Source organism: Pithys albifrons, chromosome 3, assembly GCF_047495875.1.
Source record: "Pithys albifrons albifrons isolate INPA30051 chromosome 3, PitAlb_v1, whole genome shotgun sequence".
Classification (NCBI taxonomy): domain Eukaryota; kingdom Metazoa; phylum Chordata; class Aves; order Passeriformes; family Thamnophilidae; genus Pithys; species Pithys albifrons.
This window is the reverse complement of record NC_092460.1, coordinates 29,321,119-29,393,207: the sequence shown is the minus strand read 5'-3', so window position 1 is coordinate 29,393,207 and position 72,089 is coordinate 29,321,119. Positions and strand designations below refer to the sequence as shown.

Genomic DNA, 72,089 nt, shown 5'->3' with positions numbered 1-72,089 from the left:
ATGCATTTTAGCAGGATAAGAGGTTACTACATATATATATTTTCTGAAAATCATTTTCTGCCTCCTTCTGCATCACATCTTTTCCTTTGAGACACTGATGTACTCCATGCAAAGTACAAGTCATGTAGAGGAATGATAGTTTTGAGGGCTAGAAGATGAGAGGTCTGGATTGAGTTCTGATCCCCCACTTTCTCTGTGTCACTTTTAATGTTGTGGCAATAGTGTGCATTGTCTGAACAACAGTGCTCTTCTGCTTACACAATACTTGATAATTTGCAAAATTATATCATGTATGTTTTTCACTGGGCTAAAGTGTAGAACAATATGGCTTTTTACAGGAGCCATTCTTCCCTCCTGAAGTCAATAGGATGTAACTATTTTAGTGTATTTTTCAGCCAAGCCTGAAAAGGAGGGGACAGCTGCCAAAGGTTTCCCTAAACTATAACGTTGTCTGAAAACATGTGGAGGTCTGAAAACAACATATAATTGTGCACCGTGAGTCCTTTCACTTGCAGGAGCAGGTGCAGGAGAGGGGTAGGGACAAAGCCTCCCACCACACATCATGACCTGCACCTGGTGCTGGGGATGTGGCAGAAGGCAGGAAGACACCTATACCATCAGCCCCACACCCTTCCCATGCAGCCTGTGCCACGGAGCTGAGAAGAAGCCACCACAATGCTCTAGCCAGTGGCCATTTCTTGGTTCTTGGTTGGTGCAGAACTAACAGAAAGGCTGGCTGGATCTCTCAGAGCTTTGTTTGCCTTCCTTTCTTCTCCCCTTTACTGGACAAATCTGCTCCTGATTTCCCTTCAGGTTCTTGCACCATTTTAACCTGCATATTCTCTGGCTCCTCTGTGGGCTAGTGAATTTGGTTATTTTAAGGATTGCAGACATATTAAGGTATGACAGGATTAGGATTTCAAGTAGAAATCATATTGTACAGACTGCAATGAAATTTTAGCTGTGTTATTTTTACGCAAACTATAGATAAATTTCCAAAATAAACTATAATATTCATTACCACCAGAAGCCATCCCACTAGTGGAAATCAGTATTTTACATATGAAAGAGGAAATATTAAGATTAAAGGCAACGGCAGACTGAAATGACATTACCATTGCCAGAAAAAGACAAGCAGGTTTTCAAAGAAACTGAATCTTTCAATCACAGATGTGAATCAAGTCTCTGAACTGAAGAGGAATGAATTGCATTAATACCTTAGCAAAAATTTGACTTAGGATAGATTAATGTTCATCCAACAGAGATGAGAAACAGATTTGGAACCTCAGTAATATGTATCTAATTTCACTTCAGGAAGAAGCCTGCCAAAGGGCAATTACTTGTATGTTGAACTTGGACACTATTTTTCTCCAGTCAGTATTCTCCAGTGCTGCAGATATACTGCGGTGGTGTTTTTTCCCCAGTGTCTGTCATATGGAATTAAGCATCTGGTAGAATGGAAAAAGATCTCATCCAGCTGAAACCCTTGCAGCTTGGTTTTCATTTTTAAATAGTACTGTCTTTGTAAGTGTCAACAAAGAACTGCCATGCTTGAGCCTGTCCACACTCGATCATCATTACTTCATAAGTTGTTGTCATTAACATCAATTCAGTTTAAACATAAATTATGTCCTATCCAAATCTGACAAATTTTATATATTTGATGGTGATAAAGTTTTTGTGTGTTTGTTCTATGTGATTATGCAGCTATGATCAAGGAAGATGGAAATTAGGCTTGCGACTCCTAAGTGAAATGCTTCAATATTTTTAAAGATTTTAATAATATTATATTGGATAATGAATCACTATTTAAAATATGGTCTAATGACTTTGAAGATTGTAGTAAATATTATCATAGCAGGAAATGGAAGATAATGTGAAAAGCATTACACAAAGTACTAGTTAATAATGGAGCCAGTTGATTTAATTGTTTTCATTCAAAGGCAATCTGTCTCAAACCTTGCAAAGCTGCTGGCAAACATATCCTACACCTTTTCATGGTATAGAATTTTACAGTGACAGTTTCATGAGAAGAAAACTTCTTGTCATGACATTTGGATATAGGCAGGGCTGCTCAGCTTGGGACTAAAAGGTTAAGAAGGCACCTCTTTACCACCTCTGTAAATGAAAATTAATTGATTTTTGGTTTAGAGTTGACCTTAAGGCATCAAGTCAATGAAAATATGCTGGAGGTTCACAAGGAATTCCAGCATCAAAAAAGGAACAATAAATGAAAAAATATGATCTCTGCAATTATAATCCACTTTAGAACAGTTTGCTTTTGTCAGAAAGACAAAAAGAAAAAGAATAATTTTAATCACTTTATTTCCTGTTCAAAATACATATGAAACAATTAGAATAAAATTATTTCAAATGAGTTTTTATTTTTCTTGTAATTTTTAATATAAAATTATCACAAACTGTACACTTCATAACATCTGTTGAGGTTTCATTGTTACATATTTTTTTCAGAACCAACAAATAAAGTCACACTTTCCAGAGGATACATTGTAAAAATACTGAAATGTGTTACAGCTCTCAAAGGCTAGTGCAAAAAAACCCATTTACTATCAGTAGTACAATTTATGTTGTCAAGTTTCACAAATGGCCATTTAGCGCATACAAAAAGCCAGTAACACAAGTTCAAAAATTTTGTTTTCTCGTCTCTATAACGCAGAAGCCAAGGTTATTGACTTGAACAATGTCCAGGTATCAAATCACAGACTTCATTTAAAAAGTCACGTCATGAACACTGAATAAAGGGTACTAAAACAGTCAGGTATTTAATATTAGATCTTGGTCAGCCAACACCACATAGCAAGAAGAGACAAAATCTTAGAAGAAATCTGCGGTTCCTTGTAAGCTACATAGACTTGGCAACATTTCTGATCTAATCATAAAGATTATTTTAAAGGTAGGGAGTTCTATTAGAGTTTGGGCCTGTTAGGGCCTAATTCAGAACCTCTCACTGTCACAGCAAATATGCTTATTCTGACAGGCGTTGTGTTGGATGCTTTCTTTTAATATTTCAAAATATGAAATGTTTAAATATTGTGTGGGATTTTATTTTAGCTGCCAAGATTTCCTATGGCCAGGAACTCCATTTTAACTTCCTACCTTTTGAAGCATACACTTTGGAGAATGCCTTCCCCACAAACAAGCATATACTAGTAAAACACAATGTTCTGTGCTGAAGAAAAGATGTGGCTAATTTCTATTCTACTTCCCCTGCTTCAGTTTTCACGAGAAGTGCACTGAAGCCAGTCAGCTTGAATGAGTATGGACTGAAAGCTCATGAAAAGAAAGGAGAAGCTTTTTTGGACTCCCCTTGCAGTGGCTAGAGGAGCGTCTGGAGGGCTCAGAGGAACCAGTGTCGCAGTTCTGCTGCCTAAGGTGGTGAGAACTGGGCAGAGCAGAGCAATGAAGAGATGCAATTTTGCTTTGCCCACTCTCATTGTGCTAGTAGGGCTAGTCTAATGTGAAGGGTTCTGAGATGTGCTTTTAGCACAGACTGGCTGTGAGACTTCCCATATCTTCCAATCCCAGCCAGCAAAGCACCTGAGCGGCTGCTCTGCCCAGGGTGCACGCCCAAGGCACTCACCGCAACTTCACAGGGACTTGATTAGCAGGTCATAGTCAAAAAATATTTCACATGGTTTGCTGAACAAAGGCCCTCGTTATCTCCACCAGAAAGTGGACAAAGGACAAGTCAGAAGCATGTCTCCAAATCAGGATGTCAACAATTTCTAGGGTAGAGAACTAGCCATATCCCATCCTTAGACATGTGCATATCCTACTGAAACTACTCACCTAAATGGAGAAGAATGTAAAGAATTTAGACCCACACTTAGAAGAAAGAGAAACATGGAAAAATATTAAATATATATCTATATTTTTTCCTTCTCTGGAGAAATAGTTTTCTATTTATTTAACAAAAGTAAATTTTGTTCAATAGTTTTTCCATAGAAATATAGACTGAAAAGAAGTACTTTATATCTAATGTGCAACAGGACTATCTAAAAGTTACATAGGAAAGGTTTAGTCTATACAGACACCCTCTGAGATTCAAAAGCAAGATGACATTATATGGAAACTCGTAGGCCACCATTAAAAAGAAAAAAATCCTGTAAAAATATGTCACCTCCATGCCTGACTATATAGACTAGACAATTTTGTTTACCAAATCAGGCAGCTGAGGCTCATATTTCTACCTGTATTATTAAAATCAACATTTGCAATAATAGTTCATACCTTAGAGATGCACTGAAGACTTCTAATACAGTCTGAATTGTCAGAAAGTGAAAAAATCCATGGTGGATGTAAGAGAAACCACTCTGTTTGCTTCAAGACTCCTTGGGGAGTTCATTTCATAAGATGCTGATATATCATCACATGCAACTTGATGCAAAGTGAACTGAAATCAATAGCAGTGGTCCTGCTGGATTTCAGGGCTGGGCTGGTAAAGTACCCATTGCTGTGCTTCAAAATGAAATGACATATTAAAAAGACTCACAGAGTGATTTTGCTGGATATATTTAGCGGTCTATTGCCATGATATTAAAAAATATTTTCATTTTAATTAACACAAGAACCATTTCCCTGTAAAGTAGGAAGTGATTAACCTAAAAGAAGGCTCCTTTTGAAAGCGTGCTATAATTCTTGTATATTGGAAATAAGGTAATAAATAGATTTTGGTAAGCCTTTGCAGCAATGCAAAATATATGTCTGTTATTAATACTACACCTTAAGAGGCTGAATTGAATCACTTTTTTGTGCTATATTATTTCAACAAAAAGTAAAACTACGTTAGCTACAGTTACCATTTTGTGTTTTTCTTGAGATAGACCAAAAATGGAGATGGAGTATTTTATCTCCATTAAGAAAAAGTCACATAAAAAGCAAAATGTCTTTTGTCAGTATCTTTGTTTTGCTGCCACAGGTGTTTTTGCTTAAAGGCTTTTTACTATTTTTTTGCATCAACATTATTTTCAGTGCATGAGTAGATTGGTACTTTAGTACGGCTTTTAGCGCTATTAGAGATTAAATGATAAAGTTCTGTCTTAAGAAAAAGTCCATTTTTACCATAAAACAAAGCCAAAAAAATCTAAAATATGTGTTGGTATAATTTGAATGAAATCTCTTTTCTCAGCACGTTGCTCATCATCAAGCCCTCTTAGGGCAAGACTACTGTTTGACTTCATAGGCTGCCCTGTGTCTGGAGGGCAAGCAGAATCAGACTCAGGATATTAGGGGTCAATCTTCAGAGCTTCTCTGAAACCTGGCTATGACCTACAATTGTTTGTCTGCTACTGGCAAGTAGCTAAAGTGCAATAGTGCCAGGCTCTCTTTCAGAGTAATACAGAAAAGGTCCAGCTGTGCAGATTCAGTTGCTGGCTAAGATAAAGCTATAGTTTTTCATCAGTCATTTTGATTCTCTAGCCCAAAGTTACCTTTTTGGACTAAGAACTGAAAAGGTTGTAGGTTTAAATAAACGAATCAGGTTCTTGTGCTATAAGGATAATTAAGAGCATTAAACACTTATAGTACATAAAGTTTGAAAAGAATAAATGTAAGAGTGTGAAGTGCTCTTTGGAGAGTCCACTAAACCTCCTTTTTAATTTTCTGGGTAGTCAAATCTCCATTTATGTAGAAGAAAGACACATAACCATTTGACAAAAATAATTACAGCTGGCAATGCTCTGTCTTGTTCAGCTATGCAGTCATTTCCCTCATAACTATTACTACAAAATTAAGCCTCAGAAAACTGTGGTGAGGGAAGTAATGGTCCCCTATTGATCACTCTGCTTTTTCAAAAGGAGGCAGCCACTCCCAGGGTGAAACATTCGCAGTATGCCCAGTGCTATGTGACAGTTTAGGACAAAGGAATAAGAATTCATTATTAGTTGAACCTTCATGAATAAGAAGAGTAGGAGGAGATGGCATTTGTCTGAAACATCAGTTCTAGGACTTTATTCATACACAAAGGCCTGTGGGATATTAAGTGGGGAATATACTGTAATTATGACTTTATTTTTTTGAGTCACCGGAGAATTAGCACTTGCAACAGCCCAATGACTTGTCCACCACTATGTGGTATTAATTTAGGCTTGACTTGGAAAAACCCCCCAGTACCTTGTGTACCACAGCAGCATTTCCAGAGGTATTTCCTATTAGTAATTCAAGTACGGATTGTCAGAAGCTTTGATAATGTGAAGAGGTGACATTATATAAAAAAGATTTTTCATCTACTGGAGATTTTCCAACACATGGTAGGTGCAAATAAAAAGGAGGCCATTAGAGCATCTAGAGAGGAATGTGTTTGAGTGCATGCTAGCAATGTCCCTTTTTTGCCTCAATTATGCTGAAAGAAAAAGGCCAAGGTGGAAGGATGTGCCATGAGCAACTACCAGTGCTCTTTGCACTGTGAATCCTCTGTGATCAAGATCTGTGGTGTGGGGGCTGTTTTTATTTTAATAACAGACTCACATTCTAGAACATGGCTTCCACTACCCTTGTGAGCTTGCAAATGGCCATACAAGATAAGTATGGGAATTACGTTAAAAATCCCTTATTTTTTTGAAGTGTTTGTTATACATATGTCTGTCTATTGAAAAGACTCCCTATTCAACCCCTTTTTTATATTTTCCACTTTTTAGCATTTTTTTTGGGTTGTGATTTTTCGTTTGTTTGTTTGTTTTGGGTTTTTTTTTCCCAAGAGGACTCTTTAAGTACTCTACAGGCTTTCCCTCTTCTCTCCTGTTAATGACTCAGATGTCACAAAAGATTTTAAATATCTTCTTGTTCAGTCCTCTTCACTTCTGACATCATTATCAGTCTCAACTTACAGCATATGGAAAAAAACAACCCCACCCTTTATGTCTCTCCTCTTGCAGACTGTATTTATGGAAATGTATCTGCTTCACAAGACTGCTAAGAGCCTACAGTCTCTCCTCCCCTGAAGTTAACCTAGAAACTGTCCCCCCAAGACCAGATTCTTTTCTGGTGATGCTAATCTTAAGTGCCTAAAATACCTGTCTGCTATGTTGACACACATTTGTTAGAACAATTCTGATATTCAAATCCACTAGGTATTCTATACCTGCTGGAAAATATTGCTTTATAACTGGAAACACAGCCTTTCCATTTTAGTCTAAGAGGTCTCAAAATACTGGATCTTAAATCTATACCATTATTCTACACTGGAAAGCAACTTTAAGCATGTTATAAAGCTTTATTGATTTTACAGAAGTTTTGATCTCCTGCTCTTTTTTTTTTCCCTCATGGGTAGATACATGGATAGATTTACTTTACTTCAGGGATTTGGATTCCTCAGGTATGAAAAGATCCTGAACTATTAAAAAAAATCTCTTGAAAACACTTATATGCTTGTATTTTGAGGAAGAGAAAAACTATATAAAGGGAATGTTGATGAATGAAAACATGATACTGGCACTCTTACTATGATCTCTGTAATAAATGACTATGTAATCCCTGAAGTTATCATGCAATAGCTGTCCCCTCATCCTTTCCATGGTTTGTCTTCAGTTCTCTTTTTGTGCCAGGCTTCCTGACTTCACCTCTCCAGGGCATAGCCAAGATTTCACAACTCCCCTTTCCTTTGTCTGGGCTCTGGGCTCCTGTGTCTGTCCTAACTGTGCCAGCCCAGGGAGTCTGAATGGATTTGCAACTTTTCTTTCAGGGACTCTGTGAATACTCCACTTCATGAAAAATAGAATGGTATTTAAATATTTAAGCTTAAATATGCAAACTTAAATATTTCAAATAAATGGATTTGAAAATAACCACCTATATGCATATCTGTCCTGCCTCAAGCTTTCCCATCTAGTAAAGGGAAACCAGCCAAGCTTATTTTCTCTGTGAATTACAATAACAGCTTGCATACCCAGTCTGCTCAGACACAAATCTTTCATGTTCTTAATCAGACCTCTTGATCTTTCCTGGGTTTTTTTGGCATGCCTGCTTGGGATTTCACTATTTTAGAAGTGACACATTTTTCAGACTGCCTATAGCATTGGTAGATTCTCCCAGGCCACCAAGATGGACAGTAATATTTTGTAAAATTCACTTTCTTCTGAAAAGCTGTCCCTTGTCAAATATTTTCTGTCTGTTCTGTTTTTCTCTAAAGTCCACTTATTGAACTCACCTCATTCAAAACCAATAGCCAAGGTAATATATTGTATTCATAAATTATTACAGAGCAGCTCTACTTTCATCACAGCTGCTATGTGACTTCCTGCAGATCCAATTTCCAGAGCAGACTGTCTTATGTTTCAAGAAGTCATCATGTCTTTTCCACTGGAGACAGTTTTGGGTTTTGTGGTGACCTCTATAACCTGTATTTAAATGTATTAGTTTTATTTTGACAGTGTTGATACTGAGGGTCTTCAACAGTGTGAACACAATGCAGGAACACAGGCTTAGCCATACAGAGTGTTATAAGAAATGACCTCTCTTGGATCAGTAAGGCAACGACACTTGTCCTTAGCACCAACAAAGTGAATAGTCCTCATGATGACACAGTGCCAAGCTTTAATTGATTTTTCCTGTTCTGCAAATTTAACATGCTTTCTGTCCTTCCAGGGGACTGAGTCCCATGTAATATGAGAGTCACAGACTGTACTTGTGAAGAAAAATTTACATGGCAATACCAGAGGCATTTTACTCTCTGCACCAGTAAATATGTTTCCCAGCAACAGCAACATTGTAGAGGTACTATCAGATAAAACACAAAATCACAGCCCTGAGCACCGGCTATCTTTAAGCATCCCCTAGCACTTGGCACAAGATTGAAGGTGTTAGTTCCATTTTCCTGACCAGATTCCCCTGTGATATTTAAATCCCAACTGCAGCTTCACTTTCTCCTGGATTTCTAGCCTTTGGTTTCCTGCATGCTGTTAAAAATTTTCCATTTTCCAACTGAGGTTAAGCAGAAAGGGAATTGTGCAAGAGATATTTATTAATTTGGAGGAATAAACAAAAGATACTTTTTGAAGTTATTATTTGCCTTGGAAATGGCAAATGACTGTGATCAGCAGCTCAATTAATTCCTATGCCTAATGCTGATGCTTTTTCAGCAACATTCTTTTTTTTTTTTTTTTGTCTTGTTTTACAGTACAGAAAGGACAAGTGATATGACTATTGGAATTATTACTTTCAAAAAGAAGCTTTCCATCTCAGAGCATTGGCAGTTGCATCAAATAGCTTTGTGTTTGCTTACACATTTGCCTTTGTCTTTCTTAGCTCTGTGGTCTGCTCTGTGCCATGATTTAGCTGTTTTTGGACACCAGACACCTCAGTTTAGACTGGCAAGCCTCAGAAGCTAAATGAAAGTCAACCTTCAGCACAGGGTTAAACCAAGTCTCTACTGTGGTGTGAATGAGAGAGAAAATTTCCCTTCAAAACCTGCATCAGTGTCCCTGTCAAAATACCACATTTTGTCCGTGTTTTGGATGGTCTAACACATTAAATGAGCTTTGTCCAAATGTCACCTCCCTCTCTGATTGACATGTAAGTCATACTTTAACACCTACAGAATTTTGAAGCAAAATCAATTGTAGAAATAATATCATATGAACTTTTCAGGTCAAGGAACTGTCACTCAGTACAGATTTTTCAAGTATTTATCATAAAGTGAAACATATTTCTGATTAGGTTTGGGTGTTCTGTTGCAAGAGAAGTGCTAAATAATAGTGATTGTACATTTAGCAAGTGCAAATACTTGTATGTGCAAAACTAGGTTTTGCATGCACAAATCAGGTGATTTTCCAATTTTTCAGGCACATTTATGGATCTCTGAAAAAAATTTCATTTTTGGCAGGAGAAGAACTCTGTTACTGAGCTCTAAAATAAACTCCTTTTTAAATGCTTACTCAAAAATATAGTCAAATGATTTCAGATGTAGAAAGCTTGTTAAATTAATGGAATATAATAAAAAGTTAGCACATATAAAAGTTTATAAAAAGAGATAGCAAAATAATCTTAGAACTAGACTACCATGTATACATTGTGCATCATCATGTCAAAATATTTAAAGGGATTACATTTCAGCCAATTAAAAAATGAAGAAAGAGGAGGAAAGGATGGATCAAATAAGTTTTGGGGGTTTTTGTAAACTTAAAATTTTCTTAATATTGCTCCAACACTGCATCCACAGAAAGAAATTAGGTAAGTAATTGCTTTTATGAAACATTTCCTCTTTGCTCAACATTATCTTCAAAAATATTGAACATAGTTGTGATTCTTTAAGAAAAATGTATTGTTTTGTTACTTACACATAAGAAGTCAAAAGAATTCCATATACTGAAGAAGGAATTTTGTGGGGCAACTTTCTGGCCACTTTATCTGTCTCTGACCAATATATGTACCCCTGAGATATGTATTTTGCTCTTTTAGGGCTTGCTCAAAGCAAAATATCAGACAAGGTTACTGATTTATGAATGTGTGATGCTCAAAAAGGACTGTGGAGAAAGGAAGTAATTTCTTTGACAACTCTTCCTAGAATGAGTGACACAACTTATCTCCACCTTTGGGTCAAGACCCCACAGATTTCATATTATAACTTTTTTTTCAGACTAGCACTGCAAACAAAAGTAAGCATCAGTTTACTACTGTTTGAACAGAAGCCCAGTATAGACAAAAATAGTGGGGAGAGATGGTTGCTTGCTGGGAGAGTGAGGAGAAGGGCCACATGATAAGAAGTATCCAATACTGTGATCTGAAGCTGAGGTCATGCAGTGCAATAAGGGACTGACATCTTATTGAGAATATGCTCACCTATGCAGTGTGAAAGCATGAAAAAGCTATGTTGTGCAAAATGCAATTCTTATTAAGTACTGTTGCTGTCTCCAGTAATCTGCTTCAATAGAAATAACTCAGGCTTTTGGGAAAGTAAGCTTTTCAAACTGCTGTATTTTACATCAAACCTTTGCCAGATTTGATTTTTCTCAAATTAGGCCAATGTATGAGCTACGGCAGAAACGTGGATAAGAAACAAACACACAGACAAACAAAAAGTTCAGGGTGGGAGCCGGGAATTTACAACTTCTGTAAATTAAAATTTTTAAATTTCTTAATAAACATATACATAAAGTAACACATTCCTTGTCTTAAACTGTGCTAAGCTTTTCCTCAGTGCTTCTGTGATTACACTCAGAGTAACTTGTGAACCAAGCTCTAAAGCCAGGGGAGTGGTTATATGGTATATAAAGCAGTGGGGGAAAAATATTTTTGCATTCGTTTTATTAATCACTCTTAAGGGACTAAATATAGTTAATTAGGGGATCATATCTGAAGTTATATGTCCTGATAATTTTACAGCCTGATTTTTCTTAGATGCAGAGCACCCATCAATGAAGTTTAGACACAGAAGTCATTTGCTATTGTTGTTAACAATATCCAAAATAACACAACAGGAGGGTACAAACGGATCCTTTGGTGTTTGACAACAATTAAAATATAAGAAAAAGGATCTTGAAATACCTTACTACCTATGATGAAACATACAGGATACTCATAGAGAACAACAAAATAGTTAAAAATACTTTGCTCATTGCTGAACACTTATGCTACATTTGATTGTGAAATTGTTAGCTTTTTGGATATTAGGTGCAAAAAAGTGCAAAGAATATTTAGTTAACTGTTACAGTACCACATTACAAAAAGTATTTTCTAGGCCACAAGGGCCACTGCTGATATAATTTATATTAAGGTAAATGTATACACAAAATAGTTTTTCAATCTCCACATATATATATATATATATATATCTGTTTCTATATCAACCTTGCAGAATCATATTGTCATGTTGAAAATGATCTAGGCCACAGAATTTCATTCTGATAACAATGGTGGGAGGAAAAAACCTCACAGAGGAGAGCTTATTCTCCTATTAAAAAATTACTCAGAGCAAATGAAATTCTGCAAGGTCATTCTGTATTTATGGTGGTGAAAATACAATCTTAGGCAGGGAGGATCAGTGTTCAGCATTACCAACCCTCTCTGGGAGAAACAATTTCTGCCTAGAGGTCATGAATAGCAACCTCAAACAGACATTCAGAAATTTGGGTTGTTGCCTATTCCTTTTTCCTTCTTTTTTCTTTTTTTTTCCTTTTCTTTTTAAAATTTATTTATTTATTACTGTCTGAAAGATTGGTTTTTCTATTTATTTACTTGCTCGCTGTGATTGTAGGCACAGAAGGCAAGGTGCAAAACCTGTCTCCTTTTTTTTTGACTTAGAAACACCTGTAGTATTAAGACCAGTTAAGACATTTCAAGGCATGTTTGACTGCCTTAAAGATTAGTTAGTGGAATGGAGGGGCTGGATCTTCATAAACATATTCTGTGTCAGCCAGGTTAACGATTCCAAAACGGTTCTTCAGAAGTTTGTCAAAACTACCTTTCCCCTTCATATCTAGATTGTCAAAATTTCTTTCATTATCATAAACAAATCTTCCCTTGGCATTTTTCTCACGTATGACACTTTTCTTCTGTAAAAATTCTGTTTTGGAAAACACTGTCTCCTCAGTTTTCTTTATATATTGCAAAGATATAAAAAGTGCCACTACTTCTAAGTTCTTTCTAGTTACAGTCCAGGTTTCATAATCTCAGACCCAATCATGCAGTCTTTGCTATGCTCTTCACAGAAAGAAAAACAAGAAAAAAAGAAAAAAGAAAATAACTGTCTGATTTATACGATTGAGGTAAACTGCAGTGTTTAAATGAGATAAATCCACAAAATAATACATAGTTCTCTTCTAGTTTTTAAAGCATCTGACTACAGCCAACAGTATTTTGCATTTGCTGTCACTGTGTGTTCTAATAAGTGAGTTTACTAGATTATAAAACAGCTACATTTCAATTAGTCTCTCCATATACCGACAAAAAAAATACCTCAGATTCATATTTAGTGTATAATTCTAGAGACATCCATTGGGCAACCAGCAATTATTCCATATGTGTTATTCACACAGTCAACATAACTTCAAAGAAATCTAAATCTGCCACATTAAATCAGGAACCTGAAAAATGTTGTGGGTAACTGCAGTGTTTGTTCAATTTTCGGAACTGATAAAATACCTTAAATCCAAAGCTTTACTTCAGAGCATTCTCTCTGCAGTTTGACTTGCATAAACATCAAGCAAGGACTGCATTATGCCAGCAACAAACTGGTTGTTTTGAGGCGCTGGATGCACCCCCTCAGGAGACACCTACAACCCTGTGGAGCTGTATCCACTTCCACACAACTCATTGCAGACACTTCACCTTTCCACAGCGATACCCGTACGTGTGCTCAGTGCCATGCAGAGGCATCTGAGATAGCTCTTTGTCAGCCAGTGGGAAGCTGAGGCAAACCATCCTCTGAGGGCACTCACCTGCCTGGGGGCATGTGCCTGGCTGCTCTGCTGGACAGGCTAACGAGTTCCTGTGGGTGCAGCTGGCATCGTGATTGCTGGAAGATTATAACTGCATAGATCCAGTTCTGATACCTGTTCCATAAGGGCTAAAACCAAAACACACCAAAGCCAGTAGATCCTTCTCACTGACTTCAGTGGGCTTTTGATCAGCCCTTCCTCCCTGCCCAAGGAATGAGCTGATTTTACACTCAAATCATGACAACAGTTGTTTTTCTCATCCAAACATTCACTTTGGAATGCTATCTTGTGAAATCTTTCAGGATTTAGTGCAATTTAGAAGAAATTTATTACAAGAGCTATATATACTTTTTGCTGCCCCTCAAAGGAATTAGGTATTACAAGATGCAATAATTTTGAATTGCTTAAGGGATTTTTTTTTTCTGGTTTCTTTGTCTATGCAAAGATACAGGTCATATCAAAGCACTTCTTGGGTATGACACTGGATATATGCCAGCAATAAAATAGGTGAATGAATTTGCATGAGGAATGGATATATTTGACTCAAGTCAAGTTCATTCATACATTAAGAAATTATTATAAACTGTAATATAAGACATAAAATAGGAAAAATGTATTTTAGTAAAAAAATATGGATACAGTTCATCTGTGGAAGCCGAACCTTCTGTTTATGTAGATGTGAGCTAGAAGGGAGCTTTGGACACTGAACATGATGAATCCATTCTTGTTCCTTAGGGTGTAAGTGGTGGTTTTGGTGATGAACAGGATCCCTGGCTATCAAAACTGGTTGCTCTGCCAGGTAGCTGTAAGAAAAGAGTTATTTTTACAAATGTCATCATATCTGCCTCCGCATCACCTCATTTCTGAGGATGAGAGACTCTCTCAAAAAAACCCCGAAAATCACACCCAGACCATTTCTAGTCCCTGGATCAAGGTCTCCAGCATCAAAGTCTCCAGCAGAACTAGTAACGGACAGAAAATTTCTTAAGTGATCTTCTAAAATTGCCTCTGACTCATTTCACATGAGTGGGTTTGTTTCACCAATCAGGAGTGGTACCTCTGTCTGCAAAACAACTTAAACCAGATTGAGCCATAAACCCTAAAAGAGACTTCTCTGCTGCCCTGACTGAGTTTCATTGCCCCCACACTCTTCTTTAGGTGTTTTACTAAAGCCTTGCTGTTAGGCTTTTGCTCCCTGTCACAGGGCATGTTGTGCAGCCATGTGCTACAGAGTGGGGAAACCAAATGGCCTGTGATGTCTCAGACAGCTACTCATTTTTCTACAGAGATTGCTTTTGTGATAGGCTAAACAGTGTGTCCTCTGTGTTCCAAAACAGAGCCTGCTGCTTCTTAAGGCTTCCATATGTATCTTTCTGAATCCAAAGCTGTAAGCATTTTGTATACAGAATACCAGCAATATGTGCCCATAGCAGGTTGAACAAGAGTCCAGGGACTTACAGACAAAATGACCCATACATTTGCATAAGCTTCCAATAGGCGTTTGTTGAACAACTCTGGAGGGAGCTGCTGGTATGTTGCCTGAATTTAGGCTAATTCACAGGCCAATTTCAGATTAATGTTTTAGCAACAACTGTTCATGCTAAAAGTTTTTCAGTAGGACATGATTGCTTTTGAAATTCTTGCAAATGATCTCTAAGTAGATGTAAGTTCCTTATCATAATCTCTGGAAACTTTAAATGTCTTAATGTAACCTTGCAATGCCATTAAAGCATCACGGTAACTTTTGAAGTGGTCCCTTTAAATAATCAACTAACTCGTGCAACTAGATTTAGGTTGTGCTAAGGATCTTGTAGCTGACATTTAGATGCTGCACTGTTTTTTGTGATTCTCAAAAGTACATAAGAGGGTGAGAAAAAATCATTTACCATATTGAGAAAGAGAAAGTTCTTCTTCTTACCTCTACTAGTGGATGCCAGTGAGTTATTGGTTTACGTGGGTAAGCCAACATTTCATTCCAATGATCTCTTCCAAGCCCTTCAGCGTCAATGCCTGTCCGACATACCCCAATGACCTCATTGTGCCCTACTCTGAGAATTGCAGAGAGACAGAATTTTTTAAAATAAAAATAGTTTTAATAACATATGATGTACAATTCTGTTTACTGGTTTATTGTGGCACAGAATACATGATCAAAGTTTTCACATCATTTATTACAGATATTAGTTTTAATGGTAGTATAGTAATATTAAGTTCTGTAATGGTAACATCAAAAACCTCCAGCCACTACCAGAGTGCTTCTAGCAGTGATAGAAACAGCAATGAAGACATAACCCTTGCCATTAAAAGGTTACAAACCAAAAGACACAAGGACAGAAAAGGATCACAAAAACATGAAATTATCTAGAAGGAAAACATGCTTGAATTTTGTGGAAGAGGAGGTAAAAATGCTGCAAATCCTTCAGACATAATTTAATAAACTATTTCCCAGCTCTAGCTGTTGTGATCTTTGGAAGTTCAGTCAAAAATGTAAAAGACTATACCTTGATAATACTTCATTCTCCTAGCAGTGCCATAGACTTGTTACTCCAGAAAGTAATTTTCTGTTCCTTGGGTGTATGTACCTTAGAATAATACTTTCTAATTTCCTCTTAGCAAACGCTGAGAAAGGAGCACCTCAGCAGGACCGAAAGTGTGCAAGTTGCTGTGCTCCTCCCCTGCTATCAGCACCTCAGTACCTCTTTCATGCCTGACTGAGAAAGTCTTACTGACAGAAATTGGAGGACAACCAGGAATCTGATGGTAAGAAGAAACAGTCTGAAGGGTGATTTTACTAAACTGGACTTTCACCATTTATTTTCCCTGCAATCTCAAGAGCTCATTACTAACAGCACTTGAATGAAGCAGACTTGGCTCAAGCAGGATTCTGTCAGTCACTGTCTTGTTCATCCTGCAGTTCTTGAGTCACTCTAAGCAGGAGTTTCTTCCTGTCAGTTTTTGTGAGGATATAGATAATTGAGGCTTAGATATGTTGTCAGTGAGAGCTGAACCCAAAGGTTACGTGTTGAAAGGTTACTTTATTGAATCAACCAAAGAATCAATTATGACTTAATTCAATGTGGTAATTAGCATCTAATTCTTTTTTAGTCAGTCACATTTCCTTTGGTTTTAAATACCTGCCATTTAAACAGAAATTAGAGGTGTGAGGGACTATTTTAAACTATTTAAACATCTGTTTTATAAAGCTTTTACATAGTCCAATCACCAGATGTATTCCAGGAATGTTTGCCAAGACTAGTGGCCTGTAAGAAGGTTGAGCCATATTTCTCACTCATTCAAGTTATTTATGACACAGATAAAAGGGTAAAAGTTGTGGAAGCTTTAAACCTCTTCAGGAAAAAGACCCCAAGGTTTGTTTGGTTTTTTTTTTTTAATTTTTGTGCCACTGAAGCTTCTTGTAAGTTCAAGGCAGCAGAAAGCAGTGACTTGCAATGATCAGGTATCGTCTTACTGGTGATTAATGGTCAGAAAGCAAACTGTGCTTACCGATCATAATCCATCACTGCAATGGAGAGGCTGACCTGGTCCACATTCTCTGGAGGGATATCAAAAATGATGGCTTCATTATAAATGGGATTGAGCGTGTTCTTCTTTGTGGTTGTCTTCCGTTTTTTCAGTCTTCGTCCCTCACACATCAGTGACACTTTGACATATGGATCTGAGTAACAAATAATCATTTGAATGCATTTGGACTCAAAATCAGTCAAATGCATAGCAAAAGAAGAGTATTTGTTGTAAGAATGTTATATTGACAAGATAAAAAAATTCAAATATTTTGGTGACCCTGGCAAACATTGCTTTCAACATGCTGTAAGTACAAAGGGAAGGTATGGGCATTCTAAACAGGCATAGTGACTGTCAAACCAAAGATAGGCAGTAGATCTAAACACGGTCTATATCCATTCTCCTGCTGTTTCCATCCCACAACCACATTAAACACAGAAAACCCAAGGAGTTCCTATTTATCCCCTTCTTGAATAGATGCTGCCTTGCTATTAAAAAAAAAAAAAAGAGGTAGATTCACCTGATGCACCAGTTATATCCATTGCTTTGAGATTCCTACATTTGATGACTGTCAATGTCATTCTCCCAGCAGTAGGCAAATAACAAAGGGAAAACATGATCTCACCCAAATCTATGCTTTCCTGAAAAAAAAGCAATAATTAGAAATCTCATCATACTGCCCACAATTCAGTACAGATCATGCCAAACTTTAGGATTTCTTTTTTTTTTTTTTTTTTTTAACATGGAGAGAGGCTTCTGTTGCAGCCTCAGAAGCTTTTGAAGGGGTCACAAGCAATTTTCAAAAATTATTTCTATAAAGTACAGAAAGAGTAACAACAGGATAATATTTCAGTGACAGGATGTACAATTACTAAACTGAGAAATTAAAACAAAAGCAGAACCAAAACTTTCTGGATTTCTGATATGTTTGTGTTGAATTCACACAAATGAAAAGGTGCTGAATGTAGAATGTCAGGTTCTGCTCTTGAAAAGAACTCATACTCCATAATTGACACTGGAATTTATGTAGGAGATTTATTTCTGCACACAAATATGTGAATGAAAGGCTAATCCTGTCAAAGGAGAACATACTTGTAAAAGCTGCTGTCTTTACAGCTTTTACTGTGTTTGTGGGGTTGTTCTGTTTTAGAGGAAAAACAAAGGAAAGGAGTAGCATCTATAGATTCCCTGGCTCAGCAGCAACTTTTTGGAGGCTACTATACTCAGAAAGATGTATAAGGTCCATATTGGTCTTAATAATCCTCACAAAGAGACAGTTTCTCTATTGAGACAATATGTTGTGAATTTATGCAATATGATGAAATTACACAGTTCTACAATACTTGAAAAATATTACCTAAGTGAGTTTCCATCAGTTCTATTTTTTTTTTCTTTTCTCAAAGGTATATAATTATCCTAATATAATAAAAAATTTAGGTCTTCAAATGTTAGTTATGTTCTAAATTGTTCCTGTTTTAAATTTCAACATCTCCTTCCCTCCAAAGTAAACCCCAAGAAAATTGTATATTAAGAACTCTTCATACAAGCTTGTGAGGAGCATGTAAGGAAGTGACTTCTGTCAGGTAGCCACTCTCAAGTGTGCTCATGTGATCTCAAAGGACTTTTTTTTTACTCTACTAAAAAGCTTTTTTTTAACAGCTCAGCTTCAATATTTTATTTGTAAAAGCTACAGTTACACTGAGAGCACAAATTCCCTTGAGAGCTTCTGGATTTATCCTACAGCTGTGCTAGCATCAGTAGGCAAGCATGATATATTTTTAAATGGAACATATTAGAATAATGGTTGCTGAGTAGATAACAAACACATTGTTTATAGTTATGAGAAGACTGGGGCTTCTTGTTCACACTCTTCAGCTGCTTATGTGAGGAGTTTTATTGACTTCCTTTGGGTTAATACTCTGTCTAAATTGAAATAGGTGCTTCACATCTTTCTTGAGTAAAGACAGACTTAATCACATGCTTCAGGGGTTTCTTTTTTATATTTTGTTTTGTTGGGGTTTTTTTCCCTGTGTTGTAGACTTTAGATTGAAAAATGCAGTTTTAGAGTAGCTTTAAATTCTCTGTTGCGCTAGTAATAAAATATTGACTTTTGTGTAGGTTGGTCAATTCACATGTTCAGTCATTTTGCAGGGATTCTATTCTGAGAATTAATAGATTGATAAGCATTTGAACATACACTGTGGGCAAATTTGATGCTTGACAGGATTTCAGATTTCTCAGGATTTCAAAATTATTTAACTCATTCAGTCTACATAGGACAAATACAACTATTTGGCATGTTCTCAAACCAACCCCTTTCTTTGCCATGAAAAGCACAGTTTTGTGCCACAGAGTACATTATCAAACTCACTTTTTTATTTCAGAAAATACTAATAAAACTAGAACAAATGAAATGTGATTCTTTACACTAATTTCTTAATCTGGCAAGTACTCTATATTACAGTTTTTGTCGTATCTGAAAATTCTTTAAAACACTCCTTCTGTTACTACCACTACTTTCTGAATTCAGAGTCTGATTGTTGTTCCTCATATCTGTATGTCAAACAGATCTTACTCTTTTGTTTGAAAGGAAAAGTTATCCCACGTTCAGTGCTTCAAAATTTAAGGTCTGTGTTGAGAGAGGTCATAAAGATGGGTTGGATATGAAACACTGTGAGCAGCTCATAAAAAGTCCTAATGTTTCCCTCTTCAGAGACATGACTTGTAGATGAACAGAGAAAAATTCACTTTCAAAGACAGGAGTATGAACTTGACTATACTATTATTTTATTTTGAAGTGAAATTGGATAGACAGTAAAAGGTTTGGATGAGCTCAACTGAATATCGTAGTGTGTATATATATATATATGTGTGTGTGTGTGTGTGTGTGTGTGTGTGTGTGTGTACTATAGACATACATACTCTGTATATGTACTATAGTCATTCATACTATGCACTATGACTTAAATACTTTAAAAGAAGCATTGGTCAAAATGCTTAAAAAATCTTCATGTGGTAGTAACTCCACAGTACTTTTTTGAAGAACAGAGGAAAGCATGAATGCTTAACAAAATGACAACCATTTAAGACTCATGCCCAGTCCTTTTTCTTTCCCTTCTGAACAGTATGTATTGAGGTTATATGGAAAAAAAAATTGGAAAATACCCTGCCATCAAACCTGATGTTTTGACCATTTAATGAATAAAGAATCTGCCTTAACTCAAAAAAGAATGCTTGGAAAACCAATGAGAAGCATCTTTTCACTCCAAACAGTAGACTTCCAGAGGGCAGATATACTGAAGTTACCAGAGCTCTGTAACTTGTGTACTGACTACTCAGTTTGAAATGTTAAGGGATGGCTTTATGATTGGGAAAAGTCTCTCTATCACTCCACTGTTTATCCAGGCATTTTCTGACACCTATGGCCTATATCTGGAAAAAATGTGGCTTGTGCTGCCCTGAAAGATCTGACTTTATTATTATGGAATAACACTCATGTTTCACTAGAAAAATTCTGCAGTAGATTAGAATAGATACTATTTCATATAAATACTTCTCAATATCACAGACATTTATGAGTCAGTCATTTTAAGATCAAAGGATGAGAAATAAAATCAGTATTTACCCCACACTAGTCCATAAACAATACCTAACTCTCCTTCTGGAGGAAAGAAAAGGCTGTAACAGATTGCCCCCATATACTAGGAGTTCCCATGGTCCCCAGATTGAGTTAAAATACAACTTCTTTCAGAATCCTTTAAATAATTCTGATGATTTTATTTTTAATTTCATTTGGTGCTATTTGTGGCATCTGTTGTTTGCTGAAAGTTTTGTAGACTGTATTTTTTTGATTACTAAAGAACAAAAAGTCCTAGGATTCTTATTTCATTTCTGCTCTGAGTATCTGCCAAGCTTGGTGGCCTTTCTTCATACATGAGTGTGAAGCTGTCTATGTCTTGTTAGGACCTCTACAAGAAATTGAAATGAATCATTCATATAAATATGCTTTGGAAATCAATTATAGAAGGTGAAGTACAAGACTTCTGAACTTTTAAATGTTCTTTTGAAGAATTAAGTTTAAAATTATGCATATATATAAAAATAAATAAATAAATAAATAAATAAATAAATAAATAAATAAATAAATAAATATGAATGATAGCATTAAAGACTGGGTCTTTTATAAAATGTCTGGGATATCACTGTTTCCTTTCCACCCCCTCACTTTTATTGTTAACTTAAGCACTAGAGCTTCATGAATTTAGAGATATACGCACAGATTTAGACCTAGATATCAAAAAAAAGAATGCTTTGGGTTTTTTTAACCTACTATGACAATCGTTATCTACCACACTGATTATCATGAGTAATATTTTTAAATATTCCAGATCCTTAATTATCATTGATTTTAGTTCATATTTCAAAATAGGATGCAAATTACTTTGGAATCTCAATGCTCTAGAAAATCCATACTTTTCTCACTTTATAATACACTAGATAATTAAGTGCACACAAAGAGTCTGAGAGGAACCCTTCAGTACAAGCAAATCTGAGGAGCCAGGGCACAGGCTGCCCTCAACAGTCATGTCTGCCTTGCAGTTCACCTCAATCAAAACACAACTCAGAAGACACAATCCTGAATCTAGTGTTTGCCATTCATGCAAATATTTAGGTAATTCCCATGAGTTTTTTTAGACCTATTTTGAGTGTTTCTTTTTTTTTCCTCTTCAACTAAACTTAAATTTCAATTAACAGCTAGCTTTACAGATGCTTGAAATGTCTCCTCCCCACCGACTTCCAATAACAGGTACAGACAAACCAACACTGAGCACAGTTGCACTAATGCAAATGCAAGCATTTGTTGGTACTTCAGATCCCTTCTTCACTTATTTCCCCTTTGTGTATACAAGCCATTAAACAGTACTAAGGAACTGGATCAGTGACAAGCACTACATCATCTTCAGTTATTTTTATAGCAACCATTTTACTTCCATTCAATCTGTTTTTTGGTATGGTGATTGTAGGACAAAATAAAACCAAGAAACAACCCTCTCACATGTGCATGTCAGTTATTCAGATGACCTTCATTTTTTTTTATCTAGAGAATACAGATTTTTTTAAAATAGCATAATTCTCACCCCATGGAAGCAACCATTTGAATGGACTTGCTAATAATTTTTTCCATTAGTTTCATCAGGACAGATCCATTAAGCTTGATGGGCTCTTGGCAAATCAGTCTAGGAGTTGGAAAATTCAAATGAAATAAGTTCCTTATTCTATTATATTTGTTATCATACCCAACGGACAGCAGTGCCCTCATTTTCACACTTATGCCTGTACAATTAGCAGCATTTCTACAGAGGCTGTACTTCCCACCCACAATACGGATGAACAGGAGAAGGATGTAAAGAGAAGTTTGGAGAACTCGTAGCAGAACATCAATGAAACTGATCAAGTTTTTTTTAATTGTTGTTGCTGGAAAAAGCTTTGCTGTCACTTACTCCAATTAATTTTCCCAGTTGGTTTCACAAAATTCCATAGAGGAAACAACTTCTAGCTGGGAACCTGCACAACTTCAGTGGGGAAGTTAGATATAGGTCCTTACATGTTCAGGGTAGTTTTTACTCACATATCAACATCCATAATCCTGAACTGAACAGGGAAAACATTTACTGATTATACTGACAGAGTAAGAACTTTTGTAGTATCCCTCCTGTGTGCCAACATCTTAACTGGTTTCCTATGCTAGCAGATGTGAAAAGATTATAGGGAGCTGATATTTGAAATAAGCTGTCATTTTTGAATCACAAATGAACTCTGGGACATATATTTATTGATGTTTGTGTCTTCTTTTCCTCTGGTTTTTCAAATTTTGAAATGCAAACAAAGTCTTAAAAGAGCAACTTGCTATGAATTCCTACAATGAACTATGTAAATGCTACTGGAACTAAAAGAGTTATATGCTTTTATTTATATTAGTCTGTCATTAATTTCCATGGTTAAAATAAACAAGCATTTACATAATTAATAGTACCTTAGAAATTAAATTCCCTTGAAAACTTAGTTATTTTTACTTTCATTATAATTCATGTTATCATAATCCACAGTAATAATTTAAATTCTTAATCTCAATTTTAATATCCAGAACTACTTTCCTATCAATTGTAATTTAAATAATGTTTTAAAGATTGCATGTGAGAGTAGTATGGGAAAAATACTAAGGGTAGCATGAATTCCCTTTGCACTTGATTCCTAAGCAAGTGATTTCCATTTTTTTTCTCTTCTTTTTTTTTTTTCTGATGTATTTTGAGTAAACATATGTTATTATTAATATTAATATTCTAGCTATATAATAATTTATTCAGGCATTTATGTTACCAGACTTTTAGCTGTTTCTTTTAGTCACACTGAAAAATGTTTTTCCAGACAGTATGCAAAATTAAAGAAAAAAATGCATTGGCAGAACTAAATCTTTGGAGTACTTGAATACTGCAGGAAGATAATTCACCCAAATGACAGATTTCTCTCTTGTTCTGTTTAGAAGCATATTATGTATATTTCTGCTTTCCAGTAAAAACTACTGACATCAAGCTTCAAGAATCAGGGATAAAATAAAATAACAATCCCCAAGAAATATTGGGGGTTGGATGCAAAAAGAGGAAGAAAAATCTGTCCCCTCAGACTAGCTAAGAACTTATAAAGATATATTTTGTTTTGAGGTATAGATCAAGAGTTAAAAGAGTGATAGGAAGGAGCAGAACAGAAATCTACAAGTCTGTTTTGTCGTTTATGCATTTAGAATCTGATGGCATCCATGCTATCGTAGAAACTGATAAAAGCTACATGAAGCTTAAACTGGACAGCTAATTCTACCACCTCTCAAGGGGTTTTACTTCAGAAACCTTGTCCTCACTGCTAATATTTACTTTTGTCTGCAGTTATTCTTTGCATATCAATTTCAGCTCTTTTTCCCCTTCCAGCACCAGTTACTGATTGTGCTGTTATCCTGGGAAATGAATCAATTAAGTTTATGTTTGTTCTCGCCTCTGTGGAAGACAGTATGGAAGCAGTGGGGCTTGTTACTCTATAATGACTGTGTCTTCTGCTTGTGAAGGCCTAATTCTTGTTTCAACCTGGCACACTGATGGCTCTGGAGAAGCACTGCTGCTGATTGCAGTCCTGATTGCAGAGGGAGCACTCCCTGAGATTGCATGCAGGGTCCAGCAGGCTGAGTGCTCTCAATAGTACCCTGCAAAGTCTCCTGGGTGCTTCTTGAGTCACTCCCTCTGTGCATAACCATCTGTCTTGTGCGCCAGGGGGAAATTACATCTTGCCAGGCAGCAAGGAAGCCCATTCCTGCTTCAGAACAGAGGCACTTCTGTGAACTAACCATGGCATCTACTGACACAAGAAGAAGCAAAAATGTATGGCTTCCCATATAAAGATGCTCCTCTGAAGCCACAATGCCTTGTTTGCAAAGAGACTATTTGCAGTGAGAAACTCAGAGAGTACTCAGGGCACAGCAGGTCAGACAGTCCATGCATCTTAGTATTGCTGCCACAGTAGTGTCTATGTGCAGAGATTAAAATCCTTTGAGGTAATCATGTTCTTCATTCATCTAATATTTATTACTTTTAAGGTACACTGAAAGTAGGAGTTTGCCTCTAGCAAATCAGAATATTCAAAAAACTTGTCATTTCAAATGAAAAGAACTATTAAATAGTAATAGAAAAATTCCCTACCTTCAGTAACTAGACAGAATCCACCCTTTCTTCTCCATTGCCTTTTCTAGTTATCATCCAGACCTAATACAGTCCCCCAAATCTAAATGAAAAACCTCAAAACATTTCCTTTAAAGACTGATCCAGAGTATTCTCTCACCAGCTCAGCAGAAGCAGTGGTCATGTTTCGTTTATATCATTGGCCCTGAGCAGAAATGACAAGTGCCAGCAATTCTTGGTATAAAAATTATAGATGTTTCTACATTGTCAAGCCTTTACTCTTTCACTCCTGTTCAACATTTTGTTTAGGTGCATTTCCAGAAACACCAAGTATAAGTCCATTCTGATGAAGACAGGTAGCTGTAGGGCTTAGTCCACTACGTTGCTGGTGATAATACATTTTCTGATAGTGATGCTCTTTGAACACCAAGAAACAGAACAATCCTTAAAATGTGGCCTCAAACCATTTAAAATTTATGTTAGCAACTGACAAAGAGCCTTTTCATAACAGGGAATCTTCTGGTCTCCTGTAGTTATTTTTCTTCACTGGTAAAATGTAATTAATTTTCTTGGTAAATCTCTCTAGTAGTATTAAAGAGTGCAGTTTTGTGTCATAAAAATAGGTTCTTTTCAAGCAGGTAGTAGGAATTGGTTTTACCCTTATTTTACCTTCTGAATAGAAAATTCTTGATTATGGAAGAGATGTAAAAGACTCATAGCTGAGGAGAGGCTAATTATGCTGTGTTAAGTTTTGAACTGATGCTTTTATCTATTACTTCTGCCATTTTCTACCATCTATCAATTAGCATGAACACGAGCAGACCACTGGGTGTATGAAGCATGTCTGAATGAAGAGATGAGAAACTCCACAAAACATACAACAGAACAGATCAAAGCTGAAGAAGAAAAAAGAGTGAGAGAAATATATTTACGGAATTGCGTCTTGGTTCCTGGGCTCTACTGTATAAGTATGACCTTTTCCACTGGGACAGCCTGTTTGATTTTCAAAGGTTCTTTATGAATATCAAAGCATGTTTGTTTGGAGTAAAGTTATTTTTCACCAGTTGTAGAACTAGGTGCATCTTTCTTTTTCAAGGTTTCATCAAAGTTTGATTGACTCTGTCAAGTATTAATTAGTTATTTAATTGCTAGTTAATGACTTTGGTAAACTTTAGATCTCATGTCTAAGACTATTATTCCCCATTAATATCTCATGCAGTGTTTATTCCTGTGCAAGTTTGGCTCTCTCAACTTACAGGTTATGAAATGCCAGAACTAGAACCTGTATTTTTAGCCAATTTTAATCTACTTGAAGCAGCTCAACTAAAACACAGGGCAGTACATTGTACATATAGTAACAGGACATCTTACAGGAGGTTTTAATTTTTCCAGGAGAAAATCAATTCAATCAGTTTCTTACATCATTTTCTGAGAACAGGGTAAGTCCTGTGAAAGCTAATGAGGTCACCCAATACTAGAAGGTACCTCTGTTTTATGTGCTTATTGTTAATGGTTTAAATGGAAAAACTTCATTCATGTGCAGTACTGTAAACTATACTGGCTGAAAGGCTGAGACCCAAAAGCTTCATGCTTCCTCTTAAGCTTCATATGGATCAAAATACCATCAGAATGAATTAGGCACTATAGCTGCATGCACTCATCCTTAGCAAGGAAGAAAATTGAATTAGGATACAGTGCCAAGTTTCGCCACCATTTTCATCCAGATGTATATTGGTAACTATCCCAACTGCATAATTTGTATGGCATTTCAATCTGTTCAAAACCAGTGATGAACAGTCCAGAGATACTAATTTACTGAAACCTCTCTGTTTATCAGCTGAAAATCTCACACACACACTCGCTGCAAAGGGCTGGTGAGCATTTAAGTCATAACTAAAGATAATATCAAAGCCAGGAAAAAAATTTAAAAATGGTTACTGCACTATTATTCCAAGACCTTAAACACAGATTCAATTTTAAGCTTGACAGTACAATTCTTAAATTTACCTGAAGTCTGAGCTACATCAAACAAGGCATACAGAAATTCAGTTTTCTGGGGGTGTGCCGAAGGCTGTTCAGACCAGTTTGGTAGAACCAACAGTCAAAATAAGTAACTGCTGCTGTGAATTCACATTCAAACATTGCCTTCACTATGCTACACTGCCCAGTACTTCTCCTTTCTTGGAAAACACAGTGCTAATGCTCAGTCTGTTGAGGACATACCAGTCCTCTTTGTCCTTCTAATCATTTAGACATAGATTTCACTGTTTAGCAGTATTAACGTAATAAAACATTTGGTAAAAAAGGCATGGAAGTGTCTGACTAATGAAGGGATACTATGAATCTTCTGTTACTGGAGGAATGTCGTACTGGTCTGGCCTTTGTTTATCCCCATGTGGAAGTCTAGCCTTTGCTCAAACCCAGGGATAAGTGGAAACTGTTTTGGATGTACCCACAGACCAAGGGATAGGAAAATTTCTATATAAACAGCGTAGTAGTTAAAAAGAAAACAAGACCAAAACAAACACCCTACACTTTATCATTTTAGCTGGTTTTTTTCCCCTTCCAATTCCAGCTAGGAAAGATGAGTTTATATTTCAAGGTTAATAAAGACAATGTTTGGAGACTTGTTTTTCTCTCTGGTAGCCTGTCATCCATCCTGACATCAATGCACAGGCCTCGTTTTCTTGCTTGCAACAGTAAACAAATTAATTTTAATTTCCTAATTCTACGTCCTTGTGTCTCTTGAGTTTTGCTAGTAATCAGCAGCAACACAGATACACTTACTAGGGGCTCTAAGCACAGATCAGTCAGCAAAGAGCATTTGACACCTCATGCACTTTTAGCCTCTCTTCTTTTAAAAGATTTCTAACCTTTGAAAATCTGCTAACAAGAGCAGGATAGGATGGACCCTTTTCCATGGTCATTTGGCAGGACCGGGTGTTTTACTAACAGGAAAATGTTAACAGGTCTTGCTAAGCAGTGACTTTCATGATGTAGTTTATAATTAATAATCATAATTTATATATACACAGTGAGACATAAAGATGACAATATGTTCCCAGAAGACTTTTTGGTAATTAAATTTTATAGTTTCCCAAGTGTCTTATTCTCTGTGCTCAAAGGAAAAAAAATTCACAATCTATTTTTTTTTTTTTTATTTTAGACTGCTGATAAACAGGGTACACTGCTGCAAACTACAAAAGAGAAATGAAATATCATTTCAATGCTTTTGGAATACATTACTTACTGTGGTGGCACAGTGGATGTCTTTCCATACATTGGCTTCCCTGGAGAGATCTGAGACTTCAAAAAGGTTATCAAGAATAACTTCCCCAATCATGTCATGTCTAGAAAACCTGTCAAAATCATAAACACTGAAATGCAATTTCCTGTTGCTGAGTTGATCATAGGCTACAGGAAACTGAAAGGTTTCATCAAAGACAGGATTTAATGTCTTTCTGTGAACTCGTGTCTGAAACTTCTTTTTCCTATCTGGAAGCAGATAAATCTTAACGTAGGGATCAGATGTTCCTGTGAAGTCTTTAGCAGGCAGATCTAAGGCTTTGACAATTGTGACAGCCAGAAGTTCATTTTCATAATCATACCGGAGAGTGAAGTTAAGTTTTCCACAAGTTTTCACATCTTCTTGTTGTCCATCAGAATCCACAGACTTCTGTTTGTAGAGTTCTGGTTTTATTCTCCCAATGCTGGTTGTTGTCTCTCCCCTTTGCAAAATCGGATCTGTCCCCATGTTAAAATCAACACTGGACACTTGCATCTGCCTTGGCAAGTGCCTCCTGAAAGAATTGTGCCTGCACATACACACACACACACAACACACACAAAACAAGCCATGGTTATCTCTGGGAAAAGATCATTACTAAATAGAAAATACAAGAATATTAAATTAGTAAGGGTTCCTTCTTTAAAATAATTCTAATATAATCCCCCTCCCCTCAATTTTTTGCAAGTGTTAAAACATGTTTGAGAGGAAATGATCAGCCAGAATTAATTTTTTGACCTGAGAGACACCCGGTGTCTTGGAAATACATATATTTATAGCCTTGCTTTCAGACTATGCAGCTGAACTGAATTTATGCTTTTTCACAGAACAAGTTGACAATTCCAACATTGCTTGATCCCACTGTGCTAGAGCCTGAGTAAAATACGGTCAGGCAGAAAAAAAAGCACTTGCAGAATTGTCGTCAGTGCTTCCTGGTTTTTGGAGGCATTCCATGGTGGTTTTCCAGTTAAATATTTACCAAGCTTCACAGTTATGACCGTGAAAGGCACCTGAAAGGGACAGCTATGTCTGCAGGTTTTCACCATAGCGCTTTGCCATCCTACAGCATTTTATATACACCTGATTTATGGTTGCTACACTGACATACAGGGTGCCTTCTCCAATCATACTGAGAACATTTTGTTCTGGCTGCAATACATTTCAGAGTTTTGGTAAAGTTTTTTCTATAATAGATTTTTTTCCTTCTGTTCTCATCATCTGTTCTGCAGTGTAATGCAAGCTGATTCCTGTGCTAACATGCAATATGTTAAAATCCTTGTAATTCTGAATAAAGTGTTGCAAAATCATATGTATTTATGAGTTTATCTTGGCTCATGAACATAAATGGCAATCTGTGTCTTTCTTTCTAAGAGTGAAATCAAACTCCTGGCATGCCATATAGTAGTATAAAAAACACTGGTCAAAAAGCTTCATAGATTTATCAGTAGCAGATGCTATTATGGCTACACTATCCAGTTTATGTTCTGGACATTCTCACATTTTCTTGCTACTTCACTGCCCTAACAATCTACTGCAAAAGCTCACTACCTCCTGCTGAGAGCACACTTAGTTGGCATTAAAGAACAATCCGATTGTCAGAATTTCCTCTGGTTTTTGCAATCAATTGCTTATTAATGGCAAATGTAGCCTTGCCTTATTGCTTGGTTTCCCTGTGGTGTTGTGTTCTGAAAACAAGAGGTGTCACAGCTGTGTGTTTCTTTCTTTAAATCAGAAATGCAAATTGTCCATTTGAAAGCAACCAAGATTCATTTCATAGATATCATTTGTGTTTTCGTGTAAGTGAAGAGGTTGCAGAAGGCACAAAGCCAAACCTACTGCAGTTCATCTGAGCAGAGATACAAGAGGGTAATCTGCAGCTATTAAATAATAGACAAGAATGTTTCCCCTTTCAGCTGTTTCATTACTGCTAGGTGCAGGGAGCAGTCCCAGCACAACACAAGAACAGGGAAGGGAGAACTTCACAGTCTAGAATCTGAAGTATTTCCAAAAAATCCAGGTGTTTTGATCTCAAATTTAGATGAACAATGCAACCCTCTCATAACAGGTTCTGCCTTTCTTTCTTCACAGATAGACAAGTTGAAAGATTTTCTTTTCTGTCAAATGTTAAAACTCCCTGAACTCATAGTAGATGATGTCCACATTGGAATGGAACGAGGAATGAAAAGGCCCCAACTAGTCAGAAGAGTACAATATTGTCCTTGGGGAGTTTCACAGCTGTCTTTGTGCCTTTGTCCTCCCAGAAGTCCAACCTCATAGGTATGCCAAACACAGGGAACATATTGAACTACATCCAAAATGTAGTGCAATAAATGTTTGGACAGGCAGCAACTCGGGCACTATCTCTCGAGTATCTTTGACTTGTAACGAGGTCCAGAAGACCTGTGTTACTGCTACTTCTGCCACTGCTAAGGAAACCTGGGCAGACCTTCCTGAGTGCTCCTCACATTTGCAGCTGTAGTGCTGAGATGGACAGATAAAAACAGAATCATAGAATGGTTTGAATGGGAAGGGACCTTAAAGATCCCAATCCCCCTACCATGGCTTCAGACCCATGTTCATGATGCTGCTGTACATAAGCAGTGGATAAAACTGCCTGTGCAGGGAAAATAGTGAAGCTGACTGTGTGACATTTCCAATTTGAGTGAAAACAGGTACATGACAAATTCCCTTTTCTTCAACTTCTCTTGTATTTAGTAAGATCTGAATTAAAGCATGTAAAAGTAATATATAAGATACCAAATAAATGATTTCTAAGGTACCAACTTTTCAAATTTTTTTGACTTTATGCACATCACATCCTGTAGTTAATGTAGTCATTGCTGTAAAACACTACAGCTGTATGGCTGTACCCTGTGGGAAACAGCAGCACTTTTGCTCTAGTAAACTACAGTCCTAATTACATAGTGCCAAGTATCTGTTCTGAGTCACAGCATTTCACCAAGACAGCTAATTGGTCTGTTAATTATTAAGATGTTTCATAGTTTCCATGGCAATGTATTTATCTTCCTTTGTTCTGCAATAACAAAGGGATTAATGACTGTGATAATAACGTACAAGGAAGTCAGACTACCAGGTTGTGAAAATGTGACAAAGCTACTAACATGTGCAAATCCAGGTACTTCAACCTCTACTGACTCTTACATGCAGCACTCCTATAGACTTGTTTCCTCAGCTTAGAATAAATGCATTTTGGATGACAGTAAATCTGTATGTAAATCTCTAATATAAAAGTGTGCTTACATAGGAATAATCATAGTATGAAGCTGATTTCTAACTCAGTAAGATGCCATATGTATGATTAAAAAGAGGAATAGGATGCTGATTTATGACATGAGATTTATGAGGGGTGACTGGTATAGCTTTCCTAGGTGGCATTAGACCAATCTTTTGGACCAAATCCAGAAAAGAACAGGATCACTTGTGGTATTAGACAGAACAGAAGCTGCTGTCTCCTCCTTACAAACAATAAAGTCAACAGATAGGCTTGTTTTTCTTTAACGTTAACATTTCCAAGCACCTCACTTTTGTCTTTGTGCCTCTTAGAAACAGACTGATTCAACATACTATGCTAATGCCAGAGAGCAAAAATACAGGTGAATGTTTGAAGAAGTAAAACCTGTATTATAGAATACTTTCACAAAGTACTGTAAACAGTGGTTCTCAGTAACACAGAGCAAAAATATTTATGACTGAACACCACTGCTGTAGTTCTTCTATCATAGTATACTGGTTAATTGAAGCAAGCACTGAAGAGTTTTTAAGAGGCAGGTCTTTTTATGTTATCAGGAATTATAAAAATGTCATAGTTCTAACTAAGTAGAAATGTATCATTTTCTTACACTAATATGTTTCTATGTTAGATGTACAGTCTAAAAAATGTGATCAGGATTTTATCGTTGTTCTCAATGGCTTATTAAAATCCTTACTCTTCCATTACAATGACTTAATATGATTGCATTTATTTTAGTAAGAGCTGATGGCTGTACGAACCTGTCATAGAACTGGTTACAATCCTTTTATTTGCCCCTGCTGAGGTGAGATCAGGGTAGAGGAGACAATCCAGACAGCAAACATTTCTCTTTTATTCTTTGTCAATAGAATACATTTAGGAGATGGTTCATTTGAATCACTCAGGACTCCTGAGGGCAACAAAACTGTGCTGCACTGAAGACAGTGCAAGAGAAGTGGTGCTATCTTTGCACCTCCTTATGGCTCCCCTGTATTTAGAGGCCCCCAGTGAAGAACAGAGTCATAGTTGCCAGCTGGTGCTAAATCACAATTAGGAGCAACGCACAAAGTTGGTCTAAATGCCCAGCCTTCTTCTCATATATGATATTCTTGGCAGCAATAATTAGTATCAGTTGTCAGAAAGTTAAGAGTCTCTTAAGGCAGTCAGGGATATAGATAAAAGGCATTTACAAACACAGAGATTACCATTTCTGGGTAATTTTGAAAACACTTCTAATTCTAAACATGTTTAGTAGCAAAGATGCAGAATTTTTCAGCAAACTGTAAAAGAAGGTGATGTGTCCAAACACCTTGCTATTAAGTGGCTGTGGTGGGACAATCCAGGTTTACTCAAAGCAAAGGAACCGACCCTTTCAGTAGAGATTTAACTCTGATCTAGACAGGACAAAAAGAAAACTCCCTTACAAGGTTACAAACATATACAGAGAGTAGGATTGATAACAGGTTTCAGTTTTATAATGCTGTTCTTGGCTTCACAGATATTTTATAGGCATTTAGATCCCAGCCCAAATCACTCTAGAGGTCTGTGAGAATATTTTTACACCCTGAAGTAGCTCTAGCTCATGTTCCTGGAACTTCTTTCTTCCCCTATAGTACCACAGGGACTACTCAAATCCATTTGCCAGCCAGCTATTTCTTCTGTCTGTTCATGAAGTCAGATATTCTGATTACCTGGATTTACCTGTTGGTACACGATGGATAAAACTCTTCCAATTACTATCTAATTAGCTAATAATGAATTGGGTAACAGCCTTGTCATGCTACACTGTGCCAATTTTGGTCCCTCTGTGTTTAGTACAACACTTAAAATTTCAAAATTGTCATCCCAGGACTGTGGGAAATGTTCCTCAGAGTGGCTTGGATGCTGTGTCCCCTCTCTGAGCAGACAGATACAGGAGACAGGCACAACCAGGGCAATGTGGCTTAAAGCCAGCTGTATGGCCTGATAATTCAGGAGATGCTTCAGCTGCTAAAGTCAGACAGACCTCCCCTGGCTGGAGTGCTCTCATTTTTGGGAGCCTCCTGTGGCTGCCTGTTGGCTGTTTCATGATGCTTGAATAGCTGGGAAAAAGCACTTGAGCACTCACCACAAAAATGAGCACACTGAACTGGCAAAACACTGTCTTGGGGACACAGAAGGCCAACAAAGGATGTGCCACTAAAAGTAAAGCATGTGTCTTCTCCAGTCTCGTGTTTCTAATGATTATTGTGAATGTGAGCCTTTTTTGGTTGGTTGGTTGGTTTGGGGTTTTGTTTGTTTGTTTGTTTGTTTGTTTTGTTTTGTTAGCATGTGTTTCCTTAGCAAATAGTTTATTGAGAGAAAGCTACTTTCTGTATAGTGTTCTAAGTTATGGCATTACACAGTACTTCAGGTGCCTCCTCTAGGTGTAATTTCCCCACTCTCTGTTTATAAAACTTTCCCTTTTTTATTGTAGAAAGGGATCTTTGCACCTCACTGCTTGTATTCCATGTATTAAATTTGCTGACAGTATTTGAAGAAAATCCCATTTGAAACTATAGGTCCCTGCACATGTCTGCACTACTTTCCAATATGAAGTGGTACATAATAAAAAATAAAAGATTGTTTCCTCCACATCAATACAAAAGAAACCATTTCAGGAGTGCTGTGTGCATGTCATTTATTTAAAGACCTGTATAGAATCTGTATTGTTTTAAGATCAATACCTAATAGACACCATAATTGGCAAATCATGTCTTAAGAGAAATGTGCCATCAACAATGAATCTATAATTTATTTATTGAAGAGGGAAAGTTTCTTCTGCAAAAGCAACAGATATAGCTATAAAAACATCTCTGTCAAAAGCTACATTTGTAGTACTTTAAAAAATAACACTGAAGTCACTTTTCCTAGAATCAAAATCCAAAAGGGAAATGCTTAAAATAGCAACACATATATATATTAGCAAAGTAGTAAAAGTAGTAGATTTTGTTTTCATATGTTAAAATAACTGTGTTAGTAAAGGTACACTATATGTTTCAGAACATTCTGATCGAAGAATACTGAGACCTTCACGTGACTGCAGTTTCACACATAACTGCAAAGAAACCTGTGAATAATCCAGGATCCTGGAAACTTGCAGCAGAGAAGTCCTGCTCTACCTGTTCCTAGGAAAGGTGCTACAAACATGAGTACCTCTAACTTACCTTGAGGACGATGTGGGCTCAGTGATCTGTCTCTGCATGCGCGCATGTCTGATCAGATGCTCTTTCAGTGCGTTCTGGACCTCTGCTGGTATATCTGGTGAAGTATGGCTAATTTTCAGCGCAGCTTCAAGTGCCTTTGTTGTAGGCTTCCCATTTTCTTTAACTTCTTTTTTCTCACTGGACTCCAAAACCTCTGTAGGAGCACTGGAGTTGCTCTGAGGGACATTACTGGCATTGGAAATGAGAGGCTTGCTCCTCCAACAGGGCCAACATAACTTCCAAAAGACAAAAAGCGAGACGACCAGCAAGGCGAGCCCACAGAAGCTGACAACTACTGCTAACAGACTGACTGAGATGTCTGCGAAGAATTAGAAACAAAAATCATCATGACAGACAAACATGAAGAGAAAAGAAATCAAAAATTACCCAGGCAAGGACATAGAAATATCTTCATAATTATTTTTGTGTAGAATTTTGAAGTGTTATTTAAGGTTGTTATTTTTATTTTTCCTTTTGGGGATCTAAGCCCATGCCTTTAGAATGTTATTATTTTCTAATATCTGCTTCACAGACACTTCATTAATTGTTGTTCAGTCCAAGGACCAGTATCTATGCACTCTGACATACTTCTCAGGAAGTAAAAGACTACTGAAATGATCCCCAAAATAAGACATTAGTTGCCAAGGATTTAAAAATCAGTAGGTAAAAGAAATATTAACTAGAACTAAAGCAAAGTTATAATCAAACAACAGATGTCCTCACTAAGATTTAAAGCAAACACATGAGATTCTGTTCCCATAGTTAAATTTCCAAATTTAATAATAAACACCTATAATAGACAGCCTTGTTCTTACAAATTATCTACACGTCCCTTTGCTTACTGACTTAGGGTGAAGGACGGAAAGCTCCTGAAACATCAACAACTTTAACTTCAGTGAAAGGTTGTGGATGCTTAGTCCTTTAGAACACAACATCAAGAACAGACCTGGATGAAAAGTGTAAATCACCTTCAACATTTTCTATCAGTGCCCATGAAGATGGACCAGATTTAAACTGCCAGGCTGATAAGATAGATTTTTTCAGGACTCACCAAACTTTTGACTCTCTATGACAACTGCTTCAGGGCATTTTAAAACCTAATATTTAAGTGGCATTAATAGGAACAGGATAATTTTTGACATAAATAAGAAATTTTTATGGTTAAATCTTCAGCTCCAGACCAAGATTGTGTTAAACTAAGATAGCACATATACATGAGTATCTAAAATTCTGCTATGAAAACGCAGCTGACTTCAGAGAGTACTGTCCAAATACCTGAGTTGTACTAAGATCAAACTGTACATTTAGCTACCTCTCCTGCCCTGCATTTGACTTTTGCTGACAATATTGCTTATCATATACAATAGCCAGGCCAACATAGGAAAACAGATTTTGTATCAGCAAAATTCTATGAACACACTTATTTTAGGAGGTGGTGGATCACCAGCATTGCCAGTTGATCCCTAATTAGTGGTTTTTATTCTATGTGACAGGTTTCATTTTGATTTTTCCAGTTTCATATAATACTATAACTAAAATATCCCTTTCCTTTTCAAAAGAGCCATTTGCATACTTTAAAAGCATTCACTAAACCATGTTTAAATATCCCTCAAGTAATGGCAGCTTCTGCTAGTTAAAACAAATTTTGACAGTTTAAGAGCTAATACTTTGTAACTCCAGGCTACAGGCTGCTAAACTGAATCAGTGGAAAAGTGCAGAGAGTTTGAGCGTTTTTGCTACATTTTCACAGTAAGAAAAAGGTATGTATTATTTCCACAGAACTCTATATACCTCACCAGTCTGTTTGAGAGTGAAGATAGAAAGATGCAAAGCAGGAAGGTGTAGAAAGATGAAAGCTAGAAAGATGAAGTAGAAAATTTGGGATTGTTTTTCTTTATTAATATATAATATCCAGATACATCTCTCAGCAACAAATACTGAACTTAAGGCCTATTCGTCATGAAAATGCATGAGAAAAGCAAAAACATATAGAAAATGTCATAGCCTGGAGATTTGAAAGATACAGTTCTGTTCAAACTTACTTCATGTGTGTCCTGGGCCCAGTGTCATGGGGTAACTGGCAGATGTGGTTCTGGATTTAGGGAGTTTGGCACAAGCTGCTGCCCTGCCCTGAACAGAAGTTTGTCTCTTTGACCATTTCCTGCCAGACCTGAGAAAGGTGCCTCCCTTTTCTACCTGCAGGTAAATGTCAAAATGTAGCCCTTGGAATAAGCATGTCACCTTAGTAAGAAATTCACATAGCAAATTTTGGATCAAAGATACTTCCATACAATGAGTGGATGCATAATTACATCTAATAATAATGTAACACAAGAAGCAAATGATACTTTTACGTATGATTTCTCTAGATAATTTATCCTCAGTAGGGATTATTAGGCTATTTGGTTTCACCTACTATTTACTCTGATAAAGAATTAGAATGGGACAATGATCATTCTTAGTACGTAGTTTGCATTTGGCCCTTCTGTTACAGCAGAGGACAGACAGTAATAGCATGGACAGAGGCTCTTGCAGTGAGTTGACCTCAGTGTCAGGGAACAGTCTGTAGTGGGTTGACTGATGGGTGCCAGATGCCCATTGAAGCAGGTCTATCACTCCCCTCCTCAGATGGACAGATTAAAGAAAGTATAACAAAAATCTTATGCATTGAGATAAGGACAGGGAGAGATCACTCAGCAATTACTGTCGTGGGCAAAAAAGACTCAACTTGGGGAAATTATTACCACTCAAATCAGAGTACAGTGATGACAAATAAAACCAAATCATAGAACATTTTCCCCCACTCCTCCCTTCATTCCAGGCTCAACTTCACTCTTGATTTCTCTGCCTCCTCCTGCCAGCAGCACAGGGGGACAGGGAATGGGGCTGCAGTCAGTTCATTACATGTTGTGTCTGCTGCTCCTTCCTCTGCAGTGGCAGGACTCATCACACTCTTCCACTGCTCCTCTTCTCCAGTGTGCTGTCCCTCTCACATGAGACAGACCTCCACAAACTCCTCAAAGGGTGAGTCCTTCCCACACACTGCTCCAGTGTGGGATCCCTCCACTGGGTATAGACCTTTGGAAGAAGACTGACCATGGGGTCACAGCAAACCTGCTCCAGCATGGGCTTCTCTCTCTCTCTCTCCGTAGATTCACAGGTGGTGCCAGGAGACTGCGCCAGCATGGGCTTCCTCCAGGGTCACAGCCTCCTTCATGAATTCACCTGCTCTGGCACAGAGTCCTCCAGGATATCTGCTCCCCAGGGTATAGGGGTAGAGCTCCCTCATCTCCTCCTCCTCCCCCTCACTGACCTCCATGTCTGCAGAGTTGTTCTGCTCCCATATTCTCACTCCCCTCTTCCAGCTGCTGTTGCACAGCAGATTTTTGCCCTCTTCTTAAAAATGTTATCCCAGAGGTGCTACCACTGTTACTGGTGGACTCAGCCTTGATCAGTGGCAGGTCCATCCTGAGTGGTTGGGGTTGGCTTTATCAGATATAGGGCAAAATTGTAGTAGCTTCTCACAGAAGCTGCTCTGTGATCCCCCATGACCAAAACCTGTCCACACAAACCCATTACATGACAAAAAGTCAACTGAATCTATTAGTACAGAGGTATGCCCCACTGAAGGAACTTTTTTGATAAACTGAACCAGCTGAATTTTCAGGCAGGCTGGCCAAATTTTTTTTCATCCTCAAAGTGACAAAAAGTAGAACTCTCGAAAATGCTGGCAATCAACGGGAAATAAAAATAAAAAACCCCTCCAGTCCCACCACTCCTCTCCCCACCCCCCAAAAGCAGAAAAAACCAACAAACAAAAACAAAACAAAAAAAACAAACAAAGAAATAAAAAGCAATTAAATTTTGGGTAATTTGCAATATTTCCAGCTAAATTTAGAGATGGTTGGCACAATTAGGTTACATTTTGAGAGGAAGACTTTTAGAAATGAAAACTGTAGGGTTTTATCATTTAGAAAATATTGAAGCAGGATGTTTTAACAACTTTGAAACTGCTGAAAACACTTCAAAACCAGAAATATGAAAATTGATCCCTTCCAGCAGAGTTTCAATTTGATGAATAGATACTATCAGCTGGAAAACATTCCATCAAAGCATTTCTAGCCAATTCTAATTTAAGTTTTTTACTGCAAGACATTTTTCAAGCCTTCAAATAACTTGGTGTCTCCTTTCAACACCTACTCCTGCACTTCAACTTTCTCTAAGCTGTTTTTGTATATTTCTACTGAACTGTTTCAAATTCAAAACTGCTCCCAAAATCTTTACAGAAAATATGTTTTATGGTCCTAAAATAATCACATGAAACATCTGAAATCTGAAGAGTAAAGAGCTAATTCTACAGACAGGTGTAGTCTCCATTTTTGCTATTTTGTTCATAAACTAGAAAGCCTCACATATTGTACTTCATAATGCAACAGATACTTAAACAGAAACATGAAATATTTTACTTGCAAAAAAAAAAAACCAAAAAGTAGTTCACTACAAGGAAGTATTTATTACATTTACATCCACAATTGCTAAAAAGAATCAGTATGCCATATAAATTGACATAAAAAGCATATTGCTTAATTTCCTTACATCTGTCAGTAACTCAATTGAGCAATTACAAGAGATTTGTCCTTACATGAAGACTAAAATCCTCTGAAGAGCAGTCAAATGGAGCATACCAAAGCTTTTGTATGTTAGACTGGATTTGTCTCTCACATTACCTTTTTATGGAATGTTTAAAGAATATGAAACATTAAGAGAGTTCTGCAGACCAGGAGTTTCTTCACATCCCTGCCACAGATACCTGGTTAGGAACTAAAATGGGTACTGAAGGATAGGTGTGTCCTCAGATAAGGGTTGCACTTCATATGTAAAGTATTATTTAGAGATGTAGAATTGGTGACAAATTCAAATACTGCCTAAGTTTTCGTGGGCATTCTGCTGCCACAGCAATAACTGTCAACATTGTGAACAATGTTCTCACTGGTCTCTGCTAAAAAGAATACTGTCTCAAACAAGAAGCAGTTGTTTGACAACTCTTTTTCTGAACTGGTAATTGCAGCTTCTCTTCACTGGTACAGATTTGCACAGAACAGGACATTTTTCTGAGTATTCATCTCCAGATGAAAACAATTATGCTTTTCTCACTGTTGTTCTCACGTTGGATATACTCAGGAATGTGAAGAAAATCTTTCTTCTTGCAACACCCCCTTCTGATCAGTGGAAGATTTTCAAGTTACTTCAGCGGGTTACCATTTCACTCCTGGTAAACTTCCTTTACTGACTTCTGTCCTTAACCTCATCTTAATGGTCTTGATAAAATTTCATAACTGAAAGTAGCCTGTTCATGGTTTCATATTTAAAACTACTCTTGCAAGACACAGAACATTAGACAATTTTATGTTTCTCATTTGAGAAAGGCATGTCTATTTGAGAAGCCTCAAAATCTCTCCTCAGAATTTTTATCAATATCCTCAGATACATTTCTATCATAAAAGGCTTCTTCATAGACACTCTTTTGGTTTTTATACAAGCACTTCAGAAATATTCCAATTTTTTGTTTGTTTTTTTTTTTCTTCTGGATGATAGGTAATGTTTTGAACAATGGTTTCTATACTATGGCTTCTAAAAATTATTGTTTGGAACTTGACTCAGAAAAATTCTGCCCATGAATCCATTTGCAAACATGCACATTGGCAGATTTTCATATAAAAAAAAAATTAAGGTCACTTACATTTTAGACAGTGCTCAGCCAACATATGCCTCTTGAGGCTTAAGTCTACAAAAACATACACCACAAATCCGTGATTAAGAGAGAGAGACCACATAGTGTTGTGATGTAGCTGCCCATCAGGCACAAGTCTGATGAGAACCACACTAGAAAGAATGTGTTCTTGCCAGCAAAGGAACAGGGGGAAAAAGGACACCTGGAAAAAAAGTGGGGGCTATAATCTCTTTTGACCAACTGTTTTGCCTGTATCTGACAAAGATACATAAAGTACAATATCTGTAAACTTTTTTCAAACATATTTTTCTTTGAACTTGTTCTCTTGTTCATAAGTATGATGAACACTTCCTCAGGTAAGGGAACTCTTGTGTCTGTAATATCACAAGTCAGCTCAATCAGATAAATGAATGTCTCTGGTTTTTTAGGATTTGAAGGGAGGCAAGAGCCTTATAAATATTAAAGGTCTAGGGACAATAAATCTCCCTTATCCCATGTATATGAACTAGTCGGTGGTCCAACCCATCATTTCTGTTGTTCTATTTTCCTTGGGGAATTTTTAAGCATGTAGAAGTTTGCTGGTGTTCATTTTCACTCTGCATTAGCAGATCTTCCATGACTATGTCTGTCCGATCCAAACCCCTTCAGATGGGGATATGATGCTTATTATACCTCAGAAAGTGGCAGGTTCAGTCTTGTATTTTTTCTCATAAACTGAGCCTGTCAGAACACACAACATATACTTCAAATGACAAAAATAATGTAGATGTGACCTCCTCTTCTGCTCCATTGGAAAAGCATACTTTGAAGATCTTCCTCAATTCTTTTTACTCTGGCCCTACTGAGAATGTGTTCCCTCCTAGGCTGTTAATTCATTCTGGTGTCTTAATTTGCTCAACACAACCATCACCATCTACCTGCTGATATGTCACTTCTTAGTGCTAACAGAGTTCTACAGTAGCGTATTTCCTGACAGTAAGGGAACCAACTCAAGTCAGGTATCACTGTGATTTACTACATGATTGCATCACAAAGAATTTTTAGTTTTTGCCAACACCAATTTATCTAAGTTATACTACAGAAGATGGCTCTCACTTTTGCCTAACTGGGTCATGTTTTTTTGCCTGCAGTGTAGGAAGAAAAAGACCTTGTACATTGCCCTCTCATCTGCAACACACCAAATGTAAACTATCGGTCTTCACTTCCAAGGCTTTTTCTGGCCTATCTACTTTTCTACTTGTTGACTCTCACTTAATAGGAGAGAACTCTCTGCTCGACCCACATCTGTCCATTTAGCTTTCCATTAAACAAAAAACTCCAAAACCCAGCTTGGGCTTGGTCCCATGCTGCTGTCACACTTGTGAGGATGCCTTTGTGCCTTCAAGAAACCCTCATTATCATCTTTCAGATGTGAAAAGGAAACTAAAATGCGTCATAAACTCACTGGACTGTCATTCATCATAATCATGCCACATCTGTAATGAGATTCACACAGCTTCAGTGTAATTTTTGAATTGTCATGGTTATGTTTATTCTTACTCAGCATTATATAACAAACATCTCACACATATGACAAGACACAGGAAAACACTAGTTCTTTATCATTACAGATTTGTCTTCCAGGTACTATAAATGTTTCTGCATCTTTGTATTTCTTTACAAGATGAGTATAGAGGAAGATTCTTTTATAAACCTCTTGTTTTTACTGTGCATTGCTGCTGTCTGCTTGCTGAGCACTTCTGCATTGTTGTGACTGCCTTCACATTTGTCGTAAATAAATCTGGCCTCAGTGATATGTTTACCCCTCTGTTTTGCCTTTATGCTGCTGAATTAGATGCATTTGTGATTTTCACAGCTTGTTAACACTGACTTAATAAGTTCTATTTTTCAGTAGCCCTGCACTTTTTCCCCACCAGGTCATGTTTCTCTGGCATTCATTTTAACAAGGTGATGAACTGTCTGATAAATCATTGGATCAGTCTGTTAACTGTTAAAATGTTTATTACTTAATTTTATCACATCTTCCTGTAGCAGAGATGCTCAGTTTCATTTCTCTGTAACAGAATGCCCAATTGTGCCACACAGCAGCTACTTTCTCATGAAGAAAAATATTCCTTTCCTGTATGACAGTCCTACACTGATTGCAGTGTCTTCACATTCGTCGAAGCCATTTCTTGTCCCCTTCATGATTACTTTGGCACAGTTAAGAACTCAGAAGTACTCTAGAAGACAAATTTGTTATTCCCCCTTCCCTAAATATATCCAGGCAGCATAAGCATACCTTCAGCTTAAACTCTGTGTATGTGTATGTACTCTGTGGATGAGCACATGCATGTTTAAAGGAACCAGGACTAAATGTAAGCCATCAGATTCCATCCAGAAGGTTGAGGGGTGTCGGGAAAGCATCTGACAGCCAATGGGAAACTCATACTAGGTACATACAGCAGGAAGATCCAAGTCATTGCTCTTCATGGAAGAATGAGATTACATTACAGAATGGCCATGTGCAGGAGGCTCGAGTGTTTTCTTACTCCCTCTAAATTTCTGTAGTAAACTGTTAATCAGGGTTAGGATTGAAAACTTGGTAAATTAAATCTAAATGTTAATAAAATAACTGTGAGTAGAATATTAAGATGAATAAGAAATTATCCTGTAGAGGCTGGTGCTCTTTGCATGATCAATTTTAAAAAACCAATTGTCTGACAAACAAAAGAGCAGAAGTGAACATCACCCTCTAGATGGTCTCTACCCACTTTAGTGGGCTAAAGCAAAAGAGCAAGACTGAACATCACTCTCTAGATAGTCTCTACCCACTCTAGTGGGCTAAAATATTCCATTCTGGCAGGGAAGCAGCTGGGTTCCCAGCTCTACAATAAACATTGGTCACCCATGAGAACTGATAATGAGACAGTAAAGTTTTGCATGACCAGCAGGCCTAAAAAAAGGCAAAGACAGCAGAAAGTACCCACCATTTGCAGGGGACATAAAATGAATTTTAAACATATTTCCCTAGAGCAGAATGCCCACATTTCTCACATTATGCTGTATACAACTGGCTTAATCTTCAGAAATGCTTACAACTGGAACCTTTGATGTGCTCATTCCATTGAAAATGAGGAGGGATGCCTGACTGGAAAAAATGAATTAGAGTCCTTTTTTAGTCAGGTATCTCGAGTCAAAATACAGGTATAAACACACTGCATATATGAATTTTGGACACTTATAGAGAAAAGAATTTAGGAGGTTCAGATATAAATTTTATTGGGTGCAATCCTGCACATCCAGCTCCAATTTATTTTCCACCTGAACTCTTACAATTGACATCTTAATCGTTTTGTCCAAATGTACTGGAGCAGTAAAAAAACAACAAACAGCTGCACATGTCATTGAGCATTTTCCAAAAATGTTGTAACTTTCAGAAGAAAGTTCACATAGTAATCTAATAATATAAAGGTACTATAAACATAAACAACTTCCTAATCTTTTTATTTTTCCCCTGAGATGAGAGAATGAATAGCTCTTGTAATTACCAGGGCAGAAAATATAACAACAGATGTCTATCTTCACTAATTGTCTAAAGTTTCTGGAAATTTACAAAATAATTCATCTCACTAAGATTCTTTGCTGTGAGTTTTATAGATTAATTATCCATTACACTAAATATGATTACCTTTTCCTGACCTGAGCAGTAATTGAGGGTCCTAAGGTGATGGTGCTGTCATTAAGAGAAAAAATCCTACTGAATAATCAGTCATTTCTTTGATGTAATCCTGTTTGCTCACAAAGAATCTACAAACTCTTATTTCTCTGGTTGGCAGCAAACCTGAGTATCTCTCCTTTCTGCTTTTTTGCTTCATTTTGTTATACTCTGCTTTCCCAGAGCCATACTCACCATTTTTTGTTCTGATTGTGTTGCTGACTTCCTCTTGTTTGATTCTCTTACCATTTTTATGCTTTTTTCTCCCATCTAGATACCTACACTGTCAAAAAAATCAGTTCCCAGTCACTCTGCTTCCCTGTGAAATTTCTTGGGTCACAGGGTCAATATTATCTCATATTTTGCTTTCAGCCTGTGACTGGGTGGTGCATCCTCTGCCTCAAGTAGCTGATTCCTTTGAGAAACCTGGCTGCTTTTCAAGGTGTAGCTGAACAGAAAGCAACCAACACACTCACTACCATAGCTACACCAATGCAGTTCTAGTTGCATTTTAAAATATTTTCAACTTACAGAACATGTTTTTATTCCTGTATTAAATAGAATTAATCTGTTTTTCTTTTCACCATCTACTCTTCTACTTCTGAAAGGCTCCTTGCACTTTTCCTTCCTTTCCAAATATGAGTCTCCTCATCATTTATAGAATCACAGAATGTCTTGAGTTGGAAGGGACCCACAAGGATCATCAAGTCCAACTCCTGCCAGAACATCCAAAAGAATCATGTCATGATCCTGAGAGCCTTGTCCAAATGCATCTTGAACTCTGTCAGTCTTGGTGCCGTTCAGATTTCTTTCCTTCCATGAAACATTATTAGTGATTTTTACCTATGCTACCTTTGTGACACTTTTAGGTATCTTTTTGAGATGAGGGAAACTGAATGAACCCACCATTTAAAGAGAGAACATGTTATCCTCATATAGCCATTAGTTATTTACTTTTTATATTTTTATTTTCTCTCCCCTTTACCCTGTCTTCCAGGATATTTGCTTTTTGGATTTTCATTGAAAGTTTAGCTGTGATTCTGTAACATAATAATATACAATAATAAAACACTATTCTGTACTAACCATCTCAGAGTCTTTTATCTTCCTCACATATTCCAAAAGTCACAGAATCACAAAAGATGCTGATTTGGAAGGCACCCACAGGGATCATTAAGTCCAATCGTTAGCCCTGTACAAGTCCTCCTTACAATTTGAGTATCTTCTTATTACAGTGCTTTTTTGTCCACACACTTCAGTGCTTCTTGCAGGAGCTAATTCCCAACATGTTGCTATAGCTGGAGCCCAGAGAGGAAGTAACTGACCTGGTTTCATGATGCATGTCACTCAGTGTGGGCATACACTGGGAAAGTACTTCCCACATCAACATTTGGGATATACAGCAAAACTGATAGGGCTAAATTGGCCATTCCTCGAGGCTCTCTACCATCCTGTTACAGCTGCATTACACAGAACTGTGCAGAATTTACTCAGACACAGAAGGATATGGCTACATGATATGGGCTCTCACACCAAATGCTACTACCCTATGTATGAGGCACAGATTCAGACAAACACAAATATTTATGGCTTCATTCTCAGAACAATGATGAAGAACACTTAACATTTCTGCCTTTAATGAATAGGAACCATGGATGTTCAACATTAAGGACCACATTGGCTTTACCAACAGAGATGATAAAGAACTCTGTACATTTTAAGAACAGAAGAGAAATGGCATGGCTCACCTTATAACAACATTTCTCTCAACCTAAACTGTATTTAGAATCTTTCTGTTCACAAAATTGATGCAAGCGATATTCATATCTTGTCTATCCTAGTGTTTGCATATTAAAATATTGTCAATTATCCACAATGACAGTGTGTCTGTTCCTCCTCTGAAGACAGAAGGTATTAATATATGTTCATTAGTAGTATTATTAAAGAGACAAGGCTCAATATAATGTACATGTCAATAAAGCTGATTTCCTTTTAAGGAGGAAAAAGGGATACAGAAATTCACCTGAGATGTAGGACCTAGTGGTGGTTCAAGCCCCTGGTCTGTTAATTATAATTTTTTTTTCTTAATTCAACAATTGCAAGGTAGTTAGGGCTTACAGAGGAAAACCCAAGAAGATTGTTGACTTTCCAGAAATGTTTAAAAAGAAGCTCCTGTTACTTGCACACAATGTAATATCAAACCAAATGTTGAAGATTCATATTTTCTAAACAGCACTATTTGGTCTACCTCATGGAATGTTGCGTATCCTTCAAATTCCACCTCATCATACATCAGCTTTGTTTTTAGATGACACCTAATAGTGATTCCCCGTACACCACTCTCTAAAAATCGTCTAAACTCTTTTCAAAGCCCCGTTTTCCAGGCTCCACAGAGTCATGGCATTTTCATTCACTCTTCTACCATTCGGACCATGACGACTAACACAGTTTATGATCAATCACAACATATTCAGTGCCTGGTATTTGCAAAGCACAATAAATTCACGATTCGTGCTGGGGGAAGCAACTTGCGAACCCCTCGCCCTCCGCACCTTCCTGCCCTGCCCCGGCGGCTGGGTCAGCGGGGAAAGGGGCGCCCGCGGCGACCCGAGACCCGCTGGATCGGGCAGGGGTGGGTTGGGCAGGATCAGACAACAGGTTTTTTTTATCTGAGATATTACGAATCACCCGGGATTTGCAGTAAAATCTGTGGGTATTAGAAAAAGAAGAAAATAAAAAAAATCTTTTGCGGTGGCAGCGACAGCGCATCTGGGGACACGCTGAGAACCCGCTGGTTTACATGACCTGCTGTTAATTTATTTAATTTGCACTGTACACTTGGCATTTTCTGGCCATAATGCAAGCTGTCCATATGAAATTATGGACAGACAGAAGAGATCATCAACCCCTTCCGGCAGAAATTAAACACAGAACTTGGACTAGTTTTCAAGCTCTGTCCTAAAAATAAGTGCCAAGGAAAGCAAGGTGTCCAGAGAGTACTGCACAGGATAATGAAAAAGCGCAAAGCCGGTTCCAAAAGGTGCAGAAAATCCTGAAATCAGGGACCAAAACTACCACTCTTAGGACTCAAAACCTTGGTTTCGATACTGACATTTCCCCTGGCTTCGGAATACTTAAATTTACCCGAATTCCATTCTTCCACCCTCCCCAGATTTTTCTGGACAAGTCCTTGACTCCACAGGTTCCCACCGGCTGTCAGACAGCTCTCCTTGTGCTCTCAGCGATTAGCGGAGCGGACGTGAAGTACCCCAAACCCCGCTCAGAACCGGGATACTGCGAGCCCAGGCTGTGCCCCGAGTTAAGCTGTGCCCGTGGCCGTGCCGGCTGCCCGTCCTCCCGCCACCGCCCCGCAGCGCAACCTGTTGCCGGGGACGCCAGCGCGATCCGCCAAACGCAAATGGGTGGCCGGGGAGAAGGGACAGGGCGAGCGGGCTCAGCCCACGCGTGGCACGCCCATCACACGGAACCGCTGCCCACCCGTGGCAAGAACATCAAACGCAGCCCTCTGCCCCACTCCCCGCACGCACGGCCCCGCAAACACATGCAGTAGCCCGGGTCTGAGCTTTGCATAAGGAGAAACTCCGGTCGTGGGGAAAACCTTGCGACGCGGAGCTGCGGGGAGCAAACGAGGGAGTTGCGGGAGGCAAACGAATGAGGTGCGGGGTACGGGGCCGTCTCCGTGGCGAGGCTCGCGCAGTACTCCCTGTGCCCACGTCCGCACCCTCCCCCGCTGCCCCACGTTTCCTCCCCCCGAGCGCTGTCCCCCACCCCGACCGTCCCGGCGCTTCCCTCGCTGCTTCTCGGGAGCCTCCGCGGGCTGCGAGAGGGAGAGGATTTTAAAGCGGGCTGAGTGCCTGCCCCCCTTCCGCCCCCTCCGCACGCAGGGAAAGCGAAGGAAAAAGTTGCGCTCTCCGGCCGCCCACGCCGTCGCTGTCCGCCCCTCGGCGGCGGCAGGACGAGCCCGGCGACAGCCGCGGCGGAGCAGGTGCTGGTACCTGTGCCACCGATGCCCTGTCGGGCTGTCTCCAGGGGGAAGATACCAGCGCACTTCTCCCGCTCCACCTGCCCGCCCAAGCACAGCTCCGAGATGATCTGCAGCGCCTTGTGGCAGAGGCTGCCCACGCCGTCCTCCGCCTGGAAACTCATCTTCTGTTCCGGCCGCCAGCCCGCTAGGCCATGGCCGGCGCGGGACGTTTCCGCGCCCGACCTGCGCTGCCTCCCGCGGGGAGCGAAGCGGGGCCGAGCGGCGGCGGGAGCGGCGGGAGCGGCGGGAGTGAACCGAAGAAGTAGTGAAGGACGGGGGGGGGGGGACCAAAAAAAAAAGTGGGGGGGAGGGGAAAAATAAAAAGAGGATGAAAAAAATAAACATCCACTTAGCAACGCCTTTTGTGGCTCCGGGCTCCGGCAGGCGGCTCGGCCAATGACAGCCTGGCGCGGGGGGCGGGGGGCCCTCGCATCCCCCGGGAAACTTTTCCTTCCCCCGCCTCACGGCTCCGGTCGGGGCGCGGTGCGGTGCGGTGCGGTGGGCGGCGACCTCGGTCAGGGACTGCGCGGGGCCGAGCGGTGCGGGGCGGTGCGGGGCTCGCTGGTGCCGGCTGGCGGAGTCCCGTCCCCTTTCCCGCGACAGCACCCGGGCAGCGGTGGCAGCGGTGCGCTCCGGGCAGAGCTCCTCGGCCGCTCATTGCTCCGGGAGGACGAAGAGGAGTTCATTCTCCACCGCTCCGATCGTTCTCCCCATACGCTATTTCTGAGGTGACCTGGGCAGTGTGATCTTCAGTACGGTCTGCCGAGCCACGTCAGATAACTTCATTAACCAAGTCATCATCTTCCCTCCTCTTCTTGGCAGCGAAATTACCAAACAGTTGACTTAGGCTGTCTCTTTAACTTACAAAGGAGTTGGAGGAACCTTATGATTGCCTGGTCTATTTCCTCAACAAGTTCTGTAAAGTTGGGTTATTTTATAGATAAAAAGTTCCTGCGTGTGTTTCAACAGAATTCTGAAAATAAGCACAGCATATACCGCTAGTGGCTGTTTCAACTGTTGACTGTGGAGCTGAACTAGACTTTAGCTGTTAATTTGTTGATATACTTGCTGAAATTCTAATACATTTTTGTATTTGTGAAGGAAAATTCTTGTAGTTTGATGGCATACATATGTCTTGCAATACTTAATTCTAATTAGACATAGCTGAAAGGATGCCTGCTAGCAGTTTACTTAGCAGCACTGCCTGTAGTCTGCTGCTTGGGTGTCTTGGTTTCATAACCATGAGAAGTTCTATGCTGCTGTGCTTTTTTTCCCCTCTGGATTTTGAATTCTTTTATATTATCTGTAAATTAACAAATGTAACAAGCCGTAAAGTTTAACAGTTGAAAACTTTGTAACTATCATACAATAACTGCAAATTATTAAATGATACAATGAATAACTTTTCCAGTTCTACTTCTGGAATTCTGTACTTCATATAGTATAGATACTGTTAAAAATACTTCTAAAAACCTGGCGTTTTGAAGATCATGCATTTATCCATATGAATTCATACACATGCATTTTGCAAAATCTTAGGAATGTAATAGACTGTGTTGTGTACAAACTGTAACATCTGTTCTATAGAGCTTTTTCACAGATACAGCATGTATTTCAGAAATATCAGATGCTACTAAAGAAATCATTCCCTGTTCAATGCCTTTTCTGAGACTGGCATTGTCAAAACCCTGTGTTAGTGCTGCAAAGTGTTCTGACAAATTTTAGAATGTTTAGACAGTAACTAGTCAGGGCACAGAACTGTGTAGGTCTATTTGAAGGATTTTTTAACCCTCATAGGGATTTAAATCTGTATAATTATCTCATTAAAGTGATCTTGCTAGCAATAAAAAAGTATGTACATATTTTCATTACTGTGAAGGCAACTGATGCCTACTTCCAAACTTCAAAATATGAACATATTTACTGTCTGTGTGACATTTACAATCCTGTCCCTGAAATTCTGTCAAGCATCACCAACTAATAATTAGGCAGTCTGTTTATCTTTGAGACATACTCAGAACTCTAGCAAACTCCAGCAAAATGCAGACTGATGAAGAAAGGGTCTTAAACAGAAATTGGTTTTAATAAGAGTAATGACTGTATCTGAACTTTTCCACAGCCTAAACATGCCCATGGATGTCTCACACAGTACATGAATGAAATTTTCTGTCTCTGAAGTTACTGGCAGTTTTGCCACTGATTACAGTAGAGTCAAAGTCTTGCACATAAATTAGTTTGCTACCCAGCTTGTTTATTTGTGAAGCAAGTCTTTGGTTCATTCTTATATTGTTCATCTTTGGACACAAGACCTTGATTTCAGTGAAGATCATACTGCCTTATTAGTACTGATTGTACTGATAAATACATAGATACAGAAAAGCACAAGCGGGTATATCCTACATCAGAAAATTAAAAAAACAAGCAAACCAACAAACACCCAAAACCAAACCCCAAACCCCAACATTTGAAGACTGAGATATTCAGGTAGATATCTGGAGACTCTTCTCTCCCAGCTGTCCTAAATATTTTATAAAATGCTTTTAAGTGTACAGAAAATACAGGTCACACTAAGTAGTATCCTTGTATCTTTATCAAATGCATCACTATCTAAACCCTATTCTTCAGTAAGTAGCATGGATATAAGCTCGAATTCACCAACAGGATAGTTTTTCTCTCTCTAAATTCTATGAGAATAGTTTCTCTAGGAGATTAATGATTCTGCTGGTGAGATATGCTCAGTTCCAGGCACAACTTTTGTTGTTGGAGACAGGTTGTTGATGAAGGAAAAGCTTCACTTTTCTATTGAGAAGTTTAGTCTGAAATGTGAATTCAAAGTAGGAATCATGGCAGTTTTCTCCAGTGTGTTCTTTCAGTGGAAAACTACTTTTCTGCATATGAAAAGATACAACAGCTTGTTTTCTAGCTTCAACTCCCACTGCTTTGATTTTCAATAGCATGGTATTTTTTAAATGAATATGTAATTGCATTGTGTGCCCTTGTTTTGTCCTTTGGAAGACCATTATTTTGTCCTTTGGAAGTCCTCTAAGTCTGTGTCACAACATGTGGTGTTTTAGGACACAGTGAACTCATTCCTCATGAGTTCTGGTCAGTGGGATCAGACCAGATTGTATCAATTCTTGCTATGCTGATTGCTAGTCATTACCAACTTCATACTGGCTTGGCTGCTTTCTCCTGACTGATGTTGATTAAGGAAGAAAATTACTCTGTTTTCAAACTACTTGTGTTTATTCACATCTTCATGTTGTCTATGCGATATACAACTAGTGATCAGGGTACTATGCTTTGGACTGGCATAAATACCCAGTTTTGTAAGATGTATCCTTTAATGAACACTATGTTGGGAGTTTTGAAGTTTAGTCAATATAAGTAGCCTAAAGGCAGATAAGCTTCAGAAGGCTTTCAGAGTTAAGTTGCACTGCTAAACATAAGGCTACAAATTATCTGGTGTAAATGAGTGGAGGCCTAGTAACTTTCAAATCAAAAATTGGTTGGTCCAGTGACTATTAAGTCAAAAGTACTTTTTCTTCTGCAGATGATGATAAGCAGGTGTAGAAGTAGACATAGTAATGGTACAGTCCGCAGTTCATAGCTCTTGACACTTTTTGAAGTGAATTTCTGTCTGACAGTCAACTAGAGTGGCTGTGAACAGTGCCAAAAATGTCTGCAACAGAAAGTAGTCTCTGACTGCACTTGTAGCCCTGCTTGCAAGCATGGCCAGATGGAAGCTTTGTAGAATTACCGAGGGAGAACCATGATTTGCTCTTCAATCTTCAACTGCTCCCTGCTGGGCATCCAGTGCATCATTCTTGTTCACTTTTTGCATAAGGGCTTTGTATTTGTAACAAGGTAATAGCTTTGTCCTAACTGGAACCTTCAGGTATTTCTCCTTACCTCAGATGAGATATTGGCCTTGGTCTCTTAATTATGGAATTCAATAAGAATACCAAAAAAGCATCAGGGTTTAGGGAAAAGAAACATTGCAACAATCAGCTTTCAAGAAGATATGAGTAGAAGAAAAAATTGAAAATATCGGTTACAAACAGAGTTTGTCTTTGCAACACTTACAAATACATTTCCCCCCGATAATATCTCCATAATTTTCACATCCCTTAAAAATAGCAAAATAAACCTTGAAACCTTAAAGATTTCTTTACTCTATCTACATATCTTGAACCCTCTAATTCTGAGCAAAAAGTGAGAAAAAAAAAAAAGAAGAAGAAAAAGAAGAAAGTTGTCTGATAGGCATTATTACAGTTAGCAATACAGGAAACAGTCAAAGTGGAATGTTCCTAACCTGCAAGTTAGAGAGGAAGGGTGTCATGAGCTATGTAAAGGTACCAATAATAACAGACTGAAACATTATGTCAACTGGATATGAAACTGCTGCTGCTCTTTGCATCCTGACTGAGGAAAGATGAGATCACTTTGGTCAGAATGGGCATCCATTTGTGAAATGAAAGGCCAGCACAGGAATTCAACACATGAAATCATGTCCTTTCTTGTGACATAAAAAACTAACTGTTGGGCATAATTTTGTCATCAGAGTAAATATTGAATAGATGGAGAGAGAACTTCCAGGTTTTTTGAATATTCAGAACTGCCTCTTTGGAAGAGGACTGAGGGTTGTGGCTACAGCAGTGAAGGGCCAGTGTGAGTTCTCATTTTCCAACAGTTTTCAATCTGCCCCTGTGACTTTGAGGAAGATACTTAACTTCTTGGAGTTAGAAGCTATAGCATGATGGCAGTAATTCTTTCTGGCATCCTTTATTTTTCTTTTCTACATAAGGTTTGAATACATATGAATAGGAACTCTATCTCAGCTTTAGAAATAATACTAAAAAAGATCTATTTTTTTCCCCTACCATTCTTCTCAATCTGTGCTTCTTGCTTCCACGCTTTCGTAATATCTGATACAATAGAGTCCTCATCTGGTTTGCCTTCTCCAGCTTCTAACTCACTTCAAATAAAAACCATAATCATCAAGACAGCACCCAATATTTTGTCCAAACAGATGCTTCTTTGATTTTTAGAAACATGGACCAACCATTACTTTTTTCCATTTTACTTTTTTTTTTTGAGCAATCAGTATTTTTTTCCACTTCATTTGGTGCAGTTGATACTTAAGACTACAAATCAGAGCAAAGAGAGTCCTTCAGGACCTCCACAGACAGCTGAAGCAACTTCTGAGAGCCAGCAGCAAACAATGCTTTCAGTTTTGTGGAAAAATTTTGTAAAGATGCATGGCATGGAATAATTTATGGAGATTAAAAATGTTTTAATTTCTCAAGAATAATTTGTTAGGGACAGAGGAAAAAATGATTACTATTCTATTTTATTTCAAGTCATGCTTTGTAAATGATACAGAGGATGGACAAGTTTTTGGTCGCTTGGAGCTCTGCATCCACTGTGAATTGTTTGCTTTTGAGCTACCACTGGGTAACTACAAAAAATTCTTTTTTTTCACTGCAAAGTCATAAGCATGTGGTGTGATGGTTTTTTGGTGGCTATTTTCACTGCAAAGTCATAAGCATGTGGTGTGATGGTTTTTTGGTGGCTATTAGAGCAGGAGGAATAGTCGAACAATCAGTCGGGAAGCCAGCAGATCCCTAGAGCTCATCCTGGCCACTGGGGAGAATGGCCATAGGTGGTACTGTCTTGGTTCAGCCAGGGGGCAGGGAGGGCAGGGCTGTGGGGAGCTGGAGCTGGGCCCTGCTGAGGTGTCACTCGGGCAGGGGCTGATGGCCACAGGGGCTGACGTGGAGTCTGTGTGTGACATGGTGCCTTAAAAGGACATATTCTATTGAATCATAGCACGTTACCAGCTTTTATTGCCTTTTTGTTCCTATCACCTTCCTTTCTTTCATTTGTGCTGAGGAATGAGGTTGTAACAGGCATTAGTATGGTTTCTTCGTCTGTGGACAAGAAGTTACACTGAAATAATCTCACAATTTGCAAAGTATGTGAGTTTGAAGAACTCATAGAATAACAGAAAAACAACTTTTTTTTTCTTTATCAGTATACATTTCAAAGATTTTCCTCAAAGCCAACTTTCTTAAAAACTCTCTCTGGTAATACAAGCCAAACGTAAGCTTTGGTGAAATGAAGTATTTTTTGCTACTAGAATTGTTTAATGCAGCCCGGTTTTAATCATTAATTTGGGCTATTCCTCTGCATCTAATGAATTTACGTCTCTGTGTGCCTTCTAGCGAGAAGGCTATGAGCATGTTCCTTATTGATTTCCAAGACTTATTATCAACCTGAGCCCAGACACGAGTAGCTTGCTTGGTGATTATAATTTTGTTCTGGTTTTGTTCCTCTGCACTTGATATTTCATGGTAGAGTGCCTTCTATAACAGTTCCAAATTTACTTTGCTTCAAAATTGTTTAATCAAAAACCCTGATATATTAAGGATATTGTGGCCCATTTTGTTGTATCCTGCTCTCACAGCAACAGCAGCACTATTTGGTGGATGTATGATTAGGTCCTAATGGAACAGTACAAAATGCACTGAATTAATTTGTGATAGTGAAAATACAACAAAAAATTGTTTTGAAGGACAACACTCTTTTGCTGCAATACAGTAACACATACCATGGGTAATTAGAATAAAATAGATCAACTACTATGAAATAAACATCTGTTCATCTACACTATCAATTATCACTGCATAGATGTGCATGTAGATAATAAAATTATTACATCTATACTAATCATTTACTTCCAGATTATAGAAACAAATAATTACTACTCAGTATTGTCAAAAGAGTAAAGCTTCATGCTTTTAAAAGATAGCAGCTCTGCCTCAACATTCATTCATGATAAATGAGCCTCATTTCTGCATTTGTTGAGTGCAGGAGACCTTTATCCTGTGTCATTGTTCTATTCCATTGTCATTATTTCTTAATTATCTCTGTCATCACTAGTTTGGAGCTTGGTATATGTTACTGGCCAAATTCTGCCTTGACTTAAGTGAGTAGAGTGTCATTTACTCACAAGAGAAATTATGTTCATTTGTGTCAGAACTCTGCTTAATTCTTAGTTCTTAACCAGTGCCTCATGATTCACTTTCCTTATAGACAACAGCAGCTGGAAAATAAACTCAGAAAACTAATTTTTAGAATGAGAAGGTACCATTCACACATCACACATCTGTGGATGAATCTCACCCCACTGTCTTCTTCCTCTACTTGCCATCTGTCCCACATTCTGCTGGGGGAAAAGCAGAGCTGCCTAACAGGGTGTCTGGCCTCTCCTGGAAGCCAGGTTTGCTATTTGCACAGTGAGATGTTCTTTGAAGGTCTGATGGTGACAGCAGGCACGCAGTACTCCTTGACCATCCTCAACCAAAGCAGTCCTCTTAGTTAACTGAGAACTAATCAGATTCTCACTCCTGTTCTTAAGTCATTTGCACTTTAACAGCTGCTGCCTGATACTTTGGCTGGACCATGGGACCATAGTAATGTCATAAAGTGATACCTCAGGTGCTGTTTCTGAGAGAGCCTGTTTCCCACCTAGGTCATGGTAAATAAATTCTGTTGGGTTTAGAATGATGTTTTTTATTATCTAATAATTTGCAATTTTTTTTTTTCAGTGAAAGAAACGAACTAATGTCTGGTAATCCTAATTGACACAACTTCAGTTTTGCATAATCAGTAATTTCAGGGATTTCTTTCTAGCCATGAATCACTGCTCTCCCTTTTGTTTACAGTCAGGGGAATAAGCCAGAAACAATGTTCAAAGACAATGTGTTAGCACCATGCAGAGAACTGGTTATGGGCTCTTTTGTTGGCAGAATGTAGTTGCTACTGACGGAAGTCTTTGGAAGGGGTGGAGGCTGGCAGTGCGTGCAGTTTCCCAGAAGGGATGGGAAGGGATCACACAGGACCAATGCATGAGTTTTACTTTCAGTACTGACTGAAAAAATGGGCAAGTCAGGTGCACTGATGTGCTGCAAATTTTTGCACTCAACCTGAGGGGGAGTGAAATTTCCTGGTGGAAAATCACAATAATTGTGGTTTGACAAATGGCATGAAAAAATGCTAGGGATGTTTATTCCTTTCACTCCACCCCAAAATCTGGTTACCCTTCTTGAATTAATTAGCATATCACAAATACATAATTTACAGATATCTTGATTTAGTGTGTGTGCATTGAGGAAACTGACAGCATCAGAACCTGCCTAAAGGTCAGAGCTATTCATAGCTGTGAAGGCTATATGAGGGCTATTTTATTTTAAGTATGTTTTCTTTTAATGTTTATTGAAAGAAAATATTTTTTCATCTGGTTTGAAAATGCTGTCATATTGGCCCACCACATAAATAGGATTCCTGTGATGTATATGCAGATGTCGGAATGGATAAGGCTGTAGAACTGTATACCCATAGTAACAACTCAAGCACGTAAAAAACCATGTCTCAAATGTGGTTGAATCATAAATACTCTTGTCAAGATTTCATATCAGGTTTCTAACTTGTCATTCAATCATTGTGTGTATATATATGAACAGTAGTTATACAAAAAAATCCTGGGGAGGCACAAAGTTAAAGGAGTGGAAGCGGTGTCAAACATTCTTCTTAGTACCTCTGAGTCTAAAACGTGCAGTTCACTAAATTTCACAGGCAGCTTCTATTGATATCTGGTCTCTGTATTCTTACAGAGAGGTTTCGATGTATTTACTTCATTCAGAAAATACCTATTTAAGAAGGAACCTGATAGAGGTATGGAGAATTCTTTACAATTTCAAAGTCTCTTAAGAAAATCTGCAGAGGGATCTGGATAGACTTGAGAGATGGACTGATTCCAATGGGATGAAGTTCAACAAGGCCAAGTGCAGGTCCTGCCCTTTGGCCACAACAACCCCATGCAGCGCTACAGGCTGGGCACAGAGTGGCTGGAAAGCAGCCAGGCAAAAAGGGACCTTGGTGTACTAATTGACAGGAAGCTCAACATGAGCCAACAGTGTGCCCAGGTGGCCAAGAAAGCCAATGGGATCCTGGCCTGGATCAAAAATAGCATGGCCAGCAGGACCAGGGAAGTGATCCTTCCCCTGTACTCTGCGTTGGTGAGGCCACACCTTGAGTACTGTGTTCAGTTCTGGGCCCCTCAGTTCAGAAAGGATATTGAGGTGCTGGAGCAGGTCCAGAGAAGAGCAACAAGGCTGGTGAAGGGACTGGAGCACAAGTCCTATGGGGAGAGGCTGAAGGAGCTGGGGTTGTTTAGCCTGGAGAAGAGGAGGCTCAAAGGTGACCTCATCACTGTCTAGAACTACCGGAAGGGAAGTTCTAGCCAGGTGGGGGTTGGTCTCTTCTCCCAGGCGGTCAGCAATAGGACAAGGGGGCATGGGCTTAAGCTCTGCCAAGGGAAATTTAAGTTGGATATCAGAAAAAAATTCTTCACAGAGAGAGTAATCAGACATTGGAATGGGCTGTCCAGAGAGGTGGTGGATTCACCATCTCTGGAGATATTTCAACGCAGATTGGATGTGGCACTGAGTGCCATGGTCTAGTAAATGGACTAGAGTTGGACCAAGGGTTGGACTCGATGATCTTGGAGGTCTTTTCCAACCCAATCCATTCTATGATTCTATGATTCTGTGATTCTATACCTGTAAAATGGCGTTCCTACATTTATTTTTTTTTACAGAATTAGTTGTCACAAGTAATTTTTGTTTTAAAAATGTTTTCCCCAAAGGGTTTGCAATGCACATAGCCAAAGGTAATAAATATAATAACAAAATAATATAATGATATCTTTAATCAATTGACTGAGAGCAAACTTCTGGAGTACCATAATACAGCATCTCCTATGCACTGTAAAATTCAGAAATCAAGACACAGTTTTAGGGTAGAATCTCTGCCAAATAACTGTGAACATGGAGTGTTTTGTATTCCTTTCATAACAGTCAATGATGCACTTAGAGACAAAACTCTCAGAGGACAAACATTAAAAATGCAGGTTTTAAAGCAAAAGTTAAAAAAAATAAAAAACAAACTTCTTTGTAAACCTAAAAGCTTTTACATAAATTCTGAGTCAGGTACTGTAGACAGTAATTTCCTCTGCCCCAAAAGATAAAAATATTACCACACTCTTCTCTGTATCTAGTTGTCATTTGATTTAATGGAAAGCAGCTCACAAAGAAGGTCTGGGTCTAGTTGTGAGACTGGCACTGTATTCAGGTTTTGATGAAGTTTTGATGTTTTGCTCTATTTCAGAGCAGCCTAAAAGCTTTTTAAAGATACATTAATAGATTGTGACTCCACTGTGCCTGTCCATCAGCCGAAAATCAGCTAGAAATCACAGCTCATAAGTGCTGAAGACCTTAGCCTATAGAAAAAGACTGCAGAAGGGGTAGGCTTTGTCTTACCTACATTTAACTATCTACAGTGCAGATTCACGTATCTCATCTGTCATCTCTTTATAGCTTATGGACAGAAGTGGATACTGTACTGTCTATTATCTGACCCTTCTTACTTGTTTACCTTAAGACGAGATAAATCTGTCCTTTAGCATAACTATTCTCCATTGACTGTGAAGGGATGACCAGCTCAAACAAGCAAATGAAGCCCAGTGCAGGACAGTAAGTCCAATTCTGAGATTTACAATTTCACTCTTCTAAGGTAATGGCACTCATAGAAAGCATCAAGATGTTGCAATATGCCACAAAACTATAGAACCAAGAGGTTCTAGGGAAAGGGATTCCCCTTTCACTAGTTTTCCAGTTCGTCAATTAGAGTTCTTGGATTTTTTTCCCTCATGAACATGGTGAAAACCACAGGCCATGCTAGTCCTGGAGTCCACTTGTACAAGCTTATCCTTTAGCTACTCATCTCTTGGGAAGCTGGAACCCTTCCACTGACCTCCTGCATACAGGGACAGCTTTGGCAGCCTGGTACAAAGAGGAAGAAGGATACCTACTTGGTGTTAGGGAAAGAAATGGGGTGGGAATGGGCCTGATTTGGGAGGGAGAACTTTCCCTTTCCCTTTCTCTGCAGCAACCATGTCTCAGTTTTGGGGGGTGTGATGCAGAGGGCTCCATTGTGGGTCACAGGAGTTTCATAGCAACTAGATTATGAAGTACTGATATGGTATTTGCATACTGTCCATCCTCATCAGGAAATCTTTCTAAATTGCTTGAATGATCTAAGACAAGAGGAAGCATGCTCTGATCTGTCTTACAGGAGCATGGTTTGGTCTCTTACAAGTCATGATTGAGACTGCAAGCTTTCTAAAACTCCCTGGCAAAGGCTGGCTCTCCATGTGATGAATAGTTGATTTATGCGGGTCTTGTGAGCCTGACACTAAAAAAGTAATAGATTTCCTGCATGTGTACAGGCCCATGTGGGCAGCACATGTTAAAGTTGGCAGTTCAGAGATCTGTGTAGAGCCCACTGTTTATATAATGGCTTTGCATCCCAGCTCTTGCTCACTAAAGGGAACTACCTTCCTTGAGATTCTGTTCTTTTCCCTGAACCCCACGTGTTTTAGGTGTGTTGGAGAAACTAGGAAGAATCAGAAATTCCTTCAGGTGCTAAGCTGCCTGAATGACAGCAGAATTTAGACAGAAGGTGAGAATGTGACCCACAAAGCATATGGATCCATGAATACAGCTGATATTGCTATGTGGCTCTGTGGAATTACTTATAATGATATATATGTGCCCTCTATGAAGTGGTAAATCAGTTCAAAGAATGAACTGGAATAGATTGGACTGGAACAGGAATAAATGTGTGTGTCTGCCAACCTGCAAATACACTTATATATATCTTATAAACATTGTGTATGAGGAGCAAACCTAATAGTAATTATATTTGTAGCAATTTTAGCACATCATAATATAATATTCTATAATTTCTACATATGAAGGTAATCTGGGCTCATTAGAGAAGACAGTGAGACTGGGAGCAAGTGAAGTAATCATTTTGTATCAGTATTTTTTATGGAGGTTGTGGTGAAACTCAGGAAGAGAAAGTGATTTTCATGGAAAAATCAGAATTTAGATGTAATGGAGACTAACATTTAAGAGATCTATTAGAAACATATAGAAAAACTTGCAGTACACAATATTTACGAATATTTGGTGAACAAATCTGATGAAAATAAAGTATAAGATAGAAGAAAGACTGACATAATATAAATTTTAGTCAGCTACCTGAGTGGTGAGAATTAGCAACAAGTTCTTCAGAAGAACTAAGAAAAAACATTGGAAAAGGTAAAATCAAAGAAAATGTAGGTAAACTTCAGAAATAAAAAAATAGATGAATATATGAAGCTATGTCAACTCTGACTAGCAAAACCCCCCAAAATTAGCAGCAAACTTTGCTTAGAAGGTGAGAGAGGAAATAAAATAGAAAGTATGCTAGAGCAGGGGGCGAGATTTACATCAATATATTGGTGAACAAGGTATTGCATAGAGATGATTAGTAAAGATGGCCAATAAGGTTCAGAGACACATAGTTTTGATTCAAAAGCAGTATGATGGAGAGAGTTCAGGGTCACATTCTATTGGCAGGAGATCTCTAGCTCATACATTTTGGTTGACAGTCCCAGACAGCAATCGCTCCTATCCACACTTAGTAAAGAGTAGACTGAGGAAGCTTCATAATTTGCTGATTTTATTAACTAGCAAATTATGCAAAATATCTATCTTCTATCTATCTATCTATCTATCTATCTATCTATCTATCTATCTATCTATCTATCTATCTATCTATCTATCTATCTAATAGATCATATATATATATCATCTATCTATCATCTGTATATCTACCTATCTCAACCAAAAACCTATATGTCCTTTGGCTGTCAGCAATGTTAGACCATATCAGAGATGACTTTGTTCCTTGGAAACACAGACTGTGAATGCACATCTATATTATGGCAGTAAAACAGTGTATGCCTACAGTTTATGAGAATTTTTTTTACACACTGAGTAAAACACTATTCTCAAATATGCTTTAAAAATATATTCTTTTTAATATGCAGTTTAAAAAATACATTCAGTTTTGATGTAAAAACATAATAATGCAGCATTTTAATTAGGAATTTTGTTTTATCTCCATTGAGTAAGACCATATTGGTTCCTAGTTGATGGGAAGCTTGTTGAACAGTAAGAATTCAATTATTTTCAGGATGAACATTTAATTTTAACTGTTTTAGAGAGAGATATATGCATATTTACAAATATATGCATAACATGCATATATGTATCTATAACTGATTGCTGCATTTTCAAATTTCAACCACCTGCTGCTTTTGCTTGCTCTAACTTATTATTGTCCTACAGTAGCAGAACAGTCCTGAAGTTCTCTGTGTAACTGATTATTATACAATACCTACTTAGGAACAAGTCAAAGCCACTTGAACTAATGAGCAGATTCTTACTGAGTTCCAGGGATTTCAGAGCAAGGGATGTCCATTACCTAACAAGTGCACTGTATTTTTGCTGTTATATAATCTTAGATAAAAATAAAAAAAAAATATTTTCAGAGAGTTTGAAGAAGGAACAAACACACCATATTTTAATATATGTATAAACACATACACATAAAACTTACCTTTGCAGTAGTAAATTTGCTCTAAAGCCTTTCATATACCAATACACATGTCTTTTAAGAATGTACAACTTTTCAATGCTTTTTGCAAGCATTATATCTTTGGGTAATAAATAATTAATCACTTCATCCTGCTTTTCAGTAGAGGGCACTCACAACAAATCGTAGATCAAAAGAATGTATAAAAGATACTGAACATAATGCAGGATATTCATCAAAAACCCTCCCATGTCTTAAACATGACTACTATATATTTACATATGTTTCATATGACAAGAAACTGTATGAAAAGGTAAAACTTTTCAAAATTTGAGCTATTTCTTGTACACATTCTTATGCATTGCACAGCATGATATAAGCAAGCTATTAAACTTTGAGAAAAAGCAGTTTGTTCCTTTTAATGGATAAACTAGCTGGGGTCTAATAAAAAATTTAACAACTTTTTAATGAACTAAGCCTGTCCTCTCTTTCCAGACATAATGAATAGTGTGTATAGGTCTTGGCAATAGACATCATTCTCTTTTTTGGTTCAGATAATTTAAAATATGCAAAGTTAAAAACATTGCTAGATGCAAAACCTGATCTGTATATCAGAAGAAAAGGGTCCTGGTTCCTCACTAGTTTTATCTAGCTTTTATACCAGTATAAGTCTAATGAATGCAGCTATCAAACCATTATAAAGAGAGTAATGCACTGTAAATCTGGATAAGCAATTTGATTATATTGCATTTCATGAACAGATACTGCAGATTCAAAGAAGCTTTTATTAAAATGTTGATATTTTAAATAAAATTCAAGAAAAGAATAAACTTATGTCACTTAGAAAAGTTTTACAAAGGGATCTGAAGTGTAACAAGTTTAAAGGATGAAAACCTTCCATGCTTTTCATATGGTTGTTATATAAGAGCTCCATTTTATTCCATAAATATGAAGAGAAGCTATATTTCTTTGGGGTTTGGTTGTTCTTTTTTTTTTTTAATTCAAGTATCTAAACTTAGAATATCTGTACGTTATAAAATGGATGCTTTGTGAGTTCCTACTTACTGACATGAGCCCACAAGTTTTGTATGCACAAAAGTGTTCCATGAGCACTTAGTTACTTTTTGTTCAGGAAGGTCTTCTATGCTTACATAGAAATGAGTGTCTATCTTCTGTTATGTCTGGATTAAACCCAGAAAATAGAGAGGGTGTGTTCATCTGTATCTTCACTGAAAGAAACATCAATCACAGACTTTTACCTATTTCTTCAGATGCTAATTTTATACCTTTTTATAATTTTTAACAGATTTTTTATCATTGCACAATACCAAAACTGCCAGTGTGTTTCTACAGAGGAGGTACATTAAGACAGTAAATTTTCTTACACTTTTACCAAAATGTGATTCAAATTTGATCTGCTGGAGATGGACATTCCACCTGCATGCTGCTTCTTTACTGGGCATAACTTGTTGAAAAGTGGCCATGCTAAGGTTAATCACTAGCACACCATTTTCAAGACTCGGTGACTAGAAGCAGTGACAGCAGCGACATCACTAATGTGGCACTACCCCTGCTGTGCTAGTGATAAGTTTCTATTAAACTAGCACTGGTAATCATCTGGAGCCAGGCACCAGTTCTTTGAGACTAACCACTGGGTATTAGCAGGAAAATTGCAAACTCATTTTATTTCTGAGCTAAATTGGCCCCAGGTTGTGAAGCTACTTTTGTAGAGGTGAAAACTAGAAAACTAATCTATCACACTGTTAACTCTAAGGGGTTAGTCAGTCCTATATCGCTGTGTGACATAATTCAAGGCTTTTATTTTTTGAAATACATAACTCTGGTGATTTAGATATTGACTTAAAAGATCATCCTAGAAGAAAGTTTATTATATTATCTCTCCTCCATGTCAGAAAATTATATACTATAAAATTAAAGTAACACACCATTTCTCATAAAAGGAAGCTAGTCTGTGGTAAAGATTTATTGGGGGAAAATCTTTATCAGAAAGTCATTTAAATGTGTTTCATAAAATTATATGTTATATTTGAAGGCTGTGTCCTGAAAAGAAAAACATATACATGGCATGGTCTTTGAAATATCTCCATGTGTATAGTATATTGTGTATATGTGCAAGCATTTTAGACTCCTACAATAATAATACTTAGGACTGCTCAGAAATATAAATACTAAATAAAACACTGAGTAATTTTTGTTCCATGTTGCTCAGAAGTACCTTACAGTACAAATACTGACAACAAGCAATGACATGTAAGGCATATCTACAGCCATGCTTTTGTTTATAATCAGGTGTGCAATTCCAGTTGTTCCCTTTTTCAGTGCTTTGGTTTGTATCTTGGAGTGGTCTCAGAGTTATGAATTGAATTCCTTTCTAAAGAAAAGAACCTGGAAGGAGAAATTCAGCAGTGTGCTTAACATTCTCCATCTACTATCTACTCATTAGTTATTAATTCACTCATCCAGGGGACCGGCTTGAACCTTCTTGAAATGAGATGTGGATATTGGGCTCTCAGCACCAGTGGTTTCACCCTGTGTGATTTTTCTTTTATGCTGTACAACTTGTAATACAGACAGTGCCAACCCCTGCCAAAGCTATATACTTCAAACATCTTAAAAATTCTCATTAGTATTTCTTGGTCCATAAACCATGCAGATGCAGTTTATTACTAGCATTCAAAATCTGAAATTGGTGCTGTGTGGGCTGATTTAAAATGTGTATTCAGATCAGATGGTAAGCTTCATATCCTATTTAACTGAGGATGGGAATGGAATACTTATGTTTATAAATACAGCTTGTTTTCCACAAATGTTCTTCAGTGGTCACTTAAAGTTCAATGTTTTATATATTTCTGCAAAAAGTTTGCTGTAAAAGTTGAATACAGAAAGGTTCATTATTATAAGCACTATGAAAGCAACTTAATCTTCTTAGAATTGGCTTTGCATTCTTTGCCCAGGACTAATTTGGTCTGCATGCTTTTTCAAGAATAGACAACATAGTTTTTTATTGTTTTAAAAATATTTATAATATTAAAATACTAATAACCACAGGGAATTCAATTATTTTTACTTGAAAAATAAAATGTTAATTATGGCTGGAGGAATCATTGCCCTTTTGCATAATAGCATGTACTTTAGCCACACAATAAAATACTTTATTTTTTTTCTAACACGACACATTTTACATTATTGAAAACTTGATTTCTCAAAATGTCTGCTCCTGTTTAAAAATACATGTCATTGTCCTCATTCAAACATGTCTGTAAACTGTCTCACGTGAGCTTTTCTTTTAAGATGCCACACTTGCTTAGACAAATGAATAAAAATGGGAATACAGAAGAAACTGCAACTGCCTGATACATTAAAAAAGTTTCTGAATGTGCACAAGCTTTTATGGATGTGATGCCTAAGGATTTTAGTGTAATTTTTATAGATTTTTAGAATTATGTCGGTTTTCCTGGATTTCTCACATACTAGGTGGTTTGGAGATCACTGGGCTCTTTCTCTCACATTCCCGAGTTTTGCCAAGGACACACTGTTTCGAAGAGCCCCTGCAGAACTCTAAATGAGACAATAAAATAGCTTGAAGACAAAACAGAAGAGAAACTGGCAAGGGGCAGTTCTGAGAAGTTCTGAGGGTGGACATCAGGGGAAGTGGTTACCGTGGGCTGGCTACAGATATTACATGTGCTAATTAGTGAAAGTATTAAAAACTGTGACCTCCTGCTCATGGGTGTGCGCATACTTTTGGTGTGCACCTGGAAGCTTCCAATAAAGGGTTATTTTCTCTATCGATGTCCAATAATGTTGTTTTGAGAGTTTTTTGCGGGAATTTAGGCATTGGATGCCACAACAGCATGGGGGTTTAAGCTTCACAAGGAATTACAGAAATTGCAAGCAACACTCATTATATGGACAAATTTTATTGCTATCTTCATTCTTAAACAGAATGTTTTGGTAAAAGACCAAAGACTTTACCCTGCAAATTTTATGTGATCTCTGTTGCTGGGTCTCTGTGTAGGTACAGCAAATCACCTGCACAACGGCATTTGCAGAACTGTGGTCTTTGCATTGCTTTATCCAATCTGCATTCAAGAGATTTAGAGATTTGATGGCTTGGTTTGCCAATGGTAAGGATAAAGCAGGACAATTACCAAGCTATAGCAAATCAGTCATGTGTTAAGCTTGGCACCTTTTATTTCCCAGTGCTGAGACAGAATTTTGCTAACATCAGCTTCATGTTGGCATTTACCTCAAGAAAATACATGTCCTAATTTCTTGTGTAATGAATGAATATGTTCATTACTGATACACATAGATTTTTTTTTAACCTTGCCTTTTATAGTTCTATTTAAAGCTTGCCTGGAAATAATACTTTCTGCATGAAAGGTTTTTAGGACATTTCCACAGGTCAGAAATATTTGATTTCAAATCAGATATATCTCAATACACACCTTCAGTTTCAATTCTGACAATTTCATGGGAAACTAGTTGTCTTGTTTCATAATTTCTACAACACAATTAAAACAACATTTGTCCTAGAATGGGTAATGCATTTTCCTGGCTCTGGAGAAGAGAGAATGAATTCTTTGCTGTGAGGGTGGTGAGGCACTGGAACAGGTTACCCAGAGAAGCTGTGGATGGCCCATCCCTACCAGTGTTCAAGGGCAGGTTGGATGGGGCTCTGGAAAACATGGTCTAGTGAAAGGTGTCCTGCCCATAGTAGGGGGGTTGGAACTATGATCTTTGAAGTCTTTTGGAGTTCTGTTCCAACCCAAACCAATCTATGGTTCAATGGGTTTGAGCTAATTTTTACACCTCCAGAGTAGATACTAGGCATCTGAAATCTTCCCTATGTTGGAATTATATTTGACTATGCTGTAATATTTTTGTCTTTATTACCACAGATCACTGCACATATTTCAACAGAAAAACAAATAAATAAAAAACACCCCACATTTTTTGTGTATATTCATAGTAACTTAATGATGCCAGCACAGGCATGATAAGGAGAACAAAAGAATGCAGCACAGTGCTGTCAACCTGCTTAATACCAGTGTCCATCTAGCTCCCTATCTACTTTCTGACTGTAGCCAGTATTTGATGCTTTGGAAAAGACTGAAAGAAATTTGGAGAGATCTTTATACTTCCTTTCAGAAAAGAGTGCCAGATCATTGTCCCTCTACCAGATTCTAATGACCTTCCTGATTTACAGCCAACTAGCTGTGTTAACAGCTGCCAAAAGACCTCTTCCTCCTGAATTATTCTTTCCAGATCTAGAGTCAAGATTCTACAGACTGGGAGGTCCATGTCTTTGATACATAAAAATTAATAAATAAAAATAAATTTAAAAATTATGATTTTGCTCTCCTAAAGATAATATTTTAGGCTCATAATAAAAAATCTGTAGTATTTTATAAATACATACACACATTCATATGTGTATATATATAGATATATAGATATATAAATACAGATAGAATTTTATAGATATAGATATATTTTTATATATTTCCTGGATAAAACTTTAAATCACAGCACCAAAACAATCTGGTCCAACCTTTCACTGGTGCAGATCATGATGAAGAACAAGGTCACATGGTCTTCTGTGATCACAGCCTTACTGCATAGTATTGCAGTGTGGATGCACAGTGCCAACTCACCTTCAGTGTTGATGCTAAAAAATGACTGGAGGAATATGAACCATGGCCAGCTCCCTGCCATTTTGCTGGAGGGCTGGAGGGAAGAAAGCAGTAACTTTTAGAGAAGAGACTGGATAAAATAACTCGGCGCTGTCATGCCTCAAATTAGTGCAGCAAGATCTTCCAAAGCTCACCTTTTATTTCTGCTGCTGAGAAATGTAGTCAAATGGCTGCTTCTGACTCTGGCTTGATTAAGCAGCAAGATTATTATGCACACAGGTGAGATAGCATGAGATTTTCCTTTTACAGAAAACAGCGAGATTTTCTACATGAATTCCAGGATTTGCTATTCTATTTGATACAGGAACAAAGTACTATGCTTAAAAGAATGAAAAATGAAGTGTGTGCTTCTGTGTGAGGTACTTGTTATTCATAAGTTCAAGTGGATGCCATCCTGACAGCCTGCAGAAAAGAAAACAACAGTGTGCAGCTGCATGGTTAAAGCTACCTCATAGATGCAAGAGAACATTCTGGACCAGGCAGTACTAGTAAGAAGGTTAATTTTTCCCAAAGTCAGAACAATAAAATTTTCAAAGCTCCTGTTTTTGAAACTTGCTTTTACTTTATATAGAGACATCCAGCTCTATTAATATTGTATTCCTCCTATACTTTCTGAAATTTGGACATACACAGGAGTGAGTCTAGTGTTTCTAGTTTCTTTAGAAATGTAAAGAAAGTAAGGCTCTTCTAGAAATGTAGCACTTTAAAGTTAAAATTTCTTTTAGCTCCTGCCCTTTTACAGAAGGTTTTGTTCCTATGAAATAGGCTGATTATAGAGGTATATCACAAATGGAAAAATTAAGATTTTTGTTATAAACATTATAAAGGTGCATTTGTGTCATTAAAATTAGAGATAATGCAGTTGATTTGCTTTTCCTGGTAAAATGGAACTCAGGGTCCCAGGTGAAGGTATTAGATGTTATATTTTAGAATTTGATTTCAAGTTGCTGTGATATTGCTGATGAAAAGATTATGCATAAATGACAATTGCAATGTCTGTCACAATGAGCTTAAACAACAAAAAAATCTCTGTTGTTATAGATTCCACAAAACAATTAACAAAATGACAGCTTTAAAAAATATTCCTGTTAGATTTGGAATGAAAAACTGCAGTGTAATCTGTATTTTGCTACATGAGAAAGAATTTAGTAAAATATGTTGCTACAGTTGGGAAATAACAGACCTAAAACTCATCTAGGGCATTAAACACAAGAATTGAATTAATTTTGGGTAGCATTATGCCTTCTTAACAGTCCAAAACATGCATCACATCTTTTACTGACTTTTAATAAAGAAGTGAGATTTCCATTTTTTCATTTCTTCAAAACTGAAAAATTGTAAATATTAAAATATAAATAGGTTTGATAAGGAAGCAAAAGAATTTCATTGAATTAAAGAGAGCACTTTCAAAACACTTTAGAAAAAATAGTGAAGAAACAAAGTTTGAATGTAAAAACCACAGAGGGCAATATTAGGTGGTCAGGGACTTGACTTTTGACTTTGCTCTCAATAACTGTGGCAAAACAAAGAACCTGGAAAGTCAAGATGACTAATCATTTGAGGATTTCTCAGAAGGTGACTAAATGTTGGAGACTTAAAAATTCATCACAGCAAGGTAATCTTTTTGGCAGAAAAATTGCTCACACTCAGACAATCTGCAGTACTCAAAGGAGAGTCCTTACCTTCTGCACTGTCTGCAAACAAGAGCAGTCAACTATTTCTAGGCAATTAGGAAGACACATTAACCATATTAACTTCTAAAGTGCATCCCGTTAGTAAACAAGGGCACTACTTGAGGGTCTTTATTGGCTTTCAGAGCCTCCATCTGCACACCTCTAGTTACAGGAATCCAAAGAACTTCACTAGTCAGTCTGTAACTTTGTTGGCGGCTTTTTAGTCTATGCTGAGGCACACAGAAGGTCAGGATCATCATTTTGGAAACCTGGTTACCAATCGAACTGGTACAGGAAGAGCAGCAGCATTTTGCAGACTTTATTTTATGCATCTATACCTAAAATTCCTCACCCGACAGTTGAAGGGAGGAAGGCATCTTTGGACTGCACTTTGCTTTTGTGTGATCTTTTTTCCCTAAGAACCACAGGCAACTGAGTGGTATTTTATATGCTAAGTGCCATAGTTATCAGAAGAGTCCACATCGATCTGCTACTCCTTTTTATGTAGAGTTATATATAGATGATGTCCCAAAGTTCAGATAATAAACAGCTGATTAAATTTGGGTGGAAGTATAGTCCAGAAAAGATTACAAAAACAACAATTATCTGAACAATTTCAAACAAAATAAAGTGTCTGAATCTAGTTTATTTTGAAGGTGAAGAAAATGGGGTGGGAACGGGAGCATCCACTTTTTTCAGAAGTTGTACCTATTTTTTTTACTGCTTTTGCATTGTAAAACACCCTCAGTTGACACTTTTGAAACAACAGCCTCTTCGTACTTTAAGAAAAATGCACTAAAACAGTTTAGAAAGTTGAAAAATTAATCTTTTCAAAATTATGTTCAATTTAACTAATGTTTTGCCTGACCTGCTTCCCTAGGTCTGTTCAGTATTTTGTCCCTTTTTAGCTGGATTGGGATTTGTTTACTTTTTAGCTCCTTTTGTTGACACTGTGCTTTGATTTCCTAAATTTTTCATTTGAAGTGAAGATGTTGTCTGAGTGTAATGTTTTTTTCTGCTCTGGGCAGTTCAGCACCTTTTAAATATTTGTTGATAACAATTGTTTTCATTATGTTTTGTTTCTGGGTCAGTTATCCACTCATTTATCTTTTCCTCAAGAAGGTCCATAGGTCTTTGTAGTTTGCCGTGTTTTCATGAAGACGTCGCACTGAATTTTATGTTTGGTTATCTTTGATATACTTGGTCGGTTTTTTATTTTGTGCCTATATATATATAATTATTCCTTTGACTCAATGGTGTTAAATATTTCAGTTTATGACACTTAGATCAGAATTTGAGCAACTGTGTCTTCCATGATTAGGATTCAAAGCCGTTTGAACAAGAGAGAAGACTAAAGAAACAAGTGCATCATGAATAATAAATAGGTTTTATCACAGTAAGGACTATTCTATTAAGGAATTCCATAGAAATGAGAATCATATAGTAGCCAAGGAAATAATAAAAACTTAGATCAAGGCCTGATTAGGTATAAATGGTGGTCCCAGCATCTCTTTTAAATATTAGTGGTTATTAGTAAGTAAGCATGGTGGCTTTTTTCTAGTGACATTCTATGCTGAATATTTAAGGCCATGAATGAGTTAAGGCTCACAAAATTTGATTAATGCATACCTTTGTACTAAGATCATGTATGTTTACAGGTTCAACTCTTGTCTCCTAGGAAATCACTATTTCTTCCCTTTCTGTTATCAATATGGAAGAGTTTATACACACCTGCACTAACCCCTTGAATAGCACAACTGCACAGAAAACACAACAGCCATAAGTGAAAGAGCTGTCAGCATTTTCCTTTCCACTCCTGATTTCTCCATGACAAGCACAGAAACATCACTGTTGTAGTTTGGAATTAATATGTAAATTCTCTCCCCTGCCACTAACTGCCCATGCCAGTAGTTAACAAAAATAGTAGTTAACTGCTGATGGGTGGGGGCAGGTTTGTCTCTTGTTCTTGGGGACTGCACACGGCTGGGAGTTGGGTGTGTGTGTGGGGGGGGTTGGGGTTGAGGGGAAGCCAGCTGGCTGCTGCTGCCTGCCCGGTACTGCTTCTGGCCCCTCGCTGCTGCTGCCTGCCCTAGACTGCTTTTGGCCACTTGTGTTTCTGCTTTCTTGGACAAGGAACACAGGTGGAAGAGACAGAGTCCATCTGAAAGCTCACCACTCATCTGTCTCGCTGAAGAGGGACTGGAAACTCACTCCGCAGCCAGCCGGGCTGTGACATTGACACTGACTAAGTATAACTTTCCTCCCGGAGGAAAACCTGCTGGGTTTTGTTGTTGTTTTTTTTTTCTTTCCCTTGTGGTGTTGGGGAAGCGGTTTGTACTAGTCTGTTTACATACATATATATATATGTGTGTGTGTGTGTATATATATGTATATATATATGTGTGTGTGTATATATATATATATATATATATATATCAGTTAAGAACAGTTATCCTTCTTATATTAAAATTCCTTTCCTTACGTTTGATGAAGATTATTGTGGAGGAGGCCCCCTCCCCCGCTTGTGGGTAAACATTTTGGTTTTCCCCTCAAACCAGGACAATCACACTGAATTTCTAAACAGAAGGATCAAAATGCAACATTCAGGAATTTGGTGGCTGGTTTGGTTGACAGAACCAAAGAATGAGACCATTCTGGAAGGGAAATGCTCTGAAAACTGTGGACCTTTGATTTGCGTTCTGTGTTCAGTCCTGGCACATTACTTGGGGAATTGCTTGTGTACAGGTTTTCTGGGACCAGTTTTAAATCCCATCAATGATAAAATCTAAATTAAACCTGTTTGGCCTAAATTCCTTTATGTAGTCTGCCACAAACCAAGTCTTTGCCATTGTATGGTGAGCATTTCAGTATTCAAAGTTATGACTCAGCAGGCTCAGCAAATAGTGTGCAATCTGGCATTTTAGAGGGAAAGACAGGAAAACTTCACTCCTCCAATCTTCTCTCCTTTTATCCACTGAATGCCATTTTATGGATGTAAGTGCTTTTCAGAATTTAGGCAGACTGAAGTTGAAATAAGGTCAGCTTGTTCAGCTTTCCCCCTTAAATTCCTAGCAACCCTTTATACTGCTAGAAGCACAATGAAGGACCTTATTATTTCCTTGACAGGTAATTTTCATGCAGAGATATGAAAATTACGAGTTTGAACTAATGATGTTTTATCTCATTACTCCATTGGAGAATTTTCCTCCCATTAAATAGGCTAAGAATTCAGCATTCTATATATACAAATTGTTGTGATCTGGAGAGGTCAAGGTCGT

At 37.8% G+C, this 72,089-nt stretch overlaps 1 protein-coding gene across 1 annotated transcript; it reads right to left on the bottom strand.

The window, feature by feature from the left end:
• Positions 1–13,980: 13,980 nt before the first annotated feature.
• Positions 13,981–48,079, bottom strand: SYT10 (synaptotagmin 10). The gene is made up of 7 exons (XM_071549761.1): positions 47,839–48,079; positions 34,356–34,713; positions 27,885–28,449; positions 17,434–17,554; positions 16,896–17,067; positions 15,310–15,439; positions 13,981–14,194 (listed from the first exon to the last, which is right to left on the bottom strand). Exons 1-7 carry the CDS (start codon positions 47,987–47,989, stop codon positions 14,123–14,125), a joined length of 1,569 nt encoding a protein of 522 aa, XP_071405862.1. The 5' UTR covers positions 47,990–48,079; the 3' UTR covers positions 13,981–14,122.
• Positions 48,080–72,089: the final 24,010 nt, after the last annotated feature.

Excerpts from the sequence above, each read along its gene's own strand:
- SYT10 (XM_071549761.1), bottom strand. The coding sequence starts at position 47,989 with ATGAGTTTCCAGGCGGAGGACGGCGTGGGCAGCCTCTGCCACAAGGCG. Across the intron at positions 34,714-47,838 it reads ACAGGGCATCGGTGGCACAG|ACATCTCAGTCAGTCTGTTA; the intron begins GTACCAGCACCT and ends AATTCTTCGCAG. Across the intron at positions 15,440-16,895 it reads GCAGTGATGGATTATGATCG|AGTAGGGCACAATGAGGTCA; the intron begins GTAAGCACAGTT and ends TGCAATTCTCAG.